Source organism: Pinus tabuliformis, chromosome Q (genome assembly GCF_031772625.1).
Source record: "Pinus tabuliformis cultivar Carrire ecotype Pingquan chromosome Q, CPIR1, whole genome shotgun sequence".
In the NCBI taxonomy this organism is placed as follows: domain Eukaryota; kingdom Viridiplantae; phylum Streptophyta; class Pinopsida; order Pinales; family Pinaceae; genus Pinus; species Pinus tabuliformis.
Genome location: NC_142296.1, coordinates 537,495,954 through 537,568,042, shown reverse-complemented (window position 1 = coordinate 537,568,042; position 72,089 = coordinate 537,495,954).

The window sequence follows — 72,089 nt, the reverse complement described above, 5'->3', positions numbered from 1 at the left end:
ATCTACTGGGGTAAACATGTGACGAAGAGTTTCTATGATACAATTAAACTCCCTATGTGTCATTTAAGGAAGTGGAACTGACGGAACACAACAACATAGACCTTCCAGACTTACTACAGAACCCACAGGAGCCATCCAAATCTTCCAGGTGACTAGCCCCTGATATAAACTAAATTTTTTATTGCATTAATCCCCCAGTCGCTCCCGTGACATGGGCATGACTGTGACTGGGACTCTCTAGTCGCTCCCAAAACATGGGTATGACTGCGACTGGGGACTTTCCTAAGCAATTATGTGCCTGTGACTCTGAATTTTGTGCCACTTTTTCAGACCCAAGGTTCAGGTCACTACCCAGAACTCCATGACACCTTCATAAATGAAAGATAACAATGGAATAATGATACAAATTTAATTACTTAAACAAGGACTTGACTGGACCCCTACTATCCATGACAGGCATTTCGTCAAACATGTCACAAATATGCATTCTACGAGTTTAAATAACAGATATGAGCATAGGGGTCTCATACTTATCTCAGAATCACTAAGAATCATTGATGCCTCATCACAATAAATACATTACCATCTATTAATGTTGGGTGTGGAGCATGATTATTTAGGGGTCTTTGTTTCAGCCGGATGTATACCCCAGGAAGTTTGTACACCCCTCCACGGGGGGCCGATCCCCCCTCGGCTGGGGGGTCTGGGGGCCAGCGATCCCCTAGCGAGGGTTTCGGGGGTAGCGCCCCCAAAGCTAAAAACATATGTAAAATTGCCTTGTAAAAGTATAGTAATTTCTAGTCAATTTGGGCTGTTCATTAGGCGGATGATCTGACGGTATACCTTATGTTTAGTTTAGGGTTTTTTTCCCTAGAAGGCAACCCCTCTCTTTGTATGAGGGCATTGTATTGAGGCCGTGATATAGATGTGTATTCTCCGAGTGAGAAAAAGAGAGGCGAGACTGTGAGAGAAAACATAGGATATTACAACGGATCTGCTGTAGGTTGTGTCTCTTCATTTTGCTGGATAATAAAAAGGAAGGACTGGCTGTTCGGGGTGGATGTAGCCCAAACTAGGTGAACCACGTATATCTGTGTCTCTCTGATTTTATGCGTTTTCTGTGTTTATATTTTTGCTATATTCTATGTGTTCCATTGCTCTGTAATATATAATTTTCTAACAACTGGTATCAAAGCCGAAGGTCTATTTGGCTGATAAACTCGTAGGAAAGAAGGGTTCCTCGTTCGAGTGGGAGCAATGGTGGAAGATGGTAAGTTTAGGGTTGAGAAATTTAACGGCCAAAACTTCTCGTTGTGGAAGATGCAGATGGAAGAATATATGTATCAAAAAGATCTGTACCTACCATTGGGCGGACAAACAAAGATGCAGACGGGTATGACAGATGAAGAATGGAACCTTCTCGATAGAAAGGCACTCGGATCAGTACAGTTGTGCCTCGCAGCGTTGGTCACCTTCAACATTTTGAAGGAAACAATGACAGAGGGTTTGATTAAGGCGTTGGCGAAACTATATGAAAAACCCTCGACCTCAAACAAGGTATTTCTTATGAAACGGTTATTTAATATGAAGATGTCGGAAGGTGGATCTGTTGCAGACCATTTAAATGATTTTAATACTGTTACAAGTTAGTTAAGTGTGTAGGGGTAAACTTTGATGATGAAGTTAGAGCTCTGTTATTCTTGTGCTCATTGCCAGAAAGTTGGAATGGTTTAGTAATGGCCATTAGTAACTATGTTTCCGGATCTAGTACTTTAAATTTTGATGATGTTGTCGGTGCTATCCTTAGCGAGGAAATGCGACGGAAAAGCTTCGGTGAGACATCGGGTAATGCTTTAAGTGCAAAGTCTAGGGGAAGAAAAATGGAAAGAGGAAAGAGCTTAGGATATCGCAGTAAATCAAGGAAAGGCAGATCCAAGTCCAGAATGGGGATAGTGTGCTAGAAATGTGGAAAGAAAGGACACCTAAAGAAAGACTGTAGATCTCAAAAGGGAAAAGAAGGAGATGCACAACAAGAAAACAATCATGAAGCAAATGTGACAGGTGAGGTGTTACATGATGCTTTGATTCTTTCTTTCGAAAATATTACTGATTCCTGGGTGGTAGATTCAGGGGCCTAATTCCATGCCACACCTGATAAGAAATATTTTCATGACTATGTTCAAGGAGATTTAGGACAAGTCCGTTTGGGTGATGATAAACCCTGTAAAATTGTTGGAATGGGTAAGGTTCTTGTAAAACAATAGAATGGAAACCAATGGCTACTAAAGGAGGTAAGGCATGTTCCAGATCTGAAGAAAAATTTGATTTCAATAGGGCAGTTAGGCGGTGAAGGTTGTGTGACAACTTTCATAGATAAAGCTTGGAAGGTCACCAAAGGAGCCCTGGTAATAGCAAAAGGCGAAAAGGTTGGTACATTGTATTTATGCAATGGTATGTCTAACTCTGTTAAGGCTTTAACTTCCAAAGGAGCAGATGCAACATTATGGCATCATAGGCTCGGACACATGAGTGAGAAGGGGATGAAGATTCTTCACTCAAGGAATTCGTTGTCGGGTTTGAAGAATGTTGATTTTGACTTCTGTGAGAATTGCATTTATGGAAAACAGAAGAGAGTCAGATTTCTTAGAGTTGGGAAAGAAAAGAAGAGCGAAAAATTAGAGCTTGTGCATACAGGTGTATGGGGACCTGCTCAGGTATCATCTCTCGGTGGCTCTCGTTATTATGTTACTTTTATTGATGATGCAACTAGAAAAACTTGGATTTATTGTATTAAGAATAAAACTGATGTATTTGATACTTTCAAGAAAGGGAAAGCTTTGGTTGAGATTGAGACAAGAAAGAAATTGAAGTGTCTCAGATCAGACAATGGAGGTGAATATTGCAGCATAGAGTTTGATAGGTACTATTCAGAGCATGGAATTCGCAGAGAGAAGATAGTTCCAAGAACACCACAAGAAAATGGTGTGTCAGAAAGGATGAACAGAACAATCATGGAGCGTGCAAGGTGCGTGAGATTGCATGCAGGATTGCCTTTACAATTTTGGGCAGATGCTGTAGATATTGTTGTTTATCTAATAAACAGAGGGCCTTCAAGTTCCTTGGATGGTGGTGTTCCAGAGGAAGCATGGACAGGTAAGGTAAACTACTCTTTTTTAAAGCCTTTGGTTGTGAGGCCTTTGTCCATATTAATAAAGAAAATAGAACAAATATTGAGGCAAAATCAAGGAAATGTATCTTTATTGGATATAGTGTTAATGATTTTGGTTATCGCTTATATGATTATGAAAATCACAAAATCATTAGGAGCAGAGATGTAATATTCAATGAAAAGGTCTTGTATAAGAATCAATTGTAGGAAAAGAAACAGGAAAAAGAAAACAAGGAATACACAGTTCTTGATGAGATCACTGAAAAAGTAATGGTGCCTGAAAATAATAATAATCAACAACCACAACAACAACAACCACCACAACAACAACAGGCATCCCAAACACCTAAAAGTGGTGTTAGAAGATCTACCAGGATAAGTATACTCCCTGAACAATACTCTCCTTCATTATATTATTCATTGTTGATTGATTCTGGTGAACCTGAATGTTATGAAGAAGCAATGCATGTTGAAAGCAGGAAGAAGTGGGAGCTAGCCATGGAAGAAGAGATGGACTCCTTAATGCATAACCAGACTTGGGACTTAGTCAGGTTTCCGGCAGGAAAAACTACATTGAAGAATAAATGGGTTTACAGGCTGAAGGAAGAAGATGTAGGAAAACAAAGGTACAAAGCTAGACTTGTGGTGAAGGGATTTGCACAGAAGAAAGGTATTGATTTTGATGAAATATTTTCTCCTGTTGTTAAAATGACTTCAATCAGAACTATTTTAAGTCTAGTAGCAGTTGAAGATTTGCATCTTGAGCAGTTAGATGTAAAGACAACCTTTCTCCACGGGGATTTGGAAGAAGAGATATATATGCAGCAACCACGAGGATATGAGGTGAAAGGGAAGAAGAAACTAGTGTGCAGGTTGAAGAAGAGCTTGTATGGCTTAAAACAGGCTCCAAGGCAGTGGTATCTAAAATTTGACAAGTTTATGTTTGAACAAGGTTATACTAGATGTCACTATGATCATTGTGTTTATCTAAAAAAGAAAAATGATGGCAGCTATATTATATTGTTATTGTATGTGGATGACATGCTTGTTGTAGGGTCTAACATGCAGGAAATAAATGTGCTCAAAAGAAAATTGGCAAATTCATTTGCAATGAAGGATTTAGGAGTTGCAAAACAAATCCTTGGTATGAGAATAATTAGAGACAGGAAAAATTGCAAATTAACATTGTCTCAGAATGAGTACATACAAAAGGTGTTGAAAAGTTTTAATATGCACAATGAAAAACCAGTTAGTACACCTTTTGCTAGCCATTTCAAACTTAGTAAGGAAATGTGCCCAAAGACCCAAGAAGACATGGATTATATGTCTAAAGTTCCATATGCATCAGCAGTTGGAAGCTTAATGTATGCAATGGTCTGCACAAGGCCTGATATTGCACATGCAGTGGGAGTTGTAAATAGGCACATGAACAATCCAGGAAAGGAACATTGGATGGCAGTGAAATGGATTCTCAGATATTTGAAAGGTATCACAAATAAAGCATTATTCTTTGGTGGTTCAAACATTTCTCTACAGGGATATGTTGATGCAGATATGGAAGGTGACATAGATAACAGGAGGATCACTACAGGATATGTATTTACTGTAGGTGGAATCACTGTCAGTTGGGTTTCAAAAATCCAAAGTGTTGTTGCACTTTCAACAACAGAAGCAAAGTATGTTGCTGCTACAGAGGCTAGTAAAGAAATGATTTGGTTACAAAGGTTTATGGGTGAATTCGGTAAGAAGCATGATATGGGCACGTTATATAGTGATAGCCAAAGTGCCATTCATCTTGCAAAGAACTCAGCATTTCATTCCAGGACTAAACACATACATCTCAAGTACCATTTCATACGATCAGTGTTGGAAGATGGAGAGTTGAAGCTGGAAAAGATACACACTAGCCAGAATCCTGCAAATATGCTAACAAAAGTTGTAACCAGGGAGAAACTAAGAATATGCTCAGTTTCAATTGGTCTTCAAGGATGACGATGAAGATGAGAAACAACCAGGTCCACAGAGGAGTCATTGTCCAACAAATGAAGCAATGGTAGAGTTGCTACAATCATTCTCTAAGTGGGAGATTGTTGGGTGTGGAGCGTGATTATTTAGAGGTCTTTGTTTCAGCCGGATGTATACCCCAGGAAGTTTGTACACCCCTCCACGTGGGGCGGGGGGGACTTGTCCCCCTTGTGAGGGTTCGGGGGGGCCGATCACCCCCTGCTGGGGGGTCCGGGGGCCAGCGGTCCCCCGGTGGGGGTTTCGGAGTTAGCGCCCCCGAAGCTAAAAACAAATGTAAAATTGCCTTGTAAAAGTATAGTAATTTCTAGTCAATCTGGGCCATTCATTAGGCAGATGATATGACGGTAGAACTTATGTTTAGTTTAGGGTTTTTTTCCCTAGAAGGAAACCCCTCTCTTTGTATGAGGTCATTGTATTGAGGCTGTGATATAGATGTGTATTCTCCGAGCGAGAAAAAGGGAGGCGAGACTGTGAGAGAAAACAGAGGATATTACAGCGGATCTGCTGTAGGTTGTGTCTCTTCATTTTGTTGGATAATAAAAAGGAAGGACTGGCTGTTTGGGGTGGACGTAGCCTAAACTGGGTGAACCACATATATCTGTGTCTCTTTGTTTTATGCATTTTCTGTGTTTATATTTCTGTTATATTCTATGTGTTCCTTTACTCTGTAATATATAATTTTCTAACAATTAAGTCACATATTCATTGTACATTCAGTGATTAACCAAAACATGATGAGAGACATACATTTTCACTGTCATAAAACTCATTCATAGCCAACATTTAACCAACATAAATATCAGGGATATAACAACCATATAAGCCACATATAAACAAGTGTATTTGCCCATAAAATACCAAGGATAAAGAGAGCTCTTATTAATGATTGCATAAGTCGACCAGGTATGGGACTTCCATAAACCACCCGACCGTAGACTAGGCTGAACCAAATCTTTCTTTCAACCAGTCACCCTCGTGTCATATTCCAAGCATGAATGTGTGACCTTATAAACAAATCAATCAAAACCATCCAAGACTTCCATAGGCCGATCCACCTCAACCCTCAATTAATGATTCCACCTCACAATCGGACATCACTAACCATCACCAGATTGGTCTCTACCCAATCTGTCTAGGGCTCCAGAGCATTTGTTCCAACCAAGGCTCCAAGACTAGTAACTCAACCCATAGCTGCTACCAGGCTCCAAGGCATTTGTCCAACTAAGGCGCTAGGACCAGTAAGTCAATCCACCAAGGGCTCCAGGACTAGTATCTCAACCCAAGTTGTTACATGGCTCTAGAGCGTTTGTCCAACCAAGGCTCGAGGAACTAGTAGCTCAACCCACAACTAAAGGAACATAAGAACCAACGACAAAAAAAGAAAAAAGAAAAGAAAAGAAATGAATCCACAACACCATGGCTATCTAGGAAATGGAAATCCTAGGCAAATCCACTGTCAATCCAGGCAATCCTCCATCCCAATGACAGCGCATAACCAAGAAACCACATGCATATGCCATGCATGCCAAAAATAATGAAGAAAACATATATGCAACTCGATACCTTCAAGAAAAACTCGTTGTAGTTGTTGATCCTGATGTCCTATTGCACTTTCCTACTCTTCCTTTGCCTTCTTGCTCCAAAACTCCAAGTATGCCACACTCCTCCGAGAGTGCTCCAAGAAAACTCTAAGTGTCCAAGAGTATGAGAGAGAGAGCTCCAAAAATGAACTAACGAAAGGTTACAAACTGATCCTCAAAAGCCTTTTTATTAATGAGGCCTCTATTTTCTTCATTTTCCAATATTTTCCTGCATTTCCTCCTCACATGCGACATGTGACCTTTCACCTCCCTTTTCTCCTAATTTCCATTATTTTCATAAATAAAATGCCAATAAATGCCACTTTGCCTTTCCCAAGCCATTGCCCTTGCCTTAGCCATTAATTAATCATAAGTGATCCCCATCAATATGTTTTTGCCCAACATTCAACTTGGAATACGTGTCCCATGACCAAGGCCTTATTTTACCTTTATTAATTTTACATGGATTTTTAACTAGGGTTGTTACACTAGGATTTGGTTTGGTTTTGTTGTTGTAGTACAACCACAAGCATGAGTTTTTTACAATGAATAAGGCCTAACAATTATTGGTGTAGATTGAAGTGTTGGTTGTGCTTAAAAAGAATTGATTGTGCAACATTGTAGAGAAATTGCAGAGAATCCTTTATAACTAGCCAAAATGAATGGTTTTATGAAGGGAATTAATTCTCATTGATTGGGCTTTGTACGACCTTGCACACACCGATAGATAGTGCATACTTGGCCTGATTGCACAGCCTAGAACAAAGAGAAAATCTTGTGAGATGATAATGGTTATCACATTTAAATTGGGATGACGTGGGTAGGTAGAGGCTTAGACATCTATAGAGGTTGATGAATCTCTACAATGTCACTACGACGAACCTCACAATAGAACGCCTATTGGCGTAATTACAAAAAAAATCAAAACTACAACATTTAACCATAATGTAGTCATGAAAGGATCTCGTTAATTAATTTAGATTATAAAATATAGCATGGATTTTAACCATAGTGCAGTCATGCATGGATCTCGTTAATTGAAGTTTAACCAATTATATATGGCCACGTCAGAAATATTCTACAACGTGGCTCCTGCCTAACCTTGGTGGCATCACCACATAAACATAATTCAAGGTCCACTTCCTCATTGGGTTCCTATGTGGCCCCCATGTTGTCTTTATCAAGCTCAGGTGGCACCACCACGTCAACTTAGGGTACAGGGACCACCATGGCCTCCTCCATTAGATTTTGCAGAAGATTTATGTTATATCTGGCTCTAGAGCAATCAAGGTGTTCATGCCACTATCCATTAGTGACATGCTCCGAACCTCCAGACCCCTGAATATACTTGGTTTCATAAAATCTGACTTAACACATATCTAGGGCTCCACGAGGGTGTGCATTTCTTACCACCCTTGAATCTCGGATATGGTCTCAACTTCTCGAGAAAATTCATCCCTCGTGCAAATGAATGGCCAAGATAAAGTCGACCCCATACCTCGGGTTATAAATTGTGCATACCACTAAATCCAGACTCTTTCCAATGAGTTCGTGCGTTGTCCGTCTGGATGCTTTAATCACTTGATGCATCCAACAATAAGATGGGAAATTTTCCCCCTCGAGTATCTAGATACAAATAAAACTTGGGAGATGAAGACATATTCATCACAGATATAAGGTATATTAAGGAGGGTCATCTGGTTTTTTATGAGTTCCTAATTACTATCAAGGCTTGCAAAGAAGGAAACTCAAGGGAATTCTACTAGGATTTCTTCAAGAATCAATGTTTTTTCCCAAACCCCAAGTTTTTGAGATAATAACCAAGTCTTGAGAATTAGCCATTAGAGATGTTGTGTCGTGTCCTAAAAGAGTTCAAAGGTACAAAAAAATCTTAGTTTACCATAGATTATGAGACTAACCTTGAGAGGTATTGAGCCACATCCACAATGAAAAAAAGAGAATCAACAAGACCTAATTTTCATTGGATCCAAAACAATAGGGAGCGACATGGCTTTGAAGGCCAAGCTCCACCAATTCAGGTATTCCAACCATACTATTTATTGTATATTGGACAATTTCTTCAGGGAGATAGGAATTCTCGAATTAAAAATATATGCCCATTGCATGCTTATACAAGAATACTACCAACCATACTTGAACTCATCATAGTCTAAGTGACCATCAGTTATACGTAAGTATTCAATTAAATTCAAACATAGAAGTAAATCTCAAAACATGTAAGGAAACCAACAATCTTTAGTATGACACTAATCTGCCCCAATCATAAACATTTAAAATAAATGAGAACTCATAAATTCACAGGTTAACTAAATGACTTCAAAAAATTTGTCACAATCATTGAAATGATCCTGCAACTCACAAAGATGGCATCCATTACCACCATAAAAAATTAAGATGACTAGTCAACCGAGAATACACTGAGATTTAGGCATTCAATCTTGAACCATATAGAATCATGTATCATCCATTATCATGTCAAGCATAATCAACATTTATAAACCAAAATATGCATAATTCATCATACTTATTTGAGTGTGTTAGATTTGCTGGAAACTAGAGGAGGGAATTCCACTCTCTACCCAACCATAGGCCAACTACACCGCAATCTATCATATAGTTGGACATCCCCAAGCCGAATCTAGAGTCTGAGGGGATGCTTGCACATGGGAAATTCACAGCAATGGATTAGTCAAACACTTAAGATATGGAGTCCACTAACTAGTTGGTTCATCAACTACTCTTTGGTAGTAAGCACCCTAGTGACTCACTTATTCTCCGAGATTCAAAACATAGGGATTCACACAAATTTAAGAAAAAGTTGTGTTGCTTCGTTCCAATGGGTTGAATCCATCATGTGGTTTAACAACCAATTGGCAAGAACTTAGTGGTTCATAAACCAACAAGAAAGCACTAAGTGGTTTAGTAGCCAAGGAAAGCACCCGCTGGTGTAATTAACTATTTGGTAAGCACTTAGTGGTTCATTATCCAAAGGTAAGCACTAAGTAGTTCACCATCCAAACTGCAAATACTAAATGGTTTATTAGCGAGAGGCAAGCACTTAGTAGTTGTATTACAATCCTTAAACAATGCACTAGCAACATAAGCTCACTCAATGGTTTCAATGGCCTCAATCACAGTCACAGTAGTTGTCACCCAAAGTCATAGTGTATAGGCTCAAGGTCACAAAACCTTAAAACTCGGAAAAGGGGGAGGAAAATCGAATTGCTTTGGAATATTTTAACAATAAACTATTGAACAATTGTTTTCCTATCGAGTAAGTAAATTGAACCCTGAATTCCCTGTTGTGCATATATGTAGAATTTCACCAATGTCTCTTGGCACAATTGAGAGAGCACTGCCTTATCTCTTTGGTGCCCTCAACTCTTGGGTTGTCTCCTTGATCTTTGAGAGAGAAGTATGGGAGTGGGAACTGCATAAGTCTAATCATGTTCTCATAAATTAATTGTCAACAAATTTGTCCATCCTAGTTAAACCCTAATCATTTCACATTAAAATTTTGTCACACAATGGCCTTTTCGGTTTTGCAAGCAACCAGAACATTTAATTCAACTAGGTATGGTTCATGCTTTTTTCAAAATAGATGATCAAGTAAAATAAGCAACATACCTCAAACTCTAATCTATATTTTGTCCCTTCCTCTAGTAGGTTTAATTAATTTTAATTGACAATTAGGAAGGGTTAAAATAGTGTTTAAGGCAATTGTGGTTTTCCCACGCTAGTGTTTTTGTTACTTCCAGTATTACAAAATACAAGAGTCATAATACGGGATGTTACAAACCCCACCCCCTTAAAAGAGCATTGTCCTGGGTTTTCTATAAGGAGAGAACAACTAACAAAAACTAAGCTTTATAATTACAACTCCTTACATCCATTTACATATTAAATAAAAATGGGCACAGTTCCCTCATAGAGTCCGCATCTTCTTAGGTTGCTTCATCTGTTCCAAAGTGCTTCCATTGCACCTTGACTTGCTCTATTACTCAATTTAGAGCATGATCTACCTCTGGTCTTGGATGCACAATGATTCTCGTCTAAATTCTCCCTCGAATTCCACCTATATCATAGACCAATCAATCACATAATTAGTGTCATGTACAATTTTTTTAACAAGGATATGTAAAATACATCATGTGCCTTCATAATGGGTGGTAAGGCTAGTCTATAAGCGACTGGTCCCACTCTTTCTAAAATCTGAAAGGGTCCACAAAATCTGAGTGCTAACTTAGCAAAGGATCCCACTTTGGTGAACTCCTCCTTGGTTTGATGTAGATATATACATTATCTCCCACTTGGAATTCTTTGTGTATTCTCTATTAATGTGCATAACTCTTTTGCCTATCCTGGGATGCCTTTAATTTATGCCTGATATTAATAACTTTCTGTTCCATTTCCTTCAGCATATCAGATCCAAGTACCACTCTGTTTACTCGGTCATCCCATCTAATCTGAATGCTACATTTTCATCCATATATATCATCGAAAGGGCTCATCTTCAATGACTCTTGATAGTACTCATTGTTGTATGCAAATTCAATTAAGTGTAGGAACTCTTCCCACTTCTTTGGTTAATGCATGACACACATCCTCAACATGTCTTCTAAAACTTTATTCACTCTTTCAGTTTGTACATTAGTTTAAGGATGATATGTTGTACTAAAGGCTGGCTGGTTCCAAGACCAGGAAACAATATATACACATTAATATTAAAACCAATTAAACTAATTCTTAAAACTTGGCTGAAATTAACACTTAATCTCGTTAAAAATTTAATAATTAAAAAAATCAAAACTACAAAAGTTAATCGTAGTGTTGTCAGGAAAGGATCTTATTAATTAATTCTGATAATAAAATATAGCATGGATTTTAGGAAAAAAAATTATAATATTTAAACACTTACAAATTACAATTGGAGAGCATTTCTCTCTTTACTTTTCACTATTGCCATCAAAGATTTAAGAAAGGGCCGATATTAATAAGTTTAAGTGATTAATGGTGGCAACTTCTTAATTTTTGAAATCTATAGATTTGAATTTAATTATTAATTATTTAAGTTTTAATTATTTTTTTCCTTGATAATTAAGAAGAATATAAGTGTAATGTTTCCTCCCATCCCTTTGAACTTTCTCAGGTTATGAAAGGTGTTACCTATGACTTTAACCAGAATTCCAAAGTTTGTTATGAAGATGGGGTTACAAAAGTCCCCTTCTTCCAACTTTGTCAAAATTCAAGATAATTTCCACCATTGTGTTTAGCTCGTTGAGAGCTTTTCGACAATATAAATTTTATCTCATTTCGACTTATGTATTGAATTTTATGTCGAATTGAAGTTTAATCAGTTATATATGGCCACATCAGTGATTTTTTACCACATGGCTCCTGTTTGGCCTACATAGCATCACCACATCATCAAAATTTAGGTTCCACATCCTCATTGGGTTCCTACATGGCCCCCACGTGGTCTTCATCAGGCTCATGTGGCACTTACATGTCAACATAAGGCACAAGGTCCATCATGGCCTCCTTAATTAGATTTTGCAGTGGATTTATGCTTTAGCTTGTTGTAGATCAATTAGGGGTGTTCATGTTATTGTCCACCATTGAAATGCCCTAAACCTCTGAAATCCAAGATTTACTTGGTTTCACAAGGGAAATTCGGCGTAATGAATATCCAAGGCTCCACAAAAGTGTGCATTTCTTGCCACCCCAAGATCCCGGATACGATCTCGACTCCATAAGAAAATTCGGCTCTTACACAAATGAACTGCTAATGTTGAGCCCACCCCGTATCTCTAGTTATAAATTATGCATACCACTAAATCCATACTCTTTCTAATGAGTTCATGCCTTTTCCATCCAGATGCTTAGATTAGTTGATACATCTAAGAATAAGATGGGAAATCTACCCCCTCGAGTATCCATATACAAATAACACTTAGGAAATGAATAACTATTCGACCTAGATACAAGGTACACTAAGGGGGGTCATTTGGTCCCTAATGAGTTCGTTGTTAATGTTAAGTCTTGCAGAAAAGGAAACTTAAGGGAATTTACCAAGTTTTCCTGAAGAATCAATGCTTTTTCCCAAACCCTAGGTTTTCTAAGATAATAGCCAAGTCTTGAGAATAAGCCATCAAAGATGTTGTGCCATTTCCAAAAAGGGTTTGAACATACCAACAAATCTTAGTTTACCATAAATCATGAAACCAACCTTCATAGGTATTGAGCCATATCGAGAACGAGAAAAGAGTGAATTAGTAGGACCTAATTTTCATAAGGTCTGGATCAAGAGGCAGGCATGGCTCTAAAGGCCAAGCTCCACTATTTCAAGTATTCCAACTTGACAATCTATTGTAGATTAGACAATTTCATTAGGGATATAGGAATTTTCGATTCTTATCGCGAAGACATGCCAACTGCATGCTTACACAAGAAGTCTATTGGTCCTGGTTGAACAATGAGTCTCAGAATGTTTTACATATATATACATATTGTAAAACCCTTCTCCCACATCCACCCAAGTAACCATGCCAATCGGGGTAAACATGAGACGAGAGGCTACTATGATCGGATTCAACCTCCTATGCGACCTTAAGGAAGTGGAATCGACGGAAACACCACACAGTCATCCAACATCAACTTTAGAATCCTCGGGAGACATGTCAGTCACTCAGATAGTCTATCCCTAGGTCCCATTGTTGTTCTAGATCTCTTTTTCCATAGTCGCTCTCATGCTATGGGCAAGGGAGTGACCAAAAACCCAAAGTCACTCTCATAAGCTTGCTTGTCAGCGACTAGAGACCAAAATGACCAGTTTTGTGCCAACGACCCCGTGATTTAAGCCACTTTTTCAAGCCTAGAGCCCAGGCCACTTCCCATAATGGAGTGACTTCGAAATCAGTAAAAATACAGGGAAACAATGATGCAAAATCAATAAGTCGAACAAGACCTTTATGAGACCCCTACTAGCCATGGCAGGCATTTTGTCAAACATATCATCAACATCTAACCTACAGGTGTAAATAACAGAATTAAGTGTAGGGATCTCATACTTATCTGAGAATCTCTATGAACCATTATTCCCTCATGTCATTTGCTGCATTATCATATATTAGGCCATAGATACACCATCCATTCATTTATAAGTAAAAACATGCTTAGAGCCATACATAGATATTGTTATAAAATATACATATAACCAACATATATCAAACACCATATCTAAGCATATACCCAAGAAACATATCAAATCATATACCAAAACACCATATCAAAGCATATACCAAAACATCATATAAAAGCATATACCAAACCACTATATCAAAGCATATACCAAACCATCATATCAAAGCATATACCAAACCACCATATCGAAGCTACTTTGCCTCAATCGGCAAATAAGGAAGGATACATAGTTTGCATCTAGTCCGCCATCTCCCATGTACCTTCATCGTGCCAAATTTCTTTCATTGCACTTTAAATTGTTCGATTGCTCGGTTCCAGAGCATGAACACCTTTTTATGCAATATACACTAAGGCTTCGACTGGAATTCTCCATTTGGTTCCACCTACAATATAGACCAGTCAATCACATGGTCAACATCCTTAACATACTTCTTAAGCAAAGACACATGGAAAACATAATGGACATTCACTGTCAGAGGAAATGCAAGTCGATAGGCTACCGACCCAATCTTCTCAACGATATTGAAGGATCCACAAAACCATGGTGCCAACATAGCACATGATCCAATCTGTAAGGAGCTCTTCTTCGGTTTGATGCAAAAGTACACTTGTTCCCCAACCCATAACTCCTTGAACAACTGGTTCCTGTCTGCATAACTCTTCTGCCTATCTCGTGCTGCCTTTAGATTCTTCTTGATCACCTACATTTCCTATTCCATGTCTGCCAACATATCTAGTCAAATCAATACCCTGCTAACCAGATCACTTCAACTGGTGGGAGTGTTGCAACTCCACCTGTACAATGCCTCAAAAGGACTCATCCTAAATCATTCCTGATAACCGTTCTTATATGAGAACTCTACCAAAGGAAGATACTCTTCCTACTTCTACTGCTGATGCATCACATACATCCTCAACATGTCCTCCAATATCCTATTCATCCTCTTTGTCTATCCATTTGCCTGCAGATGACAAGTTGCATTGAAGGCCAACTTTGTGTCCAAACCTGCAAATAACTCCTTCCAAAACTTGGAAGTGAACTTCGCATCCCTGTCTGACACAATCTTCTTCGGAACACCATGCAGTCTAACCACATCTTTGATGAATACCTGTGCCACATTGCTAGTTGAGAATGTAGACTTCATCGGAATGAAGTGTGCAACCTTTGTTAATCATGTTGCTTCACTGCCTTCGGCAACCCTGTGATGAAATCCATGGAAATAACCTCCCATTTCCACTCTGGAATTGCGATCAGCTGTAGTAGTCCACCTAGATGTTTACACTCTGCTTTCACTCGCTGACAGTTGAAACACCTCGCCACAAACTTTGCTACATCCCTCTTCAAATTTGACCAATAATAATATCTCTTCATTGCTACCAGTGTCTTTTGATAACCTGGTTGACCTGAGTAAGGTTTCGCATGAAACTCCCTCAAGATCACCTTCTTGAGCTCACTACTATCTGGTACATATATCTTGTCTTGGAACTTGACCAATCCATTCGTTGTAAGACAATAATCCATACCCTGTGAACCTGCACCTATACCTGTACATGTACCTATATCTGCACATGTACTTGTACCTACACCTATACTTGTACTAGCACCCTGCTGCAACATGTGCACAATCTCCATATACCTAACATCCTGTTGACCTGCCTGCAAGATCTTATCCTGTAAGTCCATCCTGTAGGAGCTCATAGATGCCAAGTGATGTACCTGTACTTGTCTACTGAGAGCATCTTCCACCTTGTTCTCTTTACCTTTGATGTACTTGATCTCAAAATCAAATTCACTGGTCGTGGCCAACCATCTAGCCTGCCTGGCGTTTAGATTTGGTTGGTCAAACAAATACCCCAACCCAATATGATCACTCATCAGTACAAACCTACTGCCAAGAAGATAGTGTCTCCACATCTTCAATGCATGTATGATCATTGCTAACTCAAGATCATGTGTCAGGTAGTTCTGCTAATGCTCATTTAGTTTTCGCAACTCATAGCATACCACCTGTCCATCCTGTATAAGGGCTCCACCAAGCCCTCTCTTGCAAGCATCTATGCATACTACAAACTCTTTGTTCGAATATGCAATCTATAACACTGGTGCATGTGTCAACAACTGCTTAAATTGCTCAAAGCTAGCCTCACGCTCCTTTGTCCATTCGAACTTCTTACCTTTCCTCAGCAATGATGTGATAAGATAAGAAATCTGTGAGAAGTTCCTGATGAACCTCCTATAATAGCCTACCAGACCCATGCAAGATCTCACCTCATCCACACTCTTAGGAGCTACCCACTCCATGATGGCTCTTATCTTCTATGGATCTATTTTAATGCCTTTCTTGGAGACAACATTTCCTAAGTAATGTATCTCAATCTGAAAGAAACTATACTTTCTAAGCTTAGCATACAATTGATGCTCTCTCAACAACCTCAACATTGCTGCTAAGTTCTTGGCACGCTGTTCCTCATTTTTAGAATATACCAACATATCATCAATGAACACAATAACAAACTTATCCAGATATGGATGCAACACATTATTCATCAAACACATGAATGTAGATGGAGAATTAGTTAAGCCAAATGGAACAACAACAAACTCATAATGCCCATACATGGTCCTGAACACAGACTTGTAAATGTCCTCTTCTTTAATGTGTACCTGATGATATCCGGATCTTAGATCGATCTTTCAAAACACTACTGCTCCCTTTAGTTGATCGAATAAGTCATCAATCCTCGACAACGGGTATCTATTCTTGATAGTTTCCTTGTTCAACTGCCTATAGTCAATGCATAATCTAAGAGTACCATCTTTATTCTTCACAAACATGACCAGTGCGCCCCAAGGTGATACACTTGGCCTAATGTATCCCTTGTCCAATATTTCCTTTAACTGCAACTTTAACTCAACCAACTTAGGTGTGCTCATCCTGTAAGGTGCTTTTGATGTTGGAGCTGCCCCTGACACTAACTCAATAGAAAATTCTACCTCCCTGTGAGGTGGAAACTCTGTAATTTCTTCAGGAAATACAGCCTAAAACTGCTACAAAACTGGGTAGTTGTTCAAGACATCTGCATCCTCAACCTCCTTACCCTTATCACTAGAAACGTGTACTACAAATAACATACACCCTTTTCAGCAGCTACGCTTTGCTTACATATTTGTCACCATCCTAACTGATGTGGCTTTCTTCTTACCCTGCAAGACTCTCGATTCTCCATTGTCATCAACACACTCAATAGATTTTTCATAACAATCTACCTTGGTTCTATAAAGATACAACCAATCCATGCCCAACAACATACTGTATGATCCCAGTGGTAGTATATTCAAATGTGCTGCGGTAGGCATACCATTCAAATCAAATGCGCAAGCTCTTACCCAATGATGAACTCACTTCTTTTTACTTGTATCCAACCACACTAACCAAGAATCTTCATGCAACTCCTTACTCAAACCACACTTATCCACCAAGTCAAGACTAACATAGCTATAATTAGATCCAGGGTCAATCAAACTAGAAATAACTTGATCACAAATCTTACCATCCATCTTAATGATAGATCCCTGATGATTTGCCTCACTGTTGTCCACTGCTGCACAGATACGTGGAATACTCTGACCAACATCCCCAATGGTCTGCGCCTCTAGTGCATTGTATATCTGAGGGCAACCACCCTGATTCTATGGAAAATCTCTCTTAAGGTGCTCCTTACTGCATGTCCAACACTCCAACCGACTGATGCCCTCACCTCTATGCTTCCGATGCCGCTGCGACCCATGTCCCTATCTAGCTACATTAAATCTCTTTTGCAGTGCCACATTCTCTTTCTCATCTGCATGCGAACGCCTTATCCTCTTAGGTTACCATTTACCTTTACCTTTGTCCTTTCCTTTCCATCCATGTTGAGATTCATTCGTACGCTTTGATTGTTCATAGTAATGCTTCAGTTTTCCAATAACTTCCTCAAGTGATTGAGGCTCATCATACTCAATCCGATCTCTAAATGCTAATGGAAAACCACTGACGAATTTCAGAACTTTAGCCTTCTCATCAGTAAGATACGGTACATACCTCAATATCTCCAGAAAATTGGTTGTGTACTCTTCATCTGTCATTGATCCCATCTTTAGCTCATAGAATTCCTTGGCCTTACTGTTGTAGTACCTCTCTAACAAGTACTTTGTCCTGAAAATCCTCTTGAACTCCCGCCAACTCAAGTCATCTGTCCTGATGTCTTTGATCCGCTTCACATCTTCCCACCAAATGTCTGCTTTACCTTTCAAGCTTAAGATAGATACTCTAGCCTTCATTTTATCTGTGTACTTATGCAACTCAAAGAATTTGTTCATTCCAAGAATCCAAGCCTCAACATCTTTTGGTTCTTCACATCTCCGTCAAAAGTAGGTGGTTTTTCTTTCTTAAACTCATCTGGCAGGTGTCCCATATCATTCCTCATGTAAGGATGATAACGATGACGATCATGATATCTATAAGAACCAGAAATATAATAGTACTGTACTCATTGCCCCTCCTATCCAGAGTGTCCATCAACCTGCCATCTCTCACTGTGTTAGATCTATTTGACTTGTGTCTACCAGGAGACCTACTGGCATACGCCCCATTAGTTCCATCCCCATGTCCATGGTTGATTTGAAGTGGCCCTTGTTGCTGCAAGTTTGACAAACTCTGAAGAATTATAGCATTAACCTCTTCTTGCTTCTCTTGTTCCTACATGATCCGACCATTATCTGCCTTACAACTCCTTATCTCTCCCTTCAAACTTCCTAGTGTAACTGCCAAATTGGAAGAGTTCCCAACACCATATTTCTCTTCGGATTCATAGGGAGAACCTTTGTAATCAACCATCTTGCTATCAATTTGATCTCTTTCCCGCAATGCATAATATGTCAGATAAACCAATTCACAATAAATCAATGTAGCTCAGTATATCTCGGAGAGGATACCTTGTCTGCAAGATTGCCAAATCAACATGATACATGTATAACATAGATATAATAACATATATAAATATAACAAGTAAGTGCATCAACGCATAAACATCATTCTAGCTAGAGTCCAGTCATCAATGCAAGGCCATATCAACATTGCATGTTATGACCTCATGCATGACAACAACCATTACTCGATTGTACACAATTGCCACAATAACCATCAACATGCATAAGTAATGCCTAATCGACTACATATACGCATAAACGCATGTAGTCGAGCATAAGCAATCAATTATTGTAATCAACCTACAAGACTAATACATGTAATCAAACCTATAAGAATGCAACCTAACATACATGTAAGTAGTCAACGTAAAATCAACATGTTAGCGACATATAATCCATATGTAACCAATCACATACTCATGACAAATGCATTCCACAAAATCAACATCAAATTCAACATGGCAGCCTTACTACGACCATAATCAATCATCCAACAAATGCAACAAGCACATGGAATGCAACTGTAAAAGACACACATGCAACTAACATGCATGCATGACCAACACACACCGCCCATCCAGTCCAAGGGGTGAACCATGCTCTGATACCACTCTATAACACCCTCCTCCCACATCCACCCAAGTAACCATGCCAACCGGGGTAAACATGAGACAAGAGGCTACTTGATCAGATTCAACCTCCTATGTGACCTTAAGGAAGTGGAATCGATAGAAACACCACACACATTCATCCAACATTAGCTTCAAGATCCTCAAGAGACATGTCAGCCACTCAGATAGCCTGTCCCTGGGTTCCACTGTTGTTCTAGATGTCTTTTGTCGTAGTCACTCTCATGCTATGGGCAAGGGAGTGACTAGCAACCCAAAGTCGCTCTCACAGGCTTGCCTGCCAGCGACCAGAGACCAAAATTGCCAGTTGTATGCTAGCGACCTCGGGATTTAAGCCACTTTTTTAAGGCCCAGAGCCCAGGCCCCTACCCAGAATGGAGTGAGCTTGAAATCAGTAAAAATACAAGGAAACAATGATGCAAAAGCAATAAGTCGAACAAACCTTTATCAGAGCTCTACTAGTCATGCCAGGCATTTCGTCAAACATATCATCAACATGTAACCTACAGGTGTAAACAACATAATTAAGTGTAGGGATCTCATACTTACATGAGAATCATTTTGAACCATTATTCCCTCATGTCATTTGTTGCATTATCATCTATCAGGCCATAGATACACTATCCATTCATTTACGAGTAAAAACATGCTGAGAGCCATACATAACTGCTATCATTAAATATACATATAACTAGCATAATAGGAACATAATTACCATAAACATATCAACCATCAAAATCCACATATACATTAGTACATTTGCACATGGAAATCAAGGGAATGAATTTCTCATTAATGAATGCAATAAACTAACCGGAGATGGGACTACCACGCTCCACCCGACCATAGAATGGCTAAGCCAAATCTCTCTTTAGCCATTCACCCCTGTGCCATATTCCAAGCATGAATGTGGGACTCAAACCAAAAGAACCAACCAAGGCATGCTGAGGCTAAACCACCTCACCCTCATCAACAAAAACCATGCTTTACTGTAATCCATCTCGGATCACTAGGCCAACACAATGAACACATCATAATAGGCTTTACCGTGATCTCCACCCAATCACTAGGCCAAATAAGCATGGATCCCGTAAGGATTTTTCCTGTCTACTAGTCTCTTAGGCTTTATCGTAATACAAACCCGGATCACTAGGCCCTAAACTGAGACCCACTCTCCAGGCTTTATTGCATATCCCAAACCCGAGATTACTAGGCCCAACGGAGAGAAAACCACCTCTTGGTTTTACCATATATCATGCCATTCACCGGCAAGGATTCCTAGGCCCATCGAGGCAACACAATCCTGGATTTACTGCAACCCACTATCTGGCTCTGGGGTTACTAGGCTACTGGCTTTACCGTGATCCACATTCTAGTACAAGGACCATTAGGCCAAGTCCTCTATAATTTAGAGATCCACCCCACTTAGCTTCGAATCCATCCAAAAATCCATCTCAACCAAAACATAAGAACCCCATCACACCATGGCTATCCGGAAATGGAAAGGCTAGGCTGAAAACACTGTTACACCTTGCAAAACCCATGCCATGATAGAAAAGAACCACATGTAATGCCATGCATGCCAAATCTAGCAAGGGAAATACACATGCAAGTTGATACTTGCAATGAAGCCTGTTGTAGCTGCTTGATCCTGTCTTTCCCTGCTTGATCTTTGCTTCCTCTTGCCTCCTTTGCCTTTCTTACTCCAATACCAAAATTGCTCCAAGAAACTCTAAGTGTCCAAGAGTATGGGAGAGAGAGAATAATGTGAGAGCTAAAAAAACCAACTGATAAAAGGTTACCAACTGATCCTCATAAGCCTTTTTATGAATGAGTCCTCTATTTTCTTCATTTTCCATTATTTTCCTTGATTTTCCTCCTCACATGAAACCCGTGACCTTTCACCTCCCTTTTCTCCTAATTTCCATTATTTTCATAAATAATTGTGCCAAAAATGCCATTTTGCCTTTCCAAATCCTTAGCCATTGCCTTTGCCAATTTCCTTAGCCATAAATAATCAAATGAACACGTAGTAGGATGTCTTGCCCAACATTCAGCTTGGAATAAGTGTCCCATCGATCATGGTTATTGTTTCTAACTTTTATTACATGGATTTTTCACCAGGGCTATTACACACACACATATATATAAGTTCATAGAATTAATCATGTCACTCATAGTCTAAGTGACCATCAATTCTAACTAGGTATTCAATTAACTTCCAACACATAAATAATTTTTAAAAATGTAAGGTAACCATCAATCTTGAGTATGACAGTAAGTTTCCCAAATCATAAACATTTAAAATAATTGAGAGCTCATAAATTCACAGGTTAACTGAATGACTTCAAACAATATGTCACATTCATGTAATGATCCTGCAATTCACAAAGACAACATTCCCGTAGAAAATTAAGATAACTAGTTGACCAAGAATACACAAAGATTTAGCCATTCAATCTTGAACTATACATAATCATATTTCAACCGTTATTGTGTCAAGAATTATCATAGTTTATAAACCAAAATATGCATAATTCATTGTACTTATATGAGTGAGTTAGATTTGTTGGAAATTGGAGGAGGGACTTCCACTCTCCACCCAACCATAGGCCAACTACACTGTAATCTCTCTTGCGGTTGGACACCCCAGAGCTAAATCTAGAGTTTGAGGGGATGCTTGCACATGGGAAATTCACACCAATGGATTAGTCAAACACTCAAGAGATGGAGCCCACTATCTAGGTGGTTCGTCAACTTATCTCTGCTTGTAAGCACCCGAGTGACTCGCTTGCTCTGCAAGATTCAAAACACATGGATTCACCTAAATTCAAGAAAAAAGGTGTGTTGCTTAATTCTAAGGGTTGAATCTATTGTACATGTGGTTTAACAACCAACTGGAAAGCACTTGGTGGTTCATCATCTAACAGGAAAGCACTAAGTGATTCATTAGCCAAGGCAAGCACCTAGTAGTGTGATTAACTATTTCATAAGAACTTAGTGGTTCATTAGCCAAAGGTAAGCACTAGGTAGTTCATAAGCCAAATTGCAAATACAAAGTGGTTCATCAGGCCGAGGCAAACACTTAGGTTCTAAATTTAAATACTTGAACAACACACTCACAACGGAAGCTCACACGGTTTCAGTGGCCTGAATCACATACAAAGTAGTTATCACCCAAAGTCACAAGGTACAGATCAAGGTCACAGACCCTCAGAACTCGAAAAAAAGGAGGAAATCCAATTCCACAAAAAGATTTTAACAGTAAATTGTTGTGAAACTACATTCTTGTCCAGTAAACGAACTGAACCCTGAATTCACTTATGTTGTGTGTATATGTAGAATTTCACCTGCATCTCTTGGGACAATGGAGAGAGAACTGCCTTAAATCTTCGGTGCTATCACCTACTAGTTTGTCTCCTTGATATATGAGAGATAAGTTTGAGAGTGGACACTACCCTAGTCCATTCATGTTCTCATAAATGAACCGTCAACAAATATGTCCATCCTAGTTTGGCTTCAATCATTTCACACTAAAATTTTGTCAAGAAATGGCCTTTTTTTATTTTGCAAGAAACCTCAAAATTTAATTCGACTCGGTATGGGTTGTTGTTTTTTCAAAAAAAATGAGCAAGTAAAACAAGCAACGTCCCTCAAACTCTGATCTACAAACTGTACCTTGCTCTCGTCAAGACATGAGTAACTTCGATCGAAATTATTGTATTTGCATTAAGATAGAACATGGATATATACAAGGAGAGGGAGACTATTTGGTTTCATCTCCCAATGCCTCCTCGTCTTCTAACTTCCTTTATTTTTTCTATTTACAATATTTACATAATTTTCCCTAATCACAAATATTAGGTGTCAACACTCCCATCCTTAATCTAAAGGGATGTTGGTGAGTCCAAACATCATTCTGAATCTTTCAAACTTTTCCCTTCCAAGTACTTTGGTGAAGATGTCTGCAATCTGCTCATTTATGGAACAATGTCATAGGTGGATTTTCTTGGCCTTAACATGATGTCGTATCGGATGGTATTTTGTACTCAGGTATTTTGTGTCAAAGGATTCCACTCAACCATGCCAAACCTGTTCAACAGATCTCCAATATACTTCTTCTGAGAGAGGAATATAAACTTTGGATGTTGGGTTACTTCAATACCAAGATAATAGTGAACATAGCCCAAATTTGTAATTTCAAAACCTTTCCTCAATTATTTCTTTATGGATGTAATGTAGTTCTCATTGTTCCCTGTCATAAAAATGTCATCTACATACACTACGAGATAAACAATTGTTTTGCCAAATTTATTGACAAATAAAGTTGCATCATCAAGATCATAGTGTTTGAAATTGAGTTTCATAAGATGTTTAGTCAATTTCTCGTACAAGGTTCGTGGTGCTTGCTTGAGGCCATACAAGTACTTTACAAGCTTGCATATTTTGTGTTCTTCACCCTTCACAATAAATCCTTCTAGTTGGGACATAAAAACATTCCCTTTCATATCTCCATTCAAGAAAGCAGTTTTTACATCCATGTGATGGACTTTCTAACCATTCTGAAGCTGCCAAGGCAAAGAGTGTCTGGACGGTAGCCCATTTTACTGTGGGGACAAAAGTCTCCTCATAATTGACCCCTTCCTTTGGTGCAAAACCTTTTGACATAAGCTTGAGTTTATGCTTGTCAAGTGAGCCATCTAATTTATACTTATTCTTGTAGACCCACTTGCAGCTAATTGCTTTGGTTCCCAATGGAGGATCAACCAACTTCCAGGTGCCATTCTTTATCAAAGAATCATATTCTCTATGCATTGCGTCTTTCCCTTCATCATGAGAAAGGGGTACTTTGAAGGAAGTTGGCTCGAAATTTGTAGACAAATTCATTTCACAATCATATGAAACATCGATATCAACAGGTGAATCAAGACTATCTACATCACCTCCATTCTGTCTAACAAAGCTTCTTGTTCTTGTATTTCCAACCTCATTAGGACAAACACTTTCAAGTGTCTTTTTCAACCATTTTAGAGGACCTTTCTAAGATGGTCTGGGATGCTCAATTGACTGAGATGCGGCTGAATCAAGATTTAGCCTCCCAATTCTGTCAATCACATCACTCAAAGTGTCATCGTAATCAATCGTTGTAGCTTCATGAGGGGGAGAGTGCTTCAAAAGGAGATTCCATAGATTGATCCAGCATAGGGATCCCCCCTTCAAGATGTGGAATCTCATTATCAAACTCTCGAAAAGACTTTGCATACGTGAATCTATCCAAGCGATCAAGATGTTGTTGAACAACATTGTTAGTCTTGGAAGATTCAAGAAAGATCAGATATCTAGATATTATAAACTTATTATTCACTTCATCATAGAGACAATATGATTTGGGGTATTTGAGTACCCCAAGAAGATATATTTTTGACTCCTTGCATCGATTTTGTTTCTCTTTTCCTTAGGTATCAAGGCGTAACAGGTGGAACTAAAAACCCTGAGATGCCTCACCGAAGGAATGTGGCCATACCACATTTCATAGGGAGTCTTGTTTTTTAAAGCATGAGATGGACACCTATTCTTTATTTACACAACACATAGAATCACATCATCCCAAAACATCAACTTAACATTCTTGAAAAACATCATCGAACGTACCATATTTAAGATTGTCATGTTCATTCTTTTAGCTACTCTATTCTATTGGGGATTATAAGGCACGATTGTTTGATGTGTGATCCCATGTTGGTGAAGATAATTTTCAAATTCATTTGAAGTATATTATTTTCCATTATCAGTACAAATAGAGTCAATATGAGATTGTGCATCATTTTCAATCCATGCATGAAGGTTCTTAAATGTTTCAAAAGCTTCAAATTTGTTCTTCAATGAATAAACCCAACACATTTTGGTGTAGTCATCAATAAATGTCATCATATATTTATTACCATTCGCAGAAGGAATAAGCATTGGGCCACATAAATAAAATGAATTAGTTCAAGTTTTCTATGTGCTCTGGAATGAGAATCATGAAAATATTGTTTGTTTTGCTTTCCTAAGATACAAGCATCACATTACTGAAGTTTCCTAGGAATTGTAGGTAAACTAGTAATACCATTTTTCTTCAACAAATGAACATTGCCATAGTCCAATTGCCCAAATCTAGCATGCATAAAAGACTTGATGGAGGTGTACCTTCATCATAATGAGAACTGTATGAAAAGTTTCGTACATGAGCAGAGGTTCCTTGCAGCTTTAGAAATTTTTCTTCTTCTATCCTAGTTGTGAAAAGTGAGTGATCTGATGCTTTTCTAACCTCAACCTTGCCATCAAATATATGAATGGAGTGTCCTTGCTAGCGGATGTGGACCAAAGACAACAATTTTCTCCTCAACTCCAGGAGGTGTAGAATATCATGTTGAAGAAATTATGGAAGTCCAGGTAGTTTGAGCCTGATGGCTTGAGTTTTGAATTGTCTACAAAGTATACTACTCCATCAACATTATCAGTGAATTCGTCAAAGCAATCTCTTCTTAAAGTCATGTGGCAAGTTGTTGTCGAATCAAGCAACCAAACATATTTCCATAAAGAAAATGAAGCATTGAATAAATCTTTAGTTACTCCAATGTTGCAACGTGCCACAACATAATGAGCTGACTCGGGTGCTTTACCTTTCCCTTTCCCAAGTGTTTTACCCTTTTCTTCATTTCTTTCCTTCTCAATTTTTTCCCAAGGCAACTTACATGTGGAAGCATCACGTCGATCTCTACTGTGTTGTATGCAATGAATATCAAATCTTTCTCCTTGGAAATGTATGTCCCCCTGCCCCTAAAATTCTTCCTTCCTCTTACTCTTTGGCCACCTCTTCCTCTAGAAGAATCTTGTGCATGATTCTTCTCTTTTTGTGCAAGGCACACAACTTCTTCAGAAGACTGAGGAGTTGTCTTCTTCCAAAATTCCTTCTCTCTTTCAACAAACTTCTTCTCAAGGGAGTCAAAAGAAATCTCCTTAAGTTTGCCACTTACTTGCATTGACTCAAGATAATGTGAATAAGTGGGATATAGTGCCTTGACATAAGCAATGAGAGGAACATCTATTTCAACACCAGTGGCTTTTATGTCATGCATAATGGATCTTATTTATGATGGTAAGGCAAGAGGGTCATCATTTTTCAACTCAAGATTGAACAACTTCAATTTCAGAGTGTGAATCATATAATTCCTTCAACTTCTTCAAAGCTGCAAAAGCATTTGAAAATGGCGAAATATGATGAATCACCTCTTCATTTACAGGCTTTTCAATCAATGCATAGGCCTTGTTGTTCTTGTTTTCCCAAGTGAAAATCTCCTTATCTGAAGTAGGCTTTGTAAGTGCATTGTCTCCTTCTCCTTCACAAATTCCTTTCCACAGCTCATTAAAAATTAACATGTGCTTTATCTTCATGGACCACTCATAATAGTTCTCTTTGCCATAAAAAACTACTATCACAATAGAAATGACTAAATGCATCATAAAAAAAACTCACGGCTTTCGACTAAAAATCTCAACCTTTCTTAATATCTTCTATTAGATAAAAAGTTAATTTAATTATGAGGATGGAAAAGCTTCACAATAATACTTTAGTGTGGCATATAATATATCACCACTCCTAATATAATGTCTCACGACTCCTAAGATATTAATGTATCACCACACTTTAATATATTAATGTGTCACCACACCTCAATATATTAATGTCACACCACCATATAATATATTACTACATGTGATACTCATTACCCCGCTCATACACTTTATGGTCTTCAAAAAGAGGGACACAAAGCATTTTAATATTATAATAATTCAATTATGAACCATTAAATATTCCATGGTATGCCACCACTTATAATATGACCATATGTCCTCTTTAAAAAAAACTCAAAACTCATATATAAAATCCACCTTCTTAAGGTTATCACATGGACACATTGATAGTATTATTAAGCTTCAACACATAGGTATGCATATTCAACGTAGAAAGTCATCAACGCACATATCCAACGACCATTCAGGTTCAGTCATTCACCATTCACCATATCAGATCAACCATACATCGACCATTGCATACATACCATAATCAACGCATGGTTTGAAGAGGGTTCACAATTTTTTTTAAATGTAGAGCTTTAATGTAATCGGTCAACACTCCACTCTCACTACTGGTGAAGAAAGAATGACTCAGTCAACACTCTCTGCTCGGATCCCCAATAGTTTGACCAACGGTACTTGCTTTCACTCGTATCAAGAATATTTGTTGTGCTAGGGTGTCTCTCATTTGTATCTTATTGTTCATTGCATATAGTTTTATACCTACCATTGTTATTGATAAGTGAAAGATTAAATTGTTTTGAAATAATTAAAGTGAATAATAGGGATAAAGTGATATTAACAACCTAAAAAATAACATGGTATTAGAGTAAAGGTGAAGACAAACCCAAAGAGACAAGGATAAAAGCGCAATTACTTTTGGAAGAAGTTAAATAAGCCTATTAGGGTTTGGTCAAGATGTCTAACTCCTACTTCAAGGATAATGAGAAGCTGTGCGATTCATTTAATTTTCCTGCTTGGAAAATCAAATTAGAAGTCATGCATATTGGATGACAATGATGTTTTGGAATATGTGCAAGGAAAGGTACTTGAGCCTCCAACAAATTCTTCTGCTATTGTCAATACCAAGTATAAGAAAGGTGATCTCAAAGTTAAGAAGATTATTATTGATGGTTTACAATATCATTTGCTTGTTTATGTTGGTAATTTGAAGGCATATAAGGATATGTATGACAAGTTGGTCGAGATGTATGAGGTCAACAATTTGAATCGCATCCTCTCTTTGGAGGGTCAACTCAAAGAAATAAATATGAACAAGGGAGAATCGATATAATCCTATATCATGCGGGTATCCTACTTAAGGGATCAATTGCAAGATGCAAGTGAGAAGGTATCTGATAGGGAATTGGTATTGGTCACTCTTCAAGGTCTTCCTCCTGCTTGGAAAACCGTCATTATTACACTAAGCACCAATAATGTATTCTTGTCATTTGATACGCTTGATGGTAAATGCACTCAAGAAGAGATCAAGATGATTGACGGAGGAAAAATTCGAAAGTGTGAAGAAGGAGAGGCCTCTGCATTTGTTACTCAAGATAAGAAAAAAAAGGCAAAGGTAAACCATCCAATCAAATAAAGTATTCTCCCAAATCCAAGAACTCCAAGAGAAGGTTGAGAAAAGATAGTCATCAAATTCTGCTACAATTGCCACGAGTATGTTCACTATGCTCGAGATTGTCCAAGGAAGAGAGATGCTCCTAGATCCAACTGAGGCTACAACAATAGCAGGTACTAAGATAAAAGAAGAAATTATGATAGAATAAGAAGGGTGATAGAAGAAGAAGAAATACACCTAATGATCGAGAAGAAAGTTATTGTCTTCAAAAGAGAACAAGCAACTCCAAGTATGAAAATAATGTAGTTGCTAGTCAATCTGAATATATTCTTATTTCCACTCTTTCTAGTTCTTCTCCTCCAAATTCGAATGACAGTTGGTTGGTAGATAGTGAGGCTTCTAGACACTTCTCTGGATATAAGAAAGTCCTTTCCAATATGGAAGAGAGTAAGACAAGTTTGAAGATTATTTGTGGGATAACACTACATATCAAGTGAAAGGTTTTAGTTCTGTTAAATTTGACTTGTATTCCAGGGAATCCATTTTTCTTCATGATGTGATGTATGATTTAGAACTAAAGAAGAATCTGGCAACTATTTATGCATTAGAAGACAAAAGGATGAGAGTAGCTTTTGTAAAAGGTAAATTCCTCACATGGCATGGGGAATCCCGTATTAAGGATGCATTCACATTGGAATTTAGAGTTGAACGACTCTATAGAGTTAATGAGAGACCTCTACTGGCTTCCATGACACCAATCACCAGAGTGAACTATGACACTATAGGTTGGCACATCTACATTATGAAGCCCTATCAAATTTGAAGAAGCTTGTCTCTAGGATGCCTGATGTTCAAGCAAGTCATGATGGAGTACGTCTAGGATGCCCAAGTGGATATAAGGGGAACATAACCCTTTAGCAGGAATAAGACATATGATATTCTTCAGCTCATTCATTATGACCTTTGTGGACCGATGCCAATGCATTCTCTTGGTGGCTATCTTTATTATATCATATTCATCGATGACTTCTCTAGGAAGACATAGATAAACTATTTGAAGCACAAGGACGAGGCCTTTGATATGCTCAAGGACTCCAAGACGTTGATAGAGAATAAAATAGGTAAGAAAATCAAGGTCTTTAGGCTCGACAATGGTGGTGAGTACATAACAAATGAGCTCATTGAATTTTGTAAGAAGGAAGGTATTAAGAAGTAAACTATTGTACCCTACAATATTGAGCAAAATGGAGCGGCTAAAAGAAAGAATAAGTCTATTGTGGAGACTTCCAGAGCAACTATGCTACATGATAAAAAGTTATCGAAGTTCCTTTGGGGAGAAGCAACAAATACAACAGTGTATGTACAAAACAAGGTTTTAGACAACAAGACTCCCGCAGAATGTTCATAGGTACGAAGCCCGATATTGGTCATCTCAGGATATTTGGTTGCCCCATATAATTTTATGTACTGAAGGATAAGAAGAACAAGCTGGAAGCGACCAGAAAGAAAGGTATATTTATTGGATATTGTGAAAATTCTAAAGCATTTATAATATATATTTATGGCCAAAGGAAGATTGAGGTTAGCAAGGATGTGACCTTCGATGAAGATGTTTCCCTTGGACAAGATAGAAACCTTGCTCCTCCTCCTCCTCTGAAGAAAGATAATGATATGGACATATTAGAAGGTCCTTCTCTGCTAGAATATAAGAAGGACACTGTTGATGATCCTATGTAGCCTATGGACCCCATAGACTCTCCTCCAAGTGATTCTTGTGCCAAGAAAAAACCACTATGGCTTCGTGATACCTTACAAGATGCTGAGAGATTCGTTCCTTCCAAGAGGACCTTTAGAGAAAGTAAGAATCCATGTAGTTTCCAAGCGTATGTCGTAGCTATGAGCACTATGATCCAAACTGAGCCTTCCACATTTGAAGAACCAGTGAAAGAACAGGTTTGGAAGGATGCTATGGATGAAGAGTATGAATCCATTATGAAGAATGATGTATGGGATATTGTTCCAAGACTGAAAGAAAAGTTTGTCGTAACTTTGAAATGGTTATACAAGATCAAACATGGAGCTGATGGAAGCATTGAAAAGTACAAGGCAAAGTTCTTGTCTAGAGGATTATCTGAGAAAGAGGGAGAAGATTATGATGATATCTTTGCACCAGTTGCCCGCTACACCATTGTTAGATTGATTATTTCCCTTGTTGGTAGTCAAGGATGGATCCTTCACCAGATGGTTGTAAAGTCAACATTTCTTCATGGCATGCTACATGAAGAAGTTTATGATGAGAAACCTCATGGATTTGAAATAAAGGATAAGAAAACTCATGTATGTAGGTTGAAAAAAGCATTATATGGTTGAAGCAAGATCCCCGAGCTTGGTATGTCCGCATTGACAGTTACCTAGTGAAGCTTGGATTTAGAAGAAGCAACATTGAATCCAACCTCTATTTCAAGGTGGTCCAAGGTATGCATTTGGTTTTGATTTTATATGTTGACGATCTATTCTTTACATGTAGTCAGCCTTTGATGATCGAGTGTGAGAGGGAGTTGGCATCTGAGTTCGATATGAAATACCTTGGCATGATGCATTACTTTTTGGGATTAAGTTTGGTAGAGACTCAGAGAAATTTTCCTTTGTCAAGGAATATATGTCATGAAGTTATTGGAAATATTTGGAATGATGGATTGAAAACACTTGGCCACCCCGATGGATAGGAATTTCAAAAAGTTACGTGGAGATTTTGTTGGTCTCGACTGTTGAAATATGTAACTAGGTTCGGTCTTCATAATGACATATTTAATCATGATTTTATGTATTTAATGAAAAGAGAAAAATAAATTTTTTATTTGTGTTCTTAAGACATGGGTTTCATGCTCAAGGGAAATTTATTTTTAGGTCAAGCACCCATTAAGTGCTTCTAGATTTGTCATAAAGTCAACTGAGTCATTGTCATGTATTGAAGACCCATTTGGGCATGTTATATGTTGTAAAGAAAAATTTATTTAGTCAAAATAGAGTCAAAAAACCATGCAAGACCTCATCATGGCACAAATATCAAGTCAGCCCTACATGAAGGGTTGAGTCGATCTCAAGATAACAATTTGTACCCGTCACAAGCCTATAAATAAGAAGGAATTCGACCTCATTTACATACTCACTCAAGAAAGTTCGACCTCCACCAGATAGAAGCTAGAAAAGGATGAAGAAGGAGAAGAAGAACAAGTTCAAATTTTTGGTCCTCTCGCTCTCTCTCTTTTGTTAGGGTTTCTATAGTTATTGGGCGAGACTAAATTCTAAAGCTGCATCGAAGTTGTGAAGCTGCAAGGTCAAAGCTATGAAGATGCCTCTAGGTTGAAGCTGTGAAGCTGCTTCTAGGTAGAAGCTATGAAGATGCTAGGTTGAAGCTATTGAAGCTGCAACCTAGAGGCAATTTTTTTGTTGGAGTCTAAGTTTGTTGTTGGAAGTAATTTAAGAAGGAAAAAGTTGACTTGGTCTTGAAGGGTCTTGGTCAAGGGTTATAGGTATTGGAATTCGTCAATGGAAGTTCTATAAGAAGAGCAAATTTTGATGGTTTTTTTTTCTTATTTGGAGAGGTTTTGGCCATGGCTGATCTCCTACATCTTGTGTCCTATTGTCTCATTGTTCTTTATGATTTGGTATTTGTTTGATGATAAAGAACACTAATAATAATAAAAGAAATAAGAAGTTAATCAAGTAAAATAAAAATACATCACAAGCAGCTATCAAAGTAAGAGAAATCACCCAATCTAGCCGCCCTACATTTCTCAACATCGACTTGGCCAACCCTTCAGAGTATCGTTAATTGATTGGAGCATTGTTGTTTCTTATGAACACACGACCGAACATATGTTATGTTGTGAACACCTTGAGTCAATTCATGATTGAGCCACTTCATGCACATTGGGTTGCCTCCAATCACATTTTGATATATTTGCATGGGATGATCAATCTAGGTTTGAGATATAACATATGTGATGTTTGATTGCATGGATACACTAATGCTGATTGGGTAGGACACATTATTGAAAAGAAGAGCACATCTGGATGTTTCTTTAGCTTGGGATTTGCCATGATATATTGGATGAGTAGGAAACATAAGTCTATGGCTTTGAGCACGATACAGGAAGAGTATATTGCTGCTAGCATGGCTAGTTGTGAGGCAGTTTGGTTGAGGAAGCTCTTTAGAGAGTTGTTTGAGTAGGTCTTGGATACGATGGTGATATATTGCGACAATAAAAGTGGGATTCGATTGACATAAATTCTCATGTTTCATGACAAGTCTAAGCATATTGATATTAGATATCATTATATATGTGACATGGTGTATAGAAGAGTCATAAGACTTCATCATATATCGATTGATGAGCAGATTGCAAACATACTCACCAAGGCCTTCCCTAGAGGGAAGTTCCTGGTCTTTAGAGAGCAGCTTGGACTGATGGATTTGACCCTCCCGGGTAAGGGTCCCGGTTGATCGAGGACACTGAGCTATGATCTTCCAGGGTATTGAATTGAGCCGTAGAGCTCCTAGAGTTGAGGGAACTCTGGATACTAAGATAGTTGTGATCCTTACCTCATGGTAAGTAGTATCATGCCTATTGTCTGGCAATAGGATAAATGAGATCCTTACCACATGGTAAGTAGCATCCTATTTATTGTCATCTTTGGGACTTGACAGAGTATATCCCATTTGACAACCTACCCACAAGTTGGGCTTGTTGGGATTATTCCTCCCCATCTAGCCAATGGGTTGAGAGGTGACTTGGGATAGTTGTGATGCAAGTGTTATATCACGTGACTCTTCAGGGTCCTGATGGGTAAGTCATGTCCTGCCTATTATCCTTGGATAGTGGGTTGAGTTATGCTCACCTATGATGTGGGTTGAGTTGGAACTCTATGATGACGATGATTCCAGGTGGTAGCAAATGGATCCTCAATGGATTTAAGGTGGTAGCTTGAACTCCCCTTCGATGTTAAATTCTTCTTCTTTTAGGTTCAAGAGTGTTCAACATATGAGAAGAGATGAACATAGATGATATTTTATATGGGATGCATGTTGCAGTCGATAATTTCTCCCTAGCTGAGAGGGAGTATTAATCTGGTGACTCAGGGACAAATTCCATCCTTTGGACAATTTTCCTCATTAAGAAAGACCTCTCCTAGCCCTTTGAAGAATTTAATTTGGTTAAGGAAAAATATATTTTTAATATGGAAACCCACATGTGCAAAAAAGGACAAGTCTACCCTAAAGAGAAATTGGACACCCTTGGATGGCTATAAACACAAGTTAAGTGACCATCATTTGGAAATTATCATAAAACATCTTCTTCTTCTCTTTTATTTTGTTTGGCTCGTACAGGTCTGAAGTTGGTTCTTATAGGTCTGAAATTGCAGGGTCTAAAGCTCGCATGTGTGGATTAGGATTTTTGTCTGTGGCTGTAGGGTTGATATAAGAAAAGTTAGGTTGTAGACACACACTTACAAGCCTCTCCATGCGGCTGAAAAGTTTCATTCGCACGCATGATCTCTTACTCCGTGTGGTTGGGACGTAGGGTTTCTGAAGATAGTCGACCGTAGACTCGAAAAGTTAATTCTGATCAATATTATAGCCGGGTCACATCTTGGATATTGCTAGATAGTTTTTTGATTTAAAAATTAGATCATTGTACTGTCTCTCTGCTGAAATTTTTATGACAATCTGATAAGAAGAAGAATTTGAAAGGGTTTCCCCCTTGTGGGTTTTTTCTCTAGTCTTTGACCAAACCTGATGGCTCTTATTTGTGTCTTATTGTTCACTGCGTTTACTGTTCTATCTAAAATTGCTATAGATCATTGGAAGATTAAATTCTTTTGAAATATACTGAAGAATTGGGCTAAAGTGATTGTAACAACATAAAATAGTGGTAAAAAAAATAACAATTCCCTCATTTAGTCTACATATTCCCATGTTGCTTCCAAAGTGCTTCCAATGCACATTGACTTGCTCTATTACTCAACTCAAGAGCATGGTCTACCTCTGGTCCAAGATGCACAATAGTTTTGGTTGGAATTCTCCCTTGAATTCCACCTATATCATAGACCAATCAATCACATTATTAACATCATGCACATACATGTTAAGCAAGAATATGTGAAATACATCATGTGCCTTCACAGTGGGTGGTAAGGCTAGTTTATAAGCCACTGGTCCCATTCTTTCTAAAATCTGAAAGGGTCAAAAAAATATGGGTGCTAGCTTAGCATAGAATCCCACTTTCAGTGAACCCTTCCTTAGTTTGATGTGGAGATATACATGATGTCCCACTTGTAATTCTCTGATGATATGCATAAATATTTTGCCTATCCTAGGATGCCTTTAATTTCTGCGTAATATTAATAACTTCTCGTTCCATTTCCTTCAACATATAAAGTTTGAGAACCACTCTATTTACTGGGTCATCCTAGCTAATGGTAATGTTACATTTTTTGCCATATAAAGCCTCGAAAGGGCTCATCTTCAATGAATCTTGATAACATTGCTGTATGCAAATTCAACTAAGGGTAGGAACTTTTCTCACTTTATTGCTTGATGCATGACACACATCCTCACTATGTTCACTCTTTCAAATTTTCCATTAGTCCAAGGATGATATGTTGCACTAAAGGCTAGTTGGGTTCTAAGACCAGGAAACAATGTCTTCCAAAAATTTGAAGTGAACTTGGAATCCCAATAAAAATGATCTTCTTGGGTGTTCCATGCAATCTAAATGTATCCTTCATGAATATCTAGGCTATATCAATGGCCTCATGGGTGGATTTGACACATATGAAGTGAGCTACATTCCTCAAATTATCCACTACCACCATAATGGTATCATGTTGCTTAAGTGTTTTAGGTAATCATGTGATGAAATTCATAGATATGACTTCCCACTTCCACTCAGGAATTGAAATTGGTTGCAATAATCTTGTAGGGTGTCTGCATTCCACTTTAACTTGTTTACATTCCACACATCTGGTAATGTATTCAACAACTTCCTTCTTCATGGCCTTCCGGCAATACATTTTCTTCATGATTGTTATTGTCGTTTGATAACTATGATGACAAAAGAAAGGTATTTTTATGGAACTCATCCATTACGAGCTTCTTCAAGTCACCTACATAGGGTACATAACATATATCTTTGACATTTAATACACCATCTTCAATTAGTGATTAATCCTTGCCTAATGATCCTTCTAGATCCCACTACAAGTGTTCCTTCACATGTTGGTAATTCTCATCATGAAGAAATGCCTCTTTGATCCTTTCCTTGCTGTCAACTTCATAACTGCTTATGGTTGTCAACTTCATAACTAAGTGCATATGCTACTTTTCTCTCTTTGCTCTTAATGTAGTTTATCTCAAAGTCAATCTCACTAATCTATTTGGATTGTCTTGCATTTAACTTGGGTTGGTCAAACAAGTACCTTAACCCTCCATTATCTAAAATCAACACACATTTCCTTCCATGAAATTAATGTCTCCACATCTTTAGTGCATGCACTATTTCTGCAAGCTCCAAGTCATGAGTGACATAATTTTTCTCATGCTCATTTAATTTTCTTGATTCTTAACAAGTCACATGTCCTTCTTCCATTAGGACTCCACCTAGTCCTTCCTCTCAGGCATCTATGTAAACTACAAAATCCTTTTCTGGATCATCTATTCACAAGATAGGTGCATGTGTGAGAAAATGGTTGAGTTGCTCAAAGCCCATTGTGCACTCTGATATCCATTGGAACTTTATCCCATTCTTTTGTAAAGTTGTGATTAGATACCCAATCTTTGAGAAGTTTCAAATGAACCTTCAGTAATATTCGGCCAATCCCCTGAAATATCCAACTTGTGTAACATTTAGGGGAGTAGGCTACTCTGTGATGGCCTTGATCTTCTCAGGATCCATTTCCACTCCTTCCCTGGAATTATATGTCACAAGTACTAAGCTTGGGTTTGGAACAAATCACATTTGTCGAGCTTGGCATAGAGCTTGTGCTCTCTCATCAATTGCAATACCGCTTTCAAATGCTCTTCATGTTCTTCTATGGTTTTCAGGTAGACTAAGATGTCATCTATGAATAACAATATGAACTTGTCCAAATGTGGGCTAAGGAAATTGTTCGTGAGACGCATAAATGTGGCAAGGCCATCCATGATCCCAAATGGCACCACCACAAACTCACAGTGTCCATATATGGTCCTGAAGGTTGTCTTATTTTCGACTTAGTCACCGGAGAATCCACAGTAAGAACCATTTTCTGCCAACGTTTCAAATCCCAACCGGGATCCATCATCAGGACAACTTGAATGCTTGATAGAGGAAGAGCTGCTTTAGGGTTTAAATAGTAATGGGGAGAGAAAAGATGAAGGTCGGCTCTCAATTTTTGAAAAACAATTAATTTGATGAGAAGTCGGCTGACTGATTAATTTAATTAATTAATTAATTATTATTATTATTATTATTTATTTATTTATTTTTTTCATATTTTTTTTTAATTTTATTTTATTTTATAATATTTAGGATTAATGATATTAAAATGATGAAAATTTATGTTAAAAGAATTAATTCTAGAAAATTAAATTAATATTTAAAATTTTTTGATCAAAAATATTAATTAATAATGATATTAATTGAAATAATTATTATTATTATCATTAATTAATATAAATAAGTAGTAATAAAAAACAATCATAATTAATGTAAGAAAGTTATTAATCTAGGAAAAATTTATTTTTATTTTTGTATTTATTATATATGAAGGTATAATTTTTATTTATTTATTTATTAATTTTTAGACTAGGCTTAAGCTTCGGAGGAAATTAATTGCTATAAAATATTATTGATATCATTATTAATAATTCATATTTATTAACCTAATAGTTAATAATAAAAATTAGAATTAATAATATTAATAATGAACATAATTAGAAAAGATTAAATTAATCCAAGAATATTGTATTAAGAATATAATTGAAAATATTAATCAAGGATTTAATATTTAATATTTATTTATTATATATTTAATTATATATAATAACTAAGTTAGTGCTAAATTTTTTATTTTTAATTAGAATAATTATCAAAATCATTTTGAGTAAAATTAAAATAGGTTAGAACTATTATTTAAAAGGTAATATTAATAATAGGTTAGAACTATTATTTAAAAGGTAAATATTGATAATAGTTATTATTATAGGGTTAAAATAGATATTTTAATATTTAAGAAATCAAGAAATTAATTAATATGGTTAATTAATAAATGGATTAATTAATTAATGATAATTAATAATGTAAATGTTTAATAGGAATTAATTATTATTATTATTATTATTATTATACCGGAAGGGGGTTAATCTTTCTGATTAGGGGAAGCCAGCTTCCACTAATTTCCATACCACTGTCTCTGTTGAGATTATGCGGGTGCTTGATAATTTCAAGAGCTTCTCTGATCTTTCGTCTATGGTGATGCTCTTCCTTAGCGATAATAGAGGCGCTTTCCAAGCAGACATGGTGCTTAGTTTTTAATGAGTGTTCTGCCAAGGCGGAGGTACGAGACCTTTCATTCTTAATATCAGCTCCATGTTCCTTGAGTCTTGTCTGTAGGGAGCGACCTGTTTCACCAATGTAGCTTTTTCCACATGAGCAATCAATTTTATAGACACCTTTAAGTTGATGTTTATCAATATTATCCTTGACAGATCTCATACCTTGCCTAATCGTTCCAGGGGCTGAGAATTGTGTGCTTATGTTTTTCCTTCTTATTAATGTCCTCATCCTTAATTTGAAAAATCAATCATTGAGAACACAACAAATCCTCTTAGCTAATCAAAAAAGTCATCAATCATAGGAAGCAACTACTTGTTCTTCATTATGGCCTTATTCAATTGCTTGTAGTCAATGCATAACCATAATGCGACATCTTTCTTTTTCATAAATAACGTTGGGGCTACCTAAGGTGACATGTGGGGTCTGATATATCCTTTGTCCAAATATTTCTTTCAGCTGTAGCTTTAGATCCACTAGCTCTGGTGTGATCACGTGACATGGGGTCTCAGAAACTAGCACTAAACCAAGAATTAATTAAATGGAGAAATCAATGTCTCTCTTGGGTGGAAACCCCGATATTTCTTCCGGAAATACATCGCTATGTTTTTGTAAAATAGGGTGATCCTCAATCTTGATTTTTGTACCCTTTGTCATACTGGTTACCTATATCATAAACAAGGCACATCCCTTCCAACTATATTTATTCACTTGTAGTGTTGAGACCTGCTTGATTGAGATAGGTTTTCTATTCCCCTGCAGTGTTTTTCCTTCGCCTTCATCATTGAGGCACTTTAGAGATTTGTTATAAAAATCCACTTTGGTTTTGTGGGCTACCAGTCGGTCCATGCAAATTAAAATGTCATATGAACCCAACAAAAGTGTGTTGAGATTACTTGTTATGGGCATCCTGTCTAGTTCTAAGTGGCATGATTCCACTAGCTCTGTCACTCTCTTCTATGATCCCGTAGTTAACTGGACTAGCCATGGTCTGGAATGTGCCATTGTTTGCAAGGCACAATCTTCTACAATTGTTGGGCTAACATAATTGAGACTAGAGCTTGGATATACCAAAATCGAAAACAATTGGTTAATAACCATACCTTCAATTTTGATAACTGAGGCTCGATGATTTGCTTGTTGGTTATCCAACGCTGCAAAAATTCAAGGTACATTATGAGCTACATCATTCACTTTTGTTGCTTCTTACACATTGTACAACCTTTTATGATTTTGTTGTTATTGGTGAGGACAATCCCTCCATAGGCGGTCCACCACATGTCCAACATCGGAATGGTTCTCTCTTGAGTCCCTCAACCTCTGATTTTGCTAGTTTAGAGGGTTTATCTCTATTGTCAGTAGGAAATGTTGAAAATGCAACAAGAAAATCCTAATTTAATTTGTCCTTGAATTAAATTGGGAATTAAATTGTAATTCCACATATCATGACAACTTGTAATAGTTAACTAAGTTAATTTGACTTAGTTAGCTCGGTTAATTCAAGTTGAGGGTCTAACTAGAGTCATGTAGAGTGTCACCTACATTTAGGATTACTAGTTGAGCTTATTTTGAGTTGTAATTATTTAATTCAATCTAACTGAGTTAAAATCAGTTAAACTAGTTCCAATTGATGGAGGAATTAGTGGGAGATCCGGTAGTGAGGTGTAACCTGCAGTAGTGGGGTGTAACTTGCAGTAGTGGGGTGTAACTTGCAGTAGTGGGGTGTAACTTACTGTAATCGGTGTAACTTACTATAGTGGGGTGTAACTTGCAGTAGTGGGGTGTAACTTACTGTAATCTGTGTAACTTATTATAGTAGGGTGTAACTTACTATAATGGGTGTAACTTGCGGTAGTGGGGTGTAACCTGCAGTGATCAACCAATAAACTGAAGATTCACTCATAATTAACTCATGCATGTCAGATCAGAGAAATACCCAATTGAGATTGGAGTTCAGGGACAATGTACTATCAGTTGTAAAATCATCTAAATTAAATCGATGGTGCATGCAATTAGATAAAGGCCTATGAAGATTGCACAATTCATAATTGTGGAATTTCCCAATTAAATATGGGCTAATTCCCAAGGGAAAAACACAATGAAATATGAGCTTGGAAGGCAATAGAATTGGCTAAATATTGGATTGAGCTTGTATTGGAAGCAGTGAGATAGATAGAGATAGTGCACAGGTTGCTCGGGCTTGAGCAAAGCATTGTAATCTTCTCATATTTTCTGATTAATGTAATATACAGATAGTAGGGGTTTTTAGCTGTGGATTTCCCTAGAAAATCATTTTGTTATGTGTAATTGAATTCTCTCTTATATGCTTAATGATTTCATCGATCTTTTATTGTTTCTTCTGATGAGTAGAGTAGGTTCAAGTCAATTGTTTTAGCATATTACAATCTGCAGTTTGAATCTACAAGGAATTTATGTAGGAAAGGCTCATTGTTATCCACCCTTAGCAAGAGTGGTGAACTTGTTGCTTTTCCTGTCCACCTATGCCCATAAAATTTTGATCCTTTTCCTTTAAAACTAGTCTTGTCCTTCTTCATCCAATATGTTCAAATTTCAGTCTTATGCTTAGACTAATCATAGCAACATTTGGTTTTTTAGATAGTGTCTTCTAATGTTCTTGGCTCTTCAAACTCAATTTTGTCTCGGTAAGCTTACAGTAGCTCACCAAGGTACCTTTAAATATTTACTTTCTCATCCTTGATGTATGGAACATACCTCAATAGATCTATAAATCTATTTATGTATTCATTAGCAGTAAGTTGTGCTAGTTTATGCTCATGGAATTATTTAATCTTGTTATCATGGTACCTTTCAGATAAGTACTTCTCTCAGAAACATCTCTCAAATTTTCTCCATGACAAATCCTTCTCTCTAGTACCCTTGACGTTTCTAAACATTTCCCACCACATATCAACTTTTCCTTTTAAGCTAAAAATGGATACTTTTCCCTTCATGTTTTTAGAGTAACCATGTACCCTAAAGTATTTCTTCATCCGCAACAACCAAGCTTCTGCCTCTTCAACCTTCTTGTTTTCTCCATCAAACGTGGGGGTTTTTCTTTCTTGAACTCCTTTTTCATTAAGCCTTTCTCACTCCTCTCTGTCAGTGGTGGCTTATGGTTGCAATAATTGACAATTTCTCACGGTTGTCTACCCTTATTTTAGGCGTGTTGAGTGAAGTTCATCCTCTCACTATGTATTTAGTTTCTTGTTTATGTTTCTTCTTTGATTTAATTCCTTTTACCTAGATAATCTCCTAGCCATGCTTCCCTATCTTAGATGGGATTTTTCTAGATTTGTGCCTGCCTAGATAGTTAGCACCAAACACATGTTGTTTTTGCCTTTGCAAATTTGATAGACTCTGAAAAATTATCGTATTCACCTCTACTTCCTTATCTTGTGCTATGATAATATTTTCATTAACTACTTTACTTCCCAATTCAACCTTCAAACTCGTGAGAGTGTCCATCTAGTTAGGGGAATTCTCCTCTGACCCCTTCCGAACTGATTTCTCTTCCTAATTATTTTGGGATCTATTTGTGTTGTACTACACCATCCTATTGTTCTTTCCTTTCTTTATGAATGGAACTTGTGTTTTCATATGTGATGTCACACACACACACACATCTGTTAGTTAAATCTTGGCTTGAGTACATCAATTCATTATCTTGGCCTATCTGTATTATGCATGTTGATATGATGTCTCTAACTCAAAATTTAACGTTGGTCACATAGAATAAAATACATGTAAGCATTCCAACAAGGTTAGCAACCATATCAGTTGTAAATCTAAGGAAAGTCAACCTATGCAATAACTTAAAATGTTTCATTAAATTCTGTTCGTGAGCCTTTTTAAGGTCCAATGTTGAACCTAAGCTCTAATTCTACTCTGTAACTCTCCTCCCATCTCGTTGAACTTTCTTGTGTTATGGAAGGTGTTACCTATGACTTTAACTTGAAATCCATGGTATGTTATAAAGATGGGGTTACAAAAGTCCTCTTCTTCCAACTTTGTCAAAATCGAAGATAATTACCACCATTGTGTTCAGTTTGTCAAGAGTTTTCGATGAAATAAATTTGATCTCAATCCAACTCATGGATTGAATGTTATACCCATTTGAAGTTTAACTAGCTATGTATGTCCACATCTATGATTGTCGGCCATGTGGCATTCACGTGGCTCCTGCATGGCCTTGGTGGTATTGCCACATCAACATAACACATGGTCCATAGCCTCATTAGGCTCATGTGTGGCACCCATGTGTTCTTTATTAGGCCCGTGTGGCATGACCACATCAACATAGCGTGTAAGGTGTTGATTTTTTGGGTAGCATCAGAAGTGCTCTAGCTTCGAAATTTTGTGGATGGGCTAGAACACATGAGATCGCCAAGACCTAGAAACCGTTTGGTGAAATTCCACTTGGATTGTATTTTATTAAAATAATTAATATTTTTAATTGGGTTCCTAAGTCTAAACTTAGGAAAATTAAAATATTAATGGGTATTAATGAAAATATGGGTGAGAAGCTTCTAAGAGACAAGGATCAAGTCTAATTTAATCTTAGCCGTTGATTTCTCAACAGGAAAAGTATAAATGGAGGCTTGGGGTTAGTTGGAGAAGACACAGAGAGATTGCAGAAATCAATTTGATGAGGTGAGAAGTTCTCAGGAGGAAAATCGATTTGGGAGATCTTGCAACTCAGGGGTAGGGATAGTTCAAGAATACAGACAGAGAAGTGGAGAGAAGCTTGTGGAGGCAACGTAATAGCCAGGAGAGTTGACGCTGGGCCAGTATGGGCCCACGCAGCGTTGACGCAAAGCCAGAAGGGCCAACACAAAGGGAGAAATATGCCTTCCACGCAGAGAGTCGAAACTACCGGGAAAGGTGACGTAGTGGGTAGAAGAGCTAACGTAGAGCCTTAGAGAGCTCCAGGTAGTTACTATAAAGGGGCAGCGTAGTTGTAGCCAGGGATAGCCAGTTTTGTTGCCGGATCATTCGGGTGAAGTGAGGTAAAACTCACTTAGGTTTTCCTCCCTTGTATTTCTCTATCACTAGTTTGTCGGGAGGGAAACCAACATTTGTATTCAGAACTATTGCTTAATAATGGAAAACCGTCAGAGTTGTTGCACCGGTTTTCTCGCATTGGGTTTTTCCATGGACGTTTAGTCCAAAAATAAGTGTGTCCTTTGTGTGATTGTCTCATTTATTTTTCAGTACTTGACCTGTATATTGGTGTAGGATGTAGTGTATTTTCATAATATTTTCTAAATAATTCTGAAAATAACTTGTTAAATGAAGAACACAAGTAGGTAATGCAAATCAATTTATTGCAGTAGGATTTCTGACTTGTTCGATTTAGAAATTTTCACAATAGGTAATGAAAATCAATTTATTGTAGTAGGATTTCTGACTTTTTCGATTTATAATTTTCACATGGTATCAGAGAAATTGCATATCAAGGAGGACTGAAGCCATTAGTGAAAGGACAAAGGAAAATATGTGTTGAAGACAACTATCCCGAGAGACAGCATAATTTTTGGCTGAGAGAGCGGAAGAGGGGTGACGCAGTCACCAAGGGAGGCTCATGTAGAGCCTACGTCAACTTGATTGGGTGACGTTGTTGCTGTAGAGGGTAGTGCAGTGATCACTGGGCCAACGGAGATACTGTAGAGGTTTGTATTTTTTCGGTTGCCGTGGTTAGAGGTGGAGTGTAGATTTGATGTCGAGTTGTTGGTCGGGTGCTGATTTTGTTGGTGCAGAACAATACCTAATGGGGCAGAAGAAAAGTAGAGGGTATTAGTTCCTCAGAAGATTTCTTGCCAATAAATCTAGATCCAGTGTTGAGCACCAACAAAGAGAGATCAGAGAGGGGTGGTTTGACAGTGGTTGGCTGAAGTATTTCTGTGAAGGAAATCAAAATTCAGAGGGAGCTTGTTCCTTAGAGGATCTCTAGCACCAAAGAAATTGAGATTTGAGTCTTGCTGGGGTAGAAAAAAAAGAGGGAGAAGAGAACCAATTTGACATTCATTTGAGTATAGATGGTTGTTAATGGACTGAGGGATCCAGACAGGTTGGATGGAGCATCCAACTTCGTCATTTGGAAGGCTAGGATCCTGGCAGTTTTCGAAAATAATCGCATCCAAGATTATGCCTTGAAAATGATTATTGTTTTGGTTGATGTTGATCCTCTCAAGAAGTACGAGGAGGCTCAGGCAAAAGCAAAGTGCATGATCTTGGACGGGGTCAAGGATCATGTGATCCCACATATTGCTAAGAAATACACAGCAAGGGAAATGTTGGAGGCCTTGACCACTTTGTACGAGGGAACTTCTGTTCAGCGGAAGATGTTGCTTGAGATTCAACTAAGATGGATTCAGACGTAGAAGGGAGAAGAAATCAATCGCTTCCTTCTCAGGTTGCAAGGGATCCATGATTAGCTAACTTCCATAGGGGCTGCACCAGATCCTAAATTTATGGTCAGGATTTCCCTTAATGCAGTCACTAAAGACTGGGAAACCTTTGTCCAAAGAATCTTGGGTAGGTCTTCTCTTCCCATTTGGGAGGAGATGTGGGCAACTCTTTGACAGGAAGAGAGTCAAATGAGACAGATTCATGTGCAGAAGGGAGAAGAAATCAATCGCTTCCTTCTCAGGTTGCAAGGGATCCGTGATTAGCTAACTTCCATAGGGGCTACATCAGATCCTGAATTTATGGTCAGGATTGCCTTGAATGCAGTCACTGAAGATTGGGAAACCTTTGTCCAAAGAATCTTGGGTAGGGCTTCTATTCCCATTTGGGAGGAGATGTGGGTAGCTCTTTGATAGGAAGAGATCATAAGGTTAGCCAAGGTAGGAAGCAACAACAAAGGGATCAGAGACAAGAAGGAGGAAGAGGAAGATGCAGCTCTCGCATCAGCGGGACAACAAGGGTAGTAGAAGAGAAATAAAAAGGACATATGAAAAGTCAGATGCTGCAGACGTGGAGAAATGGGTCATTTCGCCACGCAGTGCCCTCGGAAGAAGGTCAAAGAAAAGAAGTCTGACTCAAAGGCTTCTCCAATGCAAGCTGACAAAGAAGATGATGATGATGATTGCACCATGAGTGCTCATGCACCACTAGAGAAGAGGTGGGGTGATATTGAGCTATAGTTGGAAGGACTACAGTAAAGAGGGAAGGATCCTTGAGGTGCCCAAACTCTTGGATCACATATGGCTATGGGAGCCCTTAACAACAGTAGCAGAATGACAGGAGTCAGTTGGTACGAGGGATGATGGAGTGACAGTGGCAAAGCTAGAGTGCTAAAGTCTGAAGTAGCGCAATGGAATGTTGCAGCAGTGCAGGAAGCACAAAACATATACAATAGTAGCATCAGAGGGTTAGCATAGATTAGAAGCTTAGTTAGATTAAACGCCACAGGGCAGCCAGATTGACCAACATGTCAGATTTTGGGTGGATTTTTCAGTTGCTTACTTATCAACCATTGAGTTGCAGTGTAGCAGTTAGCAGTGGCAGTGCCATGGGCAACATGATGCATCATATTGAGAGGGAGCTGCAGTACAGATGTAGCAGCGACAGTGGTAGTGGCATGGGAAGCAGTACAGATTGCAACAACGCAGTGGATGAGGGGTAGTAGGTTGAGCATCAACAGCGCAGAGGACCAATGCCATGGATCAGTGTGATACTTATGACGAGAATTATTGCCAGAGCACATTCCTCACTAAGAGGGAGTGTTGATTTTTTGGGTAGCATCAGATGTGCTCTAGCTCTGAAATTTTGTGGAGGGGCTAGAACACGTGAGATATCCAAGGCCTAGATATCGTTTGGATTCCACCCAGATTGTATTTTATTTAAATAATTAATATTTTTAATTGGGTTCCTAAGTCTAAACTTAGGAAAATTAAAATATTAATGGGTATCAGTGAAAATATGGGTGAGAATCTTCTAAGAGATGAGGACCAAGTCTAATTTAATTTTAGTCATTGATTAGAGACTTAATCTCGGTCATTGATTTCTCAACAGGAAAAGTATAAACGGAGGCTTGGGGTCAGTTAGAGAAGACACATAGAGAGATTGAGGAAATTGATTTTCTGAGGTGAGAAGTTCTCAGGAGGAAAATCGATTGGGGAGATCTTGCAGTTGAGGGTCAAGGATAGTTTGGGAATATAGATAGAGAGGCAGAGAGAATCTTGTGGAGGCAGCGCAGTAGCCAGGAGATCTAACGCTGGGCTAGTCTGGGCCCACGCAGCCTTGACGTAGAGCCAAAATGGCCAATGCAGAGGGAGAAAGTTGCCTTCCACGTAGAGAGCCGGAACTGCCAGACAACCGGGAAAGTTGAAGCAGTGGGCAGAATAGCTAACACAGATCCTCAAAGAGCTCCACGCAGTTACTGTGAAGGGACAACGAAATTGTAGCCAGAGACAACCAGTTTTGCGGGATTAGCTGGAATCTGTCAGGTGAAGTGAGGTAAAAATCACTCAGGTTTTCCGCCATTGTATTTATCTATCACTGGTTTGTCAGGAGGGAAACTAACATTTGTATTCATAGCTACTGCTTAATAATAGAAAACCTTTAGAGCCGTTGCATTGGTTTTCCCGCATTGGGTTTTTCCGGGAACGTTTAGTCCAAAAATAAGTGTGTCCTTTGTGCGATTGTCTCATTTATTTTTCAGTACTTGATCTGTAAATTGGTGTAGGCTATAGTGTATTTGCATTAATATTTTATGAATAATTTTGAAAATAACTTGTTAAATGAAGAACACAAGTAGGTAATGCAAATCAATTTAATACAGTAGTATTTCTGACTTGTTCGATTCAGAAATTTTCACAGTAGGTAATGAAAATCCATTTACTGCAGTAGGATTTCTGACTTGTTCGATTCAAAAATTTTCACATAAGGTCCACCATGGCCTCTGCCATCAAATTTTGTAGCATATTTATGTTATATCCAAATCTAGAGCAGTTGGGGTGCTCATGTTGTTATCCATCGTTAACATGTCATATACCTCTAGACCCTCAGATTGACTTGGTTGCACAAGGGAAATCCGACTTAACAAATATCTGGTGTTCCATAGCGGCATGCATTTCTTTCCACCTTGAGACCCCAGAAACGATATTCTCTTCAAGAGAAAATATGACCCTCACACAAATGAACCACCAACATTGGGCCCACCCCAAACCTTCTGTTATAAATTACACTTACCACTAAATTTGATCCAAAATAAATAGAAAAATATTTCCAATGAGTTCATATCTTGTCCATTTGAATGCATGGATCACTAGATGCATCAAATAACCAAATGAGATGTATTCCCCCTCGAGTATTTAGATACAAACAACACTTGGGAAATGAAGAAATATCTAGCTTAGATACAAGGTACATTAAGGGGGTCATTCGGTCCTTGATGAGTTCTTGATTACTGCTAAGGCTTGCTGAGAAGGAAACTCAAGGGAATTTTACCAAGATTTCTTGAAGAATCAATGTTTCTACCCAAACCCAAAGTTTTCTAAGATAATAGCCATGTCTTAAGAACATACCATCATAGATGATGCGTCGTGTCAAAAAAGAGTTCAAAGGTACCAACAACGCTTAGTTTACCATAGACCTTGAGAATAACCTTCTAATTTATTGAGCCATATCTAGAATGAGAAAAAGAGAATCAACATGACCTAATTTTCATGAGATTTGGAACAAAAGGGAAGCATGCTTCCAAAGGCCAAGCTCCACCAATTTAGGCATTTCATCTTGACTGTCTATTGTAGATTAGATAGATTCTCTAGGCATATAGGAATTCTCAATTCTCATCAAGAAGACATGCCAAATGCATGCTTACATAAGAATGCTATTGACCCTACTCGATCAGTGAGTCTAAGTGACCATCAATTATACCCAGATATTCAATTAACTTCCAACACGTAAATAAATCTCAAAACATGTAAGACAACCAACAATCTTGAGTATGATTATAAGATGCCAAAATCATAAACATTTAAAATAACTAAGAGCTCATAGATTCATATATTAACTGAATGAATTCAAAAAAATTGTCACAACCATGTAAGCGATCCTGCAATTCAAAAAGATGGCATTCATTACTGCCATAGAAAATTGAGATGACTAGTCAACTAGGAATACACAGAGATTCAGGCATTCAATCTTGAACCATACAAAATCATATATATGTCGTTATCACCATAATAACAATTTATAAATCAAAATATGCATAGTTAATTATACTTATCTGAGTGAGTTAAATTTATTGGAAACTGTAGGAGGGATTTATTCTCTCCACCCAACCATAAGCTAGCTACACTGCAATATCTCTTGCAGCTAGAAATCCTTGAGCCGAATCTAGAGTATGAGGGGATGCATGCACAGGGGAAACTGACACCAATGGATTAATCAAACACTAAGGAGATGGAACCCATTGTTTAGGTTGTTCAACAACTACTCTCTAGTAGTAAGCACCCTGAAGACTCACTTACTCTTCAAGATTCAAAACATAGGGCTTCACCCAACTTCAAGAAAAAAAAAGGTAAGTTACTTGGTTCAAAGCGTTGAATCCATTGAGCAGGTGGTTTAAAAACCAATTAGCAAGCACTTGGTGGTTCATCAGCTAACAGGAAAGCACTATGTGGTTCATAAGCCAAGGAAATAACCTAGTAGAGTGATTAACTATTCGGTAAGCACTTACTGGTTCATAAACCAAGGGAAAGCACTAAGTGATTCATCAACCAAACTGTAAATGCTAAGCGGTTTATAAACTAGATGAAAGCACTTAGAGGTTGAATTCCAATCCATGAACAACACATTGGAAAATTAGGATCACACAATAGTTTTAGTGGCCTCAATCATAGTCACAATAGTCATCACCCAAAGACATAGAGTACAAGTTCAAGGTCACATAGCCTTAGAACTCGGAAAAAGGCGAGGACAGTCCAATTCCACTGGAAGTTTTTAATATTAAATTGTTGAGAACCTACCTTCTTTTTGAGTTTTAATTATGTTGTGTGTATATGTATAATTTCAATTGTGTCTCCTGGTATGGTAAAGAGAGAAATTCCTTAGCTCTTTGATGCCTTCACCTCTCGAGTTGTCTCCTCAATTTGCAAGAGCGAAGCATGGGAGTAGGCATCGCCATAGTCCAATCATATTCACATAAATGAACTGTCAGTAGATATGTCCCTCCCAGTTTGGCTCCAATCATTTCACATTAAATTTTGTCGGGCAATGGCCTTTTCGATTTTACAAGTAACCTTAACATTTAATTTGACTAGGCATGGGTCGTGACTTTTTCAAAATAGATGAGCAAGTAAAACAAGTAACATCCCTTAGAATCTGATCAATAAGTTGTCCCCTTCCTCCAGTGGGTTTAATTAATTTTAATTAACAATTTAGAAAGGGTTAAAAAAATGTTTAAGCTAGTTGTGGTTTCCCCACGTTGTTGTTGCAGTTACCTTCAATATTGAAAAATACTAGTGTCAGAATAAGGGATGTTACAATAGGTATGTTTCGGTTTTGGGTCACACTTCCAACAATGTTGTTGAAGCATATCAGGGTTTGAGGCACATTGTGAATCTAGTAATTCAAGAGGTGACTGTTTTTATGATTCTTTGAATATAATTCACCATTTATATTTAGGATCTCTCCCCTCAAATACAAAGTTAAGTTAGATTTTCAAGCAAATTTAATAGTTATATTAGTCTATCCCCAAGAAGAAATATCTCCGTGTTCTTAGACCAAGCAACTCTAGCGCTGCTCACATGGCTAATTTGGGTTAAAGCTAAATCAAGGTGAACTTTGGTGGCAGGGAAAAAGGAGTATGCCCCCCTTCTTTAATGGTTAATCAAGAGACTCATAAATCAAAGCAGAGGAATAATTTCTCATGATTTAAAGTAACATTTTGATGCTTTGTAAGTTTTGGTTTTTGTTACATAAATATTAGTGAATGCACAAGTGGAATACAATAGATATTGTAGCATTTTGTTGAAAAGTTTGTTGAAAAGCTTTAAGGTCAAAATTATATAGATGGTTTTTGATACATTGTCCATTCCGACCATGCCCACTAGTTCCAAATTATGTAAATTATGTATCTAAAGTAAGCATTAACTCAACGTCTTTTAGTATAATAACTATTCTCGGTTTTGTTAAAAAAATATCATTTATTTAAAATGATAGTTTATGTAAAAAAATATTCTAATTAAAAATAATATTCTTTTTAGTTTTATATTAAATTGATTTTTTAAATAAATCGTAATAAGTCACAACAGTTTAACTTCACTCTGATTAAACTAAAATACTTTTAATAATACAATTACAAGAAATACACTTAATTTTTCTTTTTAAGATTTATATTCATTTATTTACATAAAAATGAGAAATTTTGCATTAAATCTGTGCTTGTCAGACAAAATACACGGGGGTTACACCTTTGATATTCAGACCTAACCAAAATTCAAATAGAACACTGGCCCATTACATAGAAGAACCCAACAAAACTAACATAAGACATGATATTATCATATCCACAAGATTACAAAAGGATAAAAATCCACATGTCGTGATAGTAGCTAGATTTAATCATTGAGTATAGCTGGCTTGTTGAGATCTATGCTCGCTTGCCTATATATTCTTGGTGTTGGTTGGGACTAGTGGGAGCATCTTTTCTTAGCTTGAGGTCCATGATAATGTTCCTGAGATTGCCAACTTCATTAGTCAGATGGGAGAACTGAAGTTGGAGTGTCAAGAGCTTGTCCACGAGATCCACCTGGGCATGGTACATTTGGCAAAATTTATTTTGGAGATCGTAATTTTCCCTGTGAAGAGATTCATGGGTAAACAAATAATGGGAGAAGGGACTATCAACTGAGGAGGAATTTAAGTCTAAATCAGAATTCATTAGACCACACTGGATGAGATTTCAATGAAGCTTGATGGTAGCAGGAGGTGACCTAGGATTCCCTTCTCTAGCTTCAAGTATTTTAACATCGAGAGACGGTAGGTCCACTTTTTTTAGCCTTAAATTATAGACTCGGGCCTAGATATGAACATAATTTCCATGCAAATAAAATAGAATGACAGAGGGGTCCAAACAAATCTTAGGAGAAGAAGACAAGAGATAGCGCTGCCATCACATAACCAAATACATGCAAAAATATTCAGGAGAGAAGGACAACAAATATGTCAAGTTAACCAACAGAGTCCCAAACTATCATAAAAGACTCTAATTAACATCCAAAGATTTGGGATAAGAGCCTATATCTATGGAATTTCCATTCAAACTAAATTGGGTGTAGAGAACAAAGCTAAAAGCAAGAAACTCATATATACCTTCCAGAATTGGGGTTCGAACTAGAATGAGAGCCACAAAGAAAGAATGCCCAGGATCTACAAGGTCAGCCTCTGAACCAACTAGCCCTGAAAGTTAGAATTCCCATAAGAAAGAGTGCCTTACCCACCCAGACAATGCCCAATTGTGAAACAATTGAAGCCTGGAGCAGAGCTCTTCGTAGAATTGCCAGAAGATTGGTTGCCTTAACGCCACAATTAATATTGAAAAAAACTAAATTCAAAATCTCTCAAGGAGATGATGCACTCAGAGGAATGAACGTAGGAATGGATGGAGCTAATTTGAAGCATCTTCACAATTTAACACCACTTCCCCTATCACTCCACATGATTTCCATCTTTAGAACAATAAATTTCCTTGTACATTGTCAAAGAAGTTCCATGATTATTATAATTAAAGGGTAATTCCAAGTCTTGGGTAGATAAATGTTGTTAATTTGAGCATGCGAGGTAGGAAGCAATGTCTTTGCATGGAGACATATTACATATATTGACACGTTTTGACAAGAGACCTTGCCATCATAAAACCTTACCGAAGATTGCTTGAACTGCTTGCAATGATTACAAGAGACAGATCCTGAGAGGGTAGAGGGAATATATGGGAGGGGAATAACATTTACAATGTGTCTAAATAAAACCATAATCCAATAATGAAGGGACCTAGGAAAGATCCAAATTCTTGGAGTCATATGACGAACTAGGGGATCATACATATGCTATTATGATCATTGATTTCAAGCTTAACTTATTCTAGAGAGCAAGCCTGATTCGATTTCATATCTGCTTCCACATTGTTGATTCTGAGTATATGATAAAATCTTCTTGAGTGAAAGAATACCATTATAATTCTAATTCTCTGGAGCACCATAGCAAGGGATTTGTCTTTCAGACTATTTTCACTGTTAAGATACTGGATCGTGAGCAGTGAATCTCCTATGATGAGAATGTCTTCACACCTTTGTCTTTGGAAATGTATAAATCTTGTAGTATCCCATACATCTAAGCTTGGTTGTTAGTTTTTCTTCCCAAGCCCCATTCTATTATTCCATTGGGATTAATTAAAGTCCCTCCTCCTCCTGCCACCCCTATATTTTTAAATTTTTTAATAATCAATATATATGGAAATAATGATGGTTAATGTCCATTGAAATGATTAATGTTTAATAATATTAACTTTCACAGAAGGAAGGGATCACTTGACATTCTAGTAATATTTTTTAAAGATGTTAGATGCATGGTTTTTTTTTTTTGTTTTTGTTTTTAGACATCGATTGATTTTCCCTTAATAGTGCACCCTATTGATAACTCATTTACACCCCGTGGGTAACCATAATGTAATTTTACTTTAATGGTTAATTTTTATAAGGTAAATTTTGAGGCATAAACCAAGGTAATATGAAAAGACTTGTATATAATATAATCATTAAAATGTTGTCGCTTCCATGGGAAATCACATGTCACAAAACTCTTATCTAGAGGGAATAGAGTGTTTCAATGGGTAGAAGGCCCAATACATTGATTCAAGTTTATTTTTCCTACAATAATAACACCTTATATTTGTTTGTTGCTTGAATATAACTCATCAACCTTTTGGAAAATACGTCGAAGTTCCTTTCCCATTAAATTAAGGATTGCAAATGACCATCCATATATTTCATTAGTTGGAGTTAAGCTATATCCGAATCTTCCTTGTACCTAACTTTACCTTTCATCAATTATTCTTAAGTGTGCAAAGATAGTTCAATAGAATGTGGGATGTTACCCTGGATCCATGGGGGCACCTTGAGGTAATGGTCAAATGTGTGGTTGCACCTAGAGAGACCATATCAAATGGTTTCGTGACCTTTGCACACATAAGTGGATCAAAGCCCACAACCATGTCCTTCTTTTATATAAAGTCAAAGGATCTTAGCTTGAGTGGCATGGCAAACAATTTGTTGCCCCAGTTGTGTGGGTTTAGTCTTTAGAGACATGTTGTAACTAGCCCATTTGTGGTATTTATGAAATAGTTGTTTGGCGGAAAAATTGCTCTTGCGAACAAGAATGATATCCCTAGGTTTGGAAACCAAACACTAGAACAAAACAATCAAATACATACAAACATTCCACATATTCATTACCATTAAATCATAGATGTAGGATTGGATGAATGGTTTATACATTTTTTTAAATGCTTGTCCTCTCATTTGTTTGTTATAGCTTTTGATTTTGTTCTCGATGCCCTCAGAAAATATCTATAAAGACACAAACTTACAAATTATCAAAGCATGTGATGCATAAATGATTTAACATAATCTATATAAGTGATCAAGGAATCTCATAACAGTTACCATAACAATGAATGTGGGAAAGAAATATGCATTTGTATTAATAAGGAAAGGGAGAGTTACAATCAAAGCCTTGATGTTAATAGGTTCCTCCCAGTAGTCCTAAATTCCAACCTTGCATTCAAAATCCTTCAATGGATACTTTAGTAGAGTGAAAGTATATTTCAACTATCTAAAATCCAACCCCTTTTCATTCGAGTGCATTGTATTTATAGGCCAAGCAAGAAAATTTGAGATCCACATAAGTAGGAATTAGATCCACAATGGAAGGAAAGGGATCCATTATGGTAGGAATGAGATCCAAGATAGGAGGGATGCGAGCCAAATCCATACCATTTGGAGTAGATGCCATTACGAGGCTTCTAGAATGGAAGCTTCTCGTGCTTTTTATATTTTTTACCCATGTAAAAATACTATCGCACTTTCTGAATAGGTAGGTTGCGACGACATCACAAGACGTTAACTATGCAAGTTGCGATGTTGCAAGTTGTAATGCAAGACACCTACAACGGTCTCCAAAAATAGGGTTTTTAAGGTATGTAATATAAGATTCTTATCTTTCTTGGAGAGATATTTCTTCCATTTTTCTTGGGGATTTATGATAATAGTTCTTCAGATGGAAAAGATCAAGATTTGACATCATTTGCCTGGATACGATAAATTAATGTATAGCATATTTCCCGCTTAAGTACAAATTCAAAAAATGTATAATGACTAGAGTGGTTTATCACACAAAGGTTCGAATCAAAGAAAAATTGGTTGGAAACCTGTAAGTCAATAGTTAAAAGATTACATTATGTTAAAGAGTGAAACTAGGGGCTAATTCCCCTTCCTAGAAGCCTTATATATATATATATATATATATATATATATGTTTGAATCAAAGAACAATTGGTTGGAAACCTGTAAGTCAACAGTGAAAAGATTACAATATGTTAAAGAGTGCAAATAGGGGTTAATTCCCCTTCCTAGAAGCCTTATATATATATATAGGTTTGAATCAAAGAATACCTGGTTGGAAACTTGTAAATCAACAGTTAAAAGATTACAATATGTTAAAGAGTGCAAATAGGGGTTAATTCCCCTTCCTAGAAGCCTTATATATATATATATATATATATATATAGGTTTGAATCAAAGAACACTTGGTTGGAAACTTGTAAATCAACAGTTAAAAGATTACAATATGTTAAAGAGTCCAAATAGCGGCTAATTCCCCTTCCTAGAAGCCTTATATATATATATATATATATATATATATATATATATATATATATATATAATGAATAATTAACTAATAATTAGTGTTGAAGAGTCATATCTCTAAGGACATGACCATTCATTGAAAATTACATATTTACCTCATGTTACTACCCACCGTAATTTAAAAAAGTATTTGTATAAAAGATGGGATAAGGAAAAAATGTAAATAAATATACTTACGAGGAGTTACTTCCTACCATTATTTACGGGTTCTTCAACACTTTAACAAATATGGGTAAAAATGTAAATGTGCAAACTTACTAGAATTTAATTTACAAAGATACGTGATCCAATTTACAAAGAGACATGTCTCTTGGGTATCTTGAGTATAAAATTCACTTGAAACATTTCATTTTACACAATTCACTTATTATCTCATATCTTATTGTACTTATTATTGATGTTCTATCTACAATTATTGTCAATGATGATATAAAGTGAATGCTACTAAAGTTTTAATGTGATTGCTATTGGAATCTAAAGTAAAGTTGTTATTGGGCTAATAAAACATTGAAGTAATTGTTGCAAGCATAGAATATACCATAAAATTTAACAAAATACAATAACATCATATGATCATCTCTGAGGTAGGAATTCCCATACTCAAAATACAAGTAATCTCTAAACATATGTATGGAAATGTACAAATATCCATGTCAATAAAGTGAGGTCATGGCCACCAGTCATACCTCGTGGATCCATGCTCAGAAGACTCAGTATAAACATAGCAAGTAGACATACATCATGGATCTATGTCATAGGCATGAATATTTAAAACTCTACGCAACCTAGATATATCATACAAAATCCAAGGTCTTCATCTCTGTCTATCCTTAGTGTGAATCTAACCATATGAATAAATGTATCGAGGTCGAACATGGAAACCATATAATTACCAGTCAATGATGAGAACCATTAACAAATCTGAGAGGAACCACCAATAATGAAAATGGCCCTCAATGTATTCTAGTACATTCTATGGAGTGTGAAGAAATGATTTGAAGTTGAACACCCATAGAATCATTTGATCGAAGGTCAATGATGTAAACTTGTCATCAAAAGCAAGGAAACCTACCATTAAGGCATGCAAGTTCCAAGGTATGGAAAAGGGCTTCTAAATCAACTTCCTAGATAATATGTTGAAGTCGATAGGAAGTGATTTGTCGCAGGAGGAACTTGACATATCCCCCATCAATGACATGAAATAGGTATCAATATTTGAAGTAGAACAAAACATGAGTGATTCAAGACTGGCTCAGGGATGGTTGACGTGATAGAAGGCTTTAAAAATTGAAAAATGATTTGACTTAGATTGAACTTCTCATGAAAAGATTGACATTATGACAATGAATTGGTCATATTTGACTCAAAATGATACCATAGACCAATATCAATACTTTTAATGAGGTATGATCAATAGAGAGACAAGTGGATTTCCTAACCCAGACATAAAGAGTGTTAGAATGTCATGTTCAAGAGTGGGTTGTTTCCTTTCCAAATACATAATTTATACAAATCTTTACCAATTCCCCCACCATTTTTGGAAAGTGCCTCTTTTATTTTACACAAGCTTGAGGAGAATAACATATGCTTGAAGTATAAGCTCATCCTTCGAATGAGTCCTTCTTACGATTTTTAACGAACCATATGAAGGAGTGGTTCAGTCTCATTATGATGAATGAGTCCTTCAATGTATTATTTAACAATCCAAAAGATGGTTTGGATTGGATCCCAACATAATGGATGGGTCCTTGATTGGAATCTAGATTAGGGGAAAAATTTTGCTCAAAATTCAAAGTGATCGGAATCGATCAAAACCTAAACGAACGCCTCCGTCTCGGCGATATGATCCCAACGCAACTCATTTCACTGAAAACAGAGTTCGTATGAGAAAGGTATAGCCTGATGTTCGTTTTGTCAAATGCACAAATTTTGGGTACATGGTTGACTAGGATGCTGACTAGGCATCCGTACATCTCAGTCAGCAAAAAAATATTCTAGGGAATATTCCAAGAATATTCCCACAAGTGGCTCAATTGGGATGTGACATGTGTCGGCATCGGATTGGTCAAAGTCATTTAGGTGGACCAATGAGAGGCTGACACGTGGTAAGCCTGGAGGTCACCATGTGCCCTCTCAAAGGTCATTTAAAATGTTTTGGCATGCCAAGGAATCGAACTCGTGACCTCACCCACACAAACCCGAAGCCTTACCTCTATGCCACACCATGTTACTTAACAATTATGGGCTAAAGGTTACATTTAAATTTTAAGTGCCGAAGGTTTGGGAGGTGGGCACTAACCTTAACCTCAGCATGTGAATGCACCAACGTTAACCTCCAGTATTTACCGTAACTTTTAGGGTAGCCTAACCGCCGGGTAATCGCCAACATGTGACCAACACCGAAACCAAGAGCCAACATTAAGTGCTAATCGTGCCATTAACGCGCTAAGTGGAGTTTAGTGTTAATTAACTCATGATTAACCATTAATTAATTTCGGTTTAACTTGGCAGAAGTTTGGCAGGTCCGATAAATTCAGCATTTACTCCATTTTGGGCGGAGTTACCTAGAGTTCTCCAGATTTGGTGGAGTTTTCCTAGGGAAAACTGAAGAGACCATAACTTCTTCAATTTTTGACCAATTTTGGCTCAGAAAGAGTCATTCCTAGATGATTTTGATCCTCTAAACACAATGGAATAGGTTGCAGAGGTAGAAAGGCACTTTTGTTATGTGATTTTGGTACATTGAAGTTTAAGGAAGCCTAGGGCCACCAGGAGAGGAGGTCAACCCTAGATCAGCTGAAGTCCAATTACAGAGCTTCGATAGTCATTTTTGGGGGTTTTGGGTCTTTTGAATCTAATGGAGCAGGTTGTAAAGCCATTGGAGCATCGTAGGTACATGTAAAAAGAGAATTGAATATTAATCCAAAGAGGGCCTAGCCATTGAAGCAGGTCCAAGGAGATGTAGCCTAGGAGGGGTGAAATCCTTTAACAACTTTGTGTTATGAGTTTCCTGTGTTTTAATTATCTGCAATTTACTTGTTGTATATGTGTTTTAAATAGCTAATTAACCTCATAAATTTCTCATAAAAGACACTAAACACTTGACACATAATTCCTCACATTTTGGTTAATTTGAGACGATCCTAAACACATATATATATTTTTATACTGATGAGGGAGCTTGCATAGCATTAACAAGTTTTCCCAAAATTTTAGATCAGGTTGGTATCAGAGCATTGTTAGCTCATTTTAACCCTGAGATGGTTTGCCAAGGTTAGCTAGAAAATTAGCTATTGGTTTTGTATTTGTACAAGGAAAATTTAACAATGTGCAAGTTTATGTGTGTAAGCTGAAGAAGGGAAATGGTATAAGATGCTTCTTTTTTGAGAAACAATCTGAAGCTTTGTGAAGCTTTTTGATGCATTACAAGTGTGATGGCAGCTTCAACAAGTGATGTTTCTAGTCCATATTCCTTATCAAGACTCTTTGATTTAGAGATGTTGCAAGAGCTTATCATGATGAGAGATATGGTGCAAGAGATGAATGAAGATAGGAAGGAGAACACTATAATTTAAGAGGAGTTGATGGCCATGAAGGAGGAGAAGCAAGAGATTCTTGAAAAGATGCATGAGATGGAGATTCAACTCCATAATGCCAAGGAAACCCTAGCCAAGTATGTGCATGAAAATGAGGTATGCAATTCAAGGTTATCTTCAATTTCCTCTCAAAATGAATGTTTTGGTTCTTTTGAAAGACACACTAGAGGAATAGGATCCAAATGATTGATGAATATGGGTAATGAAGGTAAAGGGTTAGGCAAACATGCATAAGGCATAGTTGAACCAATTGTTGTTGAGGAAAGGCCTAGGTATTTGGGTCTTGGTTATGGACAACATGATGGAGAATTCTCCAAAGCGAAGGAGGCACATGAAGGTGTTCCAAGAAGGTATTTCATTACATGTTCATTACCTCAAGCTTGTGAAGTTTGTGTTCATGAGGAATGCAAAAGTTTTATACCCACTTTGCAAGAAGATGCTCATAAGCATGCACCTAGTGGAAATGGAAAACAAGAGGATGTTTAAATCTCTAAGGTCATTGAAACAATTGTTGGTATTTCGAAGAGAGCCACTACCTCATCAAATTCACCTCCTCAAGAAGGTGACAAAGGTGAATGTGCAAGGTATAAATATTCCTTTAATCAAGTTTCTTTTGATTATGATAAACATGGTAAATCTTCACATAAGATTTGGAGAAAATTTACATGTTCTTTTTGTCGTTTGAATAACCATATTGTTTCGATGTGTTGGAAGAGGATAGACATACACAAGAAACTTTAAAAACAAAAGATACAAAAATCCAAAGGTCCATTGAATAATTGAAACCATGTTGAAAAGAAGATGCAACTATTTTGTACTCATTGCCATAAGCAAGGTCATCTTGTAGACAAGTGTTGGACTTTGCATGCAACAAGTCATCCACGACATTTGAAGAAGGTGGAGAGAGATTTTGGAAAGAATGGAAAAGAGGATTCCATAATTGATGTGGGTCAGGATTATACACATGATGAAGTGTAGCTGAAAGAGGCGCCATTGAAATGGTTTGGAAAGAGATGATTAGATTTCTTAACCAATTAAGGTCTTGCATTTATTTTGATAATTGATGCAAAACTTGCATTATTGATGCATTTCCTTGTTATTTGGATGCACTTCTTTTCTCTTGAAATTATGCTGCATATTGCATGAAGAAAGATTTTGGAAAATTAGAATTATGTTTACTCACTTAGATGTAGCAAAGATGGCAATTTGCAACTACAAATTTGCATGCATGTTGCATTCTTGAACTTACATGTTTATGCTAGGAAGGTGTTCGAAAGTGGAGTATGTTGACTCACTTTATTGCAGCAAATTTGGTCATTTCATCTCTTTAAGTACTCGTACATACCAATGGGATTCTTGTACTTGTGAGAGAGTTGAGAATTGTTATACATGCATGAGAGTTTGTGTGTGTGAACAGTGGAATTTTTAATAGTTTCATTGTGCTTGAACATGCATGAGTGATTGACTTGTGTTGGTTGATTGCTTTGTTAACATGTATGTTGTCAACTTGAGAATGTTGATCATTTGCACATGCATGAGTGTCGGCTTGTGTGGTCAATTGCTTGTTACATGTATGTTATATCGACTTGGAAGAGTTGATTTTGTCTCCAAAGATGAAAGGGAGATGTGACGAATTGTTTCATGAGAATGTGGAATTCTTGTTGTAAATCGTCAAGTTGTTGTACATGCTTTTGCTTGACTTGAAAGTCAATTGTTTGAAGAAGCATGTTTTGTCAACTTGTGTTTAGTCGATGGTTTATACACCAAGATGTAAGAGTACATGGCAATGCTCACATGATGTGACATTTGTTGCTTTCAAGAAGCAAAAGGAAGAGGTCGCCAAGTTATATTCTTGCATGAGTGTTTTTCAAGGTTAATGGTGTTTCTTGTGACAAGATGTCACAAGATTTTGGAAGGTCCACGCTTGAGAAAGAGGCTCATGATTAGCCTTCATTCTCAAATCATGACATGAGCAGCATGTTAATACTAGAGGATGATGGAATCAAGAAGAAAAAGTGGACAAAAATGCCAAAAGAATTTGCAGCCATTGTAGACCATTTGATGTGTTGACACCAAGAAGCGAAAGAGATGGTGAATGCATTCTTCCAGATGTGGAATTTGGAACTATGGAGGTATAAGAATGGTCATTTATTTTCTTGTTATTACTGATATCGGAACTCATTGCTATAGTTTGATTTGATGGGCTTAACTTGGAAAAGTGGTTTCCAAGGAGAAGCTTGCATCGAATGCATGTGTTTCAAAGGAGGAACATGATTCTTAGTGGGAAGGTCATCAGTCAGCTTTCCAAGCACCGAGGGATCGCTTTGGTACATCAGGGTGTTTAATTAGCAAGCAGCCAACAAGTGTTGGATTGGGTCAACAAAAAAAGGAGAACATTGGATGAAGTACCAAGCCATTTGCAAGGCAAGGCATGTCAGTGAACCCAAGTGGTTGTCATGGAGATTTTTCCAAGTAGAATCAATTGATAGAACTTGGGAAGGAGAAGAGTATTCAGCTCTCATCAGATAACCAACTTTTATGGGTCCAAAATCCTGTGAGTGGGAAGGAGTGATCGAAATATGGATTAGGGGCAAAAATTTGCTAAAAAATTAAAGTGTTTTGAATCGATCAAAACCTAAACGACTACGTCCGTCTCGGTGAAATGATCCCAATGCAACTCGTTTCAATCAAAACAGAGTTCATATGAGAAAGATAGAGCATGTTATCCGTTTTGTCAAACAGGGAAATTTTGGGTACAAGGCTGACTGGGATGCTAACTAGGCATCCGTATAGATCAGTCAGCAAAAATAATATTCCAAGAAATATTTTTAAAATATTCCCACAGGTGGCTCAATTGGGATGTGACAAGTGTCGGCATCGGATTGGTCAAAGGTATTTAGGTGGACCAATGAGAGGCTGACACATGGCAAGCCTGGAGGCCACCAAATGCCCTCTCAAAGGTCATTTAAAATGTTTTGGCAGGTCGGGGAATTGAACTCATGACCTCACCCACACAAACTCGAAGTCTTACTGCTATGCCTCACCATGTTACTTAATAATTATGGGCTAAAGGTTTCATTTAAATTTTAAGCGCCGAAGGTTTGGGAGGTGGATGCTAACCTTAACCTCAGCATGTGAATGCACCAATGTTAACCTCTAGTAGTTACTGTAACCATCAAGGTAGACTAACCACCGGGTAACCGCCAACATGTGACCAACACCGAAACCAAGAGCCGACATTAAGTGCTAACCGCACCATTAACACGCTATGTGCAGTTTAGCGTTAATTAACTCATGATTAACCATTAATTAATTTCGGTTTAACTTGGCGCAGTTTGGCAGGTCCGATAAATTCGACATTTACTCCATTTTTGGTGGAGTTAACTGAAGTTTCTCTAGATTTGGTAGAGTTTTCCCAGGGAAAACTGAAGAGACCATAAATTCTTCAATTTTTTGACCAATTTTGGTTGAGAAAGAGTCATTCCTAGATGATTTGGATGCTCTAAACACAATGGAATAGGCTGCAGAGGCAGAAAGGCACTTAAGTACGTGATTTTTCTACGTTGAAGTTTAAGGAAGCCTAAGGCCACCAGGAGAGGAGGTTAACCCTAGATCAGCCGAAGTCCAATTACAGAGCTTAGATAATCATTTTTGGGGTTTTTGGGTCTTCTGAATCTAATGGAGCAGGTTTCAAAGCCATTGGAGCACTTTAGGTGCATGTAATCAGATAATTGACCATTAATCCAAAGAGGGCCTAGCCATTGAATCAAGTCCAAGGAGATGTAAACTCCTTTATCAACTTTCCGTTATGAGTTTGTTGTGTTTTACTTCTCTGCAATTTACTTGCTGTATATGTGTTTTAAACAACTAATTAACCTCATAAATTTCTCATAAAAGACACTAAACACTTGACACATAATTCTTCACATTTTGGTTAATTTGAGATGATCCTAAACATTATTTTTTTATACTGATGAGGGAGCTTGCATAGCATTAATAAGTTTGCCCAACATTTCATATCAGTCCTTCACTATTTATTTTTTATGAGTCCAATGCAGGGATAATTCAATTACTTTTCATGTTTAGACAGTTTGAAAAGAAATAAAAGGAAACTCCAAAATGCCCTTTCTTCGTTTAAATTTAGTGAGTCCAAACAAAGGATAAAAGATAACTCATTCAGTTCTTTCATGTAAAAGTTTAACGAGCCTGAAGAAAGTAAAGCTCGATGATTTTTCATACACAGGGAGTAAAACGAATATAAATAAAAATCTAATGGTGTTATATTTATTAAATTTAGTCTCTTAAGGGCGAAAAAGGATAAAACAATACAAAGGAGAACTCTTTTAGCCGTGATTGACTAGAGTATACCTTTTTTGTAATTAGTCTATCCGGTCCGGAAAAGGGATAAAATTACACTAAATAGACACCCTTTCTAATCCTTTGAATGAGGGTGAAAGGAAACAAGTTAACTCAACAAACTTTTCATGTTTAGGGAGTCTAAAAAGAGCTTAAGGGAAACTCTTTTTTTCATATAGTTTTTACAAGGCCAAAAAAGTGATAAAAGTATACTTGGTAACTTATTCTCATGTATTTACAAGCACGAGAAGGAACAAAGACTAAGCTTGATATATGCTTCATTTTTCTACAATCTTGAAACAAAGAGAAAATTGTGGTTGAGATAGGTTTCAGTTTTACACAAGCTTGAAACAAAGATAAAATTGTGCCAGAGATAGGTTTCATTTATATATGAGCTTGAAACATAGAGAAAATTGTGCTTGAGATAGGTACCATGTGTTGAAGAATCTAGGGCATTTGAGTTATAATTAGATTCTTCTAGCAATGATAACAATTTGTGAAGTACTTTTTATTTTTATTATAACCACAATCTTCCCTTATTATTATCAGTGTGTGTTCTCTTACTTCTGCATCAAAAAGTTACCAATGTAGAAAATCTGATGTAGGTTAACCCGATAATGCAATATAAATCAAAGCAGAATACTATAACCTACTTCTACTATCAATTTGCAGAAGCTTAAATATCGAGTTGAACAATATAACCAGAAGAAGAAGAGTCAATGGCACAATACACATGAAAATACTTTTGGGGAAAGCCTCAGCTAAAAACCCCACACTATTGTATTACCATACATGTGGAAATACGTAGGAATTATACAAAGCCTTAGCTCTCACAGCTAGCCATCTCTCAGTACTATCCTCACAGATGCTCACAGGCAATCTTGGCTTCTCTCCAGCCTTCCTCTCTGCCCTCCAAGCTCCTATTTCCTTGCATTGTTCCTTGTGGATGATTTCCTGTTACCAAGTGGATGATCTTTCTTCAAAACTGCACAATCCTCAAGGATAAATCCTTGACTGCATGCATGAGTTTTCTCTTTGAGAAAACACATGCAACTGATAGTACACTGTCCTCAAATTTAATCTCAACTGGGTCTTTCTTAGAATAGACATGCATGAGTTTCTGATGAGGGAATCTTCAGTTAACTGGAGTAGGACTAGTTGAGTGCATGCATGCATTAAATAACTGTTAACTCACTATTAGTTCCTCAAACAGTTTAGAACTAATTTAACTGGACTTAACTTAGTAAACTGAGTTAACTAATTACAACTCAAATATAACTCAATCTTATCTCCTTAATTTAAGGGATAACTCTTGCATGACTTCAAAAAGACTTCTAACTTGAATTTCTCCAACTATTTTTTTTCTAGTTAAGACTAGCCTACGTACCCACGGGGGATTCGAACCAGTGACCTATCGCAAGGAGTGCCTTAACAGTGCACCTATTCACCATCAATCCAAATACCCATGGGCGAATTTCTCCAACTAATTAACTTGAAATAAATTAATTAATTATTTCCAAGTAGTTGTTAAGACTAAATTCGATTTTAATTCACAATTTAATTCAAGGACAAATTAAATTGGAATATTCTTTTTGCCATATTTCAACACTCCTCTCAACAAGAAAGGGATTATCTACCACCCTGATCCTGTCTCTATGGAACTCGAATTTACACTTTGACAATGCCTTTGTCAAAATGTCAACATCTTGCTCCTCTATCGAAATATATTGTAGCAACATGATCCTCCTCGCTACACAGTCTCTGAGATGATGATACCAGATGTCGATGTGCTTGGACCTATCATGAAATACTGGATTCTCAGAGAGTTTGATACAACTCTGATTATCACAATAGATCATAGTTGGATCCATCCTCTGATCAAACAAACCAACTAGGATTTTCCGCATCCAGATGGCCTCAAATGCTTCCTGACTTCTAGCCATATATTCTGCCTCTGCCGAGCTAAGTGCAACCGACCTCTGTTTCCTGCCGTACCAAGAAACTTCCGCTGATCCAAGGTTGAAAATCCTCATGACGTGCTCTTTCGATCTGATGGAATCCCTGCCCAATCTGCATCAATGAAGTCCTGTAGCTTCGCTCCCTCTATCTGTTTGTACCATAATCCATACTGATATGTGCCTCTGAGGTATCTCAATACATGCTTTGTCGCCTTCCGAAACATCTTGGTAGGCTGAACCATTGCTTGACTCAGCTGGTTCACCGCATAGCACAAATCTGGTCATGTGTTCGCTAAGTACATCAGTGAACCCACAAGCTGCCTATACACAATAGCATCTATCACTTCTCTTGAAGTAGCATCCTCCTTCCTCCAGTTACCTGCTAGAGGAGTCTACATGGGCTTGCACTTCTCCATGTGGAATCTCTTGAGTATCTCGTTGGCATACTTGCCCTGAGACACAAACAACTCCCCATCCTTCTACCACACTTCCATGCCAAGGAAGTAATGCATGAGACCCATGTATTTCATCCCGAATTCTCTTGCAAGGTCCTCCTTGCAAGACATGATCAATTGATCATCACCAGTCAATATGATATTATCAACATAAAGTACAATGATCAACAACTTACCTTTCACCACGATGTGGTACAGGTTCACATCCGCTTCACTCTTTGTAAACCCCAACCCAATGAAGTAGTTGTCTATCATGGTGTACCAAGCACGAGGTGCTTGCTTCAGCCCATACAACGCTCTCTCGAGTCGGCACACATGCGACTCACGATCGAAGGTCTCAAAACCTTCCAGTTGCTTTATGCACACCTCTTCCTCAATCTGGCCATTGAGGAATGTAGTCTTCACATCCATCTGATGGATCTTCCAACCCATCTGTGCTGATAGTGCCAACATAGATCTGATAGATGAGTACCTTGCGACAGGAGCAAAAGTCTCATCATAGTCAATCCCCTCGACCTATGAAAAGCCACGGGCAACAAATCTTGCCTTATTCTTCTCCACACTACCATCAACAGCTTGCTTTACCTTGTAAAGCTAACATGAACTCACAACTGACTTGTTCTCCGGTCTCAAAACCACATCCCAAACACTGTTACGAACTATGGAGTCATACTCCTCCACCATAGCATCAACCCAAATCAGATGCTGCACTCCTTCCTCAAAGGAAGATGGCTCGATCTCAACACATTCCCCATCAAGGGCCATGAATCCAGTGTACCTCTCAAGTGACCTCCTCTGTCTGTGCTGAGGAGATGGTGCTCCCACATTCTCTCTCGCATCCTCCAACAATCTGTCAGCTTCTGTCCATCTCTGGAAGACTCTGCTTGAGTGGATGTATCCACTCCTGGAACCTCTACATGTGACTGCTCCGCATCAGTCTGAGGCTCCTCCTCCTTAGGAACCAACAGTTCCTCCACAACCTATAGTTGGAGCTTCCTCTCAAGGGAAACTCACATGGCCTTCTGCTCATCAAACTTGAGATCTCTGCGAACCACTGTCCTCCGACTGGTAGGAAAGTACACCTGATAGTTGTGAGGTGTATCGATGTACCCCACAAATATCCCCAACTCTGCTATCAGCTCAAGCTTCTTCCATGCATCCTTTGTCACATGGAAATATACTGATGAGGCAAAGATCCTAAAGTGACCCACATCTGGTCTCTTACTGGAGAAAGCTTCCTCTGGTGTCTTCATCCCAAGTATACGATGCAGGCTTCTATTCTACAAATAGACCGCTGTGTTGCATGCCTCAGCCCACAAGTGAAGTGGTAGGCCTTGGTCATGCAATATTGCCCATGCTGCCCCTACAATAGTTCTGTTCTTCCTCTCGGCCACCCCATTCTGCTGTGGGTTATGAGGTGCTGTCAACTCTCATTTAATTCTTTCCACTACACAGAAGTCCTTAAACTCTTGAGAGACATATTCTCCACCATTGTCGCTTCTCAAGGCCTTGATCTTCTTCCTTGACTCTTTCTAGACCAAAGCTTTGAACTCACAAAACTTTGTGAAAGTTTGGTCCTTCTTCTGCATGAAATAAATCTAGCATTTATGAGAATAGTCATCAATGAAGATCACATAATACCTTTGCTTTGCTATGGATGCCATTGAGAATGGTCCACACAAATTAATATGAACTCGCTCTAAGATAGCCTCTGATCGACTGTCTCGATCATGAAAGGAAGACTTGGTGTACTTTCCCAAGGTACAACCTTTGCATGTGTCAACTTGCTCATGTTTACCTTTGGGAAGTCCTGTAGATATCTACTGCATTATCTTCAAAGCCCCATGATGCAAATGGCCCAACCGCCTGTGCCACAACTCGCCAATGTCTTGGCTTTGCAAAATTATTCTTTCATACTCAATGCTACACAATCATCTACCTCTAGTTTATAGAGATTCTTCACCCGAATCCCTATCCTCTTGGTCTGACCCGTGGCTATGTGTCTTAGGAACGCCTTTCCTTTACTGAAGACAACATCATAGCCTTTGTCCTCAAACATCGCGACTGATACCAAGTTCTTCTTCAGTCCAGGCACATACTTCACATCTGTCAAGGTGATAGGAGCTCCATGCTCCCTCTGAAAAGTAACTGTGCCCACTCCTGAAACACTATACCTTCCGTCGTCACCCATTTCTATGCGCATCTTGAGGTTTTTCTCTTCCAAGGCACTGAATAATTTTTTATCACCGGTCATGTGGAATGAGGCTCCTTTATCAAGATACCAGACACAACCCATCATCGATGACACCATGCATGCGATGAGGGTAAAGTCCATTTTGAATTGAGAGGCTAATACCTCACCTTTCGATCCTTCCGAGGACCCCTTCTTGGACTTCTTCGATTGGAAATTAGTTGCATAATGTCCCATTTTGTGACAATTAAAGCATCTTACTTTAGACATGTCACCCTTCTTCCCTCCATGAGAAGAATTCGATTTGAAATGGGAAGCCTTCCCCTTCCCTTTCCTTTCCTTACTTGCTAAGGCCAGATTTTCTTTGTCATCATTCTTGGATGAAGAACCATCTCATGTGCTCCTCTTGATCTCCTCTGGCATAAGATCCGACCATAGTCGTTCCAAATCCAGTAGTTTCTCCCTTCCATTCATAGAGTCTTGGTAGCTATTCCAACTCTTCGAAAGGCCAAGGAGAGCGAGGCTCACCATATCATCATCGATAGTAGTTATTCCCACACTGCCAAGCTCATCTCTGCAGGTGGTGAGCTTGTTTAGATATGTGGAGATAGTATCACCCTTCTCCATCTTGATTCTTTGAAGCTTATCCTTGAGCAGCAATTTCCTCTGGTCACTACTGTTTTGGTAGAGGTCCTTTAATGTCTTCCACATTGAAAATGGAGTATCCTTCCCATGGAGACTCGAGACAATATGGTCTTGAACTCCCTCAAGGATGATCTGTCTCGCCTTCGCCACACACTTCTTCCACTCAGCCAACTCTTGTGCATTAGTTGAAGCTGGCTTTGGGATTTCTTGATCAATGAATTCCTTCAAGCCATTGTCTTCTAATACAACCTCCATTCTATCTTTCCATGCTGTGTAATTCGAGCTACCTTCCAAGGCATACTCGAGTCTCAAGCCAAAGAACGCCATTGGCCACCTTGAAGTATGATATGAATTCGATTTGCACCTGCAACCCCGAAGTTCAAACTTTGAATTCTCTTCTTAGTATACTATTCATAGCGCCGATACCATGTAGAAAATTTCTACATGATACCATGTATAAAATCTGGTGTAGGTTAACCTGATAATGCAATAGAAATCAAAGAAGAATAATATAACCTACTTCTACTATCAATTTGTGAAAGCTTAAAGATCGAGTTGAACAATATAACTAGAAGAAGAAGAATAAATGGCACAACACACATGAAAATAGTTTTGGGGAAAGCCTCAACTAAAAACCCCACACTATTGTATTATCATACATGTGGAAATACATAGGAATTATACAAAGCCTTAGCTCTCATAGCTAGCCAACTCTCTGTAGAATCCTCACAGAGGCTCATAGGCAATCTTGGCTTCTCTCCAACCTTCCTCTTTTCCCTCCAAGCTCCTATTTCCTTACGCTGTTCCTTGTGGATGATTTCCTGTTACCAAGTGGATGATCTTTCTTCAAAACTGCGCAATCCTCAAGGATAAATCCTTGATTGCATGCATGATTTTTCTCTTTGAGAAAACACATGCCACTAATATTACACTGCCCTTGACTTTAATCTCAATTGGGTCTTTCTTAGAATAGACATGCATGAGTTTCTGATGAGGGAATATTCAGTTAACTGGGGAAGCACTAGTTGAGTGCATGCATGCATTGACTGACTGTTAACTCACTATTAGTTCCTCAAACAGTTTGGAACTAGTTTAATTGGACTTAACTTAGTAAACCGAGTTAACTAATTACAACTCAAATATAACTCAATCTTATCTCCTTAATTTAAGGGATAACTCTTACATGACTTTATAAAGACTTCTAACTTGAATTTCTCCAACTAATTAACTTGAAATAAATTAATTAATTATTTCCAAGTAGCTGTTAAGACTAAATTCGATTTTAATTCACAATTTAATTCAAGGACAAATTAATTTGGAATATTCTTGTTGCCATATTTCAACAACCAAAACAAAAGATACAAGAACACAAGATGTTGGATCTTAGCTAGGGCAAAACCTCTCTCTCCTAGAGAGGAAAACCCTTATGTAAGTTTCTCTTATTGAAGCTTCAATTGAGAAATTCCAAACCCTAGACCCTTGAAAAGAAGATCCTCCAAGCACAAGTCAAGCCTTTCTTGGGATCACTTCCTCTTGCAACACTTCATCCTCCTTCTTCCGACAACTTTACTGCAACAACCTTAGTTTGTATGCCCTAGAAGAGATATACTTCTTCTCTTCCTTTGCTTGAGATAGAGACTTCCTTAATCAAGGAGAAGACCTTGTTACTAACCCAAGTGAGGTCTCTTTTATTCACTATGGTTGCAAATCTAGAACAACAGCAGCGTGTCTTCCCTTTCTTCGCACGTGTGCAGATATCTTCAAGAATTGCAACTTTGCATGCTCTATTACCTTCACTTGAGCAAGAGGCCTAATTGGCACTCTTTTTCTAGCCCAACCAGGCATCTTCGTATGAATGTACTAGGAGGTTAGTTATGACTGCAGATTGAGCTTCCTTCTCATCACATTTGTGGCTATACTTAGGCCTGAATATGCCTTGTGAACATGGTCTTCTATCCCTCCTTCTTTGCTGTAAGAGAGACACCTTTCTTCGTGCTTTTTTGTACCCTTTTATTTTCCTTCTTCCTACTGATTCCAGAGGTGACTTGCTGTACTTTGGTGAGGATGAGTGACCCTTTATATAGTGATGTGTTCTCCTATTTCGGGATGAATTTTAGGCCGACTTGTCTTTGGAGATTCGAATTAGTCCTTTTTATGAGGCCGACATATGGAGGAGGCTTGTGACTTTGCTTGGAGGTCTTTCTTAGACTCTAATACATAAATTTACATGGTGTAACATGCCCTTAAGGGTCTTCAACATTTACTTTGACTCTTTGACTTTCCTATAGCACTTTAACATGTGCTAGACCTATGTAATGAGCAAGAAACTCATTTTTTATAATTTACAAAAATAATATTTCTTTTCTTTTACAAGTACAAAGATCAAAACTACATTTATGAAGGCCGAACCTAGTTACACTTTCTTAAAAACCACCTCTTAACTAGGGAGGTATTAATAAATCATTACAAGGTGTTTGACCATTTTCAATATGAAGAATTCACATAAGAGAAATCAGAATGTCAATCCATCTGTTATAACATCACAGTAACCAAAATTGTTTCCATATCAAGGCCTTGGTTGATAACTCTATCTCTCAATAGATTAGAGCAGAATGTTGGCAAGATCAATGATTATAGACACCTTCATCATTGTCTCTCAAGGTACATACCAACCTGGGTGTTCACTGAGTATGACCTTCTAGAACTATTATTGTCTTGGGTTCCCAACCCTCAAAGAATATTGGTCCTCTTGCCTACTCTTGTCTTGGATGCCCTACACATCCTCAAAGAGTATCAGATGCCAGATGATCAACCAATTTCTTCCAACGTGAAGACACAAATTTTATGCTTATCTCTCCCTCTCAGCTAGGGAAGATATGCCCATTCCTATGAAGGAATGTACCCAATCTCCCTTTGACCACAAACTTTCCCAAGCTCCCTCCATGCTCCCTCTTAATCAGGGACTTGTCAGATCTCGCTCTTAATTAGTGAATCTCCTATACATCAACAAATTTATTCTCGTGGGACCTTTAGCTACTTGATCAATTTATTTCTTGATGTCATGAAGTTCATTCAAGCTTCTTCCTTGTAGGGCATCAACCATCGATCAATTTCCTTCTTTGTTTGTCATGTCATTTTTCCTTCATGGAAAGTGGTCTTCTTGATATATATCTGGAACCTTCCTCATGTGGCTACTTCTTCCTCATCATATTTATTTCAGGAGTTTCTATCCATCACATGATTCTTAGTTGTACTTGTACTCACAACTCTTGTTATAGTAGCCCTGTATGAACCTGTCCAAACATTTTTCAAGAATTCAAAATATAACATCAAATCAAACAATACCTTGCGATTGGATTTCTATCATGAAATATTGTTGACTTGAATCATCAACATCCTACTTTTTCACATCTCCAATGATTTTTTAGGTTTCAAGGGTCCTTTGATCTTTTTCCTCCTTTATCAGAGTTCTTGTGCCTTCTTCTGGGAGATGCCTTTAACAAATCTGTTGAATGTTGATTCCTAGAGTCCATGGTGTCCTTTAT